Genomic DNA, 72,089 nt, shown 5'->3' on the forward strand with positions numbered 1-72,089 from the left:
CTAAGGAGTGGCTGTGACCCAGCGACTGACATCTGCGGCGGTGATCCGCGGGACAAATAGGGCGGCGGCGCGCCTCGCGCGCGCGCCCCCTATTTGTTTACAAAACACACGTCTTAAAACGTGGTTTTGCCTGCGAGTGCCGCCCTGCCGCCGTATATGTACAGTGGCTGGGCGGCATGCGGTTAATAAATATTACATTTACAGAAAAATGAAAATTTGTTTTTATTTTGAGCTTCTTTGAGAGCTACTACTACAAGAAGGGGAGCCTTGAGACCCATCAAATGAGAGCCTGCAGTTGGGAATCCATATGTCATTTGATTACCCTAGCATTATTTGACCACCTAGAGTGGGGGCCAATACCTTCTGGTGAGTGGGGAATTCATTTATTACTCACAAGTGGTGGAGAAGAACCTATTGGATCCATGTGACACCCTCCTATAGGACTCTCATTCATTTACAATTTTTGGACTTTACCATACCCTGTATTAGATTCACTATTACATGTGGTGTTGGGAGAGCACTTTATATATATTTTTACTTTAACTTTCATGTTACATGACATATATGTATATATATATATATATATGTAGTAACTTCAATGAGCAAGCGCCTGTCTGAAAAACATGTTTTATGTTTATCTTTACCCAATATACAGTACAAAAGTTTGAGATAACTATGAGATATGATCATTAGAATTCAGTTCACGCCCTTCCGCTGAAAAGATCTTCCATCCTCAGTTCATCAGTTGATGCTTCTTTCATTGCTCAGCCTGTAGAGATGGAGGTTCGTCAACTTCTAGCACTCCTCCTACATGGGGTCACCTTGTTCTGTGCAGTGGATGGAGACAATATAATGGAGGGTGAGTACCCAGCGGTTATAGATCCTTCTGACTTCCATAAATTGGCTCATATGGCACGCCAACAAAATGAACCAGCAACTATGCAATTTGAGGACGCATGCAGACAATCCATTGACAATATTTTCAGACAGATAGACCATCATATTACACAGGTGTTGCTAAAAATACTGGGCTGCTATGTCATTTCTAGAACCAAATCTTCCCATATGTGACCAGAATGATTCATGAAGCCTATGAGAAGACATGACAAGGTGCTGAGAAGATCAGATCGACCTTACAAGGTTCCATATAAGTGTAATTATCAGCCACAGCCAATAAGAATTTGTATTTTACTGATCTGACTTCATTACGCTCAAGTCTGGATGGTTGCTCTGAGTTATGTAATTATCATAGAACTTTAAAGTGTCACTAAAGAGGTTAATTGACCATCAGTGGATGTACTAAAGGAGGTTCTAGTCAAAGGTTAGTGGGGACATTTATCCAAAAACAGATGTACAAAGAACAGGGAAGTCTGGTTGTTCAAATGAAGGGCAGCTTCATTTATGAATCCACCAGCTGGTGATTATAAGTGAAGCTGACCAGTATCAGAAGGGACCCAATCCCAGTTGTGGAACTGTCCAAGTCCCAGTATGAGTGACTGATCATGGAGTGAAAACACACAGAGAAATATGAAGATAAACGTTTTGTACGGTTTTGGAAAACCACAAAATAGAGAAAAGTAACAAGTGATCAAAGGTGGTTCACCTGTAATAGATAGAGACTACAAATGCAGTATATGTAAAACATAAATGTTGGGTTTACTATTCATATAAATCACATTAATATTCACAATACATTTTATTGTGAATATTTATGTAATTTCTATGAATTGTAAACCCACCTAATTGGGTGTTTTACTAGTATTTTATGTTTTATATACAGTATGTTTGTAGTCTTTAACTGCTATCGGTGAGCCACCTTTGGTCATCTGTTACTTTTCTCTATTTTGTGGTTTATATTTGGGTTGGTGACCTGCCGGGAAGCTTATTTATCCTGTCCACATTTACAGATACGTCTTTGGAAAAGCCTCTATGTAAGTATTATTATCATGTAAAGGTGGTCATGTAGCAATTATTCATCAATCTAAGTTTGTGTAAAATCACTTATAACATTTTTAGGCAATTGTGTGTAATTATTTCAACAGCCAGGCTGGGAAAGTGTGATTTTATAGTATCACACAAAAAAAGCATCCAAAAATAAAGTGAATACAAACGATAAAACAATTTACATTTCAATGTAATAAAAGCAAAAATATGAGAAACAAAAACAGACGGTATAAAAATGTGGTAAGCTTGAAAATGTTTTTTTGCTTCTTTCCTCTTTTGCTAATGGTGTAAAAAGAAGTAAGATGAGAGGTTGAAGCAAACAGGTATTTAGTAAGAGGTATAAAGAGTTTTTTGAAGTTGCAATTTTTGTCACAATTTTTGGAAAAAGAAGAAATTAAATAATTATTGTTTATTTTAATTTTTTTACATACTGTCACCATCTGTGCGTCATATGACTGGTGTGGAGGTGATCAGGGATACTGACTGGTGACAGCATGTAGAAATGAAAATTAATAATTATTTACTCATTTTATTAAACTTTCTTATTACATACTGTCAGCAGTGCAGCATCATCATATGGCTGGTGTGGCGATGATCAGGGATACTGACTGGTGACTGTAATTAAAAAAGAAAATGAATAACGATTTATTAATTTTATTACACTTTTTTTTAACATACTGTCAGCAGTGCAGTAAAGCGTGATCGTACGACTGGTGTGGAGGTGATCAGGGATACTGAATGATGACAGTATTTAAAAAAGAAAATTAATAATTATTTATTCATTTTTTAAACTTTCTTTTTACAAATTGTCACCTTTGCAGTACAGCATCATCATATGACTGGTGTGGAGGTGATCAGGGACACTGAATGGTTACAGGACGTAGAAAAGAAAATTATTAATGATTTAATCGTTTTTTAAACTTTCTAAACTTTTTTTATATACTGTCAGCAGTGCAGTACAGCGTCATCATACGACTGGTGTGGCAATCAGGGCTGTCTTTAATATTGATTGGACCCTGGGCAAAATGTTTCTTGCCCCCCCCCATGCCATTTCACTCTCCACCCCAAAATCCCTAAAATCAAACACACACGTAGACATATCTACAAGTGGCATAATTTAAACATAAAGAACTGGTCTACACTCACTGGTTTTTAGAGGTTATTGCACATCCTTACTGCTCACTGATTGGTTGCTAGAGGTTACAGAACATCATTATTGCTCACTGATTGGTTGGTAGAGGTTAATCAGTGAACTACCACAATGCTCAACTGCCCCAGGGTACTTAATTGAGAACTACAAGCTGACAGCTGTTAAGGCCTCCAATAGTTATAGTCCATTCATTCACAGAACTCTGTGAATGAATGACACGGCCTGGCGGGCGGGTGGAGTCCCACACAGCTGTGTTTTCTTTAGATTATGGCAGCGAGTGGGGGGGATCCCCATCAGTTTTGGGGGATTGGGGGAGGTGTGGGGGCCGGTACCTTGATAACATGTTACAAAAGGTGAACTTATCCTGTAGGGGTGATAGGAGGGAGGCATTGCGGCCTGTCTCCCCTCTCCCAGCCCTGCAGAGCATCACACCTGTCTTCAGCTCTGCAGAGCATCACACCTGTTTTCAGCCCTGCAGAACATCACACCTGTCTCTCCTCTCCCTGCAGAACATCACACCTGTCTTCAGTCCTGCAGAACATCACACCCATCTTCACCTGTCTCCAGCTGTACAAACCATCACACCTGTCTTTAGCCCTGCAAACTATCAGACCTGTCTCTAACCCTACATACCATCACACCTGCCCCCTTTCCCTGCTCTTCAGAGCATCACACGTCTCCCCTTTCCCTGCAGAACATCACACCTTTCTCCACTCTCTCTGCAGAACATCACACCTGTCTTTCCTCTCTGTGCCATGCAGAACATCACACCTGTTTCCCTTCTCACTGGAAAATGTATATTATATAGGGCGCGCTTGTTAGAGCCCAACCTCTGTAGCTGTAGGATAAAGGTGCCAGATGGATATCAGGGATGGATGGGAGCTGTAACACCAAGGCAGCTCTTCTTAGAGTGGAAGCAAGGCTCTAATGCAGTAAACATCAAAAAGAGAGGAAGGCGCCTCTAAGTGCAGTATTGACAATTTATTGGTGAACAATGGATAAATTGCACTTACAAGATAAATAGTTAAAAAGACTCATCGTGTGGTGTAACAAGATCCAGGAAAGACATCCAGCCATCCAGCAGCAAACTCTGTCTATAGGATCAGGAAGTAGAGTCCAGGATGTGCCTGTGCATCAAAATGAGGCTTGGAGAGCAGAGTAGGATGTAGGTCTGACGAAGGAGCCTATTGAGCATGCTCCAAAACGCATTACCGCCCCTTTCACCTCCTTTATCCTACTCTGCTTTCCAAGCCTCATTTTGATGCACAGGCACATCTTGGGCTCTGCTTCCTGATCCTGTGGACAGAGTTTGGTGCTGGACTGCTGGATGTCCCACCTGGATCTTGTTACACCACACGATGAGTCTTTTTAACTACTTATCTTGTAAGTGCAATTTATCAATTGCTCACCAATAAATTGACAATACTGCACTTAGAGGCGCCTTCCTCTCTTTTTGATGTTCCCTTCTCACTGCCCTACAGAACATCACACCGGTTTCCCCTCTCACTGCCCTACAGAACATCACACATGTCTCCCCTCTCTCTGCCCTGCAGAAAATCACACCTCTCCCCGCTCCCTGCTCTGCAGAACATCACTCCTCTCCCTGTCCTGCAGAACATCACACCTCTCCCCTCTCCCTGCCCTGCAGAACATCACATCTCTCCCCTCTCCCTGCCCTGCAGAACATCACACATGTCTCCTCTCTCCCTGCAGAACATTACATGAGAGGAGAGAGGTTCTACAGGGCTGTGGAAGAGGAGACAAAGTACTTTTAGTAAACTAAGGAACTTGCCACAGCTCTTACCTTGCTGCTGGCCGCCCATACCAGACCCGCCTCCACGGAGCTCTCCAGACCCGTCTCCACGGAGCTCTCCAGACCCACCTTTACTGAGCTCTCCAGACCCACCTCCAATTGGCTGAAAAAGTGCTCAGTCGGAGCTCTGTTCTTCAGCAGCCTCTCCAACCTCAGGACAAGGTAGTATCTACAGCAAATCAGAAGGGAGAGAGAAAGCTGGGTCCGGAGCAAGGATATGGAGTAACAGGCAGAGTAGATGAGTTGGCTTGTCCTCCACCTTGGCAGCCCTACAACGCTGAGGCAGAAGATCCCAAACCACATGTGCTCTCTGTTGCAAAGCGCTGGAAGCAATCAGTGTCAGATTTTACCCCCACCCATCCTGGCACCGGCCCTACTAGAGATGTTTTTGGGCAGCGTGGACTCAAGGGGCAGCTGCTTTGGGCCCCACAACAATGACAGGGCCCAGCACATCTGCCCCTTTTGCTCTGCGTTAATGACAGCCCTGGTGGCGGGGATCAGGGATACTGACTGGTGACAGTATTTAAAAAAGAAAATTAATCATTCTTTTTTTTTTTTTTACATTTAATTTTTTTTTTTACTTACCGTCATCAGTGCAGTACAGCGTCATCATATGACTGATGTGGCGGGGATCAGGGATACTGATTGGTAACAGTATGTAAAAAAGAAAATTAACAATTATTCATTCAAATTTTTGTAACATTTTATTAACGTTTTTTTTTTAATACATACTGTCATCAGTGCAGTACAGCATCATCATATGTCTGGTGTGGTGGTGACCAGGGATACTGACTGGTGACAGTATAATAAAAAGAAATAAATAATTTTTTTAATTCAGTCTTGAAACCATGTAAGACTGTACTACTCTGGGGGGAAGATCCAGGATATACACAGCTCAAAACAACTAAAGGAGGACTTTGTAATCAGAGTCTAGCATCAAGTCAATGACACTCCTGGGATATTGATCTGGTTAGGTAAGTAGCAGAGGGGGTTGTTCATCAGTTTCAGCTGCTTTGGTGTTAATGAAATTAACAGCAGGTGCACTAGATGGGCAACCATGAGACGACCCCCAAAACATAAATGGTTTTAAGGGTGGAGGCCATTGACATTTTTTTTCCTATTTATCTTTTCTGACTGTTTTGACAAGTTTTGCATTTGGCAAGGGTCAGTTTCACTACTGGTAGCATGAGGCCAAACCTGGACCCTACAGAGGTTGCACAGGCAGTACAACTCCTCCAGGATGGCACATCAATACGAGCCATTGCCAGAAGGTTTGCTGTGTTTCCCAACACAGTCTCAAGAGCATGGAGGAGATTCCAGGAGACAAGAGCATGGAGGAGATTCCAGGAGACAAGAGCATGGAGGAGATTCCAGGAGACAGGCAGTTACTCTAGGAGAGCTGGACAGGGCCGTAGAAGGTTCTTAATCCATCAGCAGGACCGGTATCTGCTCTTTTGTGCAAGGAGGGACAAGATGAGCACTGCCAGAACCCTACAAAATGGCCTCCAGCAGGCCACTGGTGTGAATGTCTCTGACCAAACAACGTTAAGCTATCTGTAAACTCATTCAGCATGACCGTTTTGGTGGTGGGTCAGTGATGGTCTGGGGAGACATATCCATGGAGGGACGCACAGACCTCTACAGACTAGACAATGGCACCCTGACTGCCATTAGATATTGGGATGAAATCCTTGGACCCATTGTCAGACCCTACGCTGGTGCAGTGGGTCCTGGGTTCCTCCTGGTGCATGACAATGCCTCATGTGGGGAGAGTATGCAGGCAGTTCCTGGAGGATGAAGGAATTGATACAATTGAATGACCCCAACATTCCCCTGACCTAAATCCAATAGAACACCTCTGGGATGTAATTTTTTTCGGTCCATCCCAAGCCGCCAGGTTGCACCTCAGTTTGTCCAGGAGCTCAGTGATGCCCTGGTCCAGATCCTGGGAGGAAATCCCCCAGGACACCATCCGTGGTCTCTTTAGGAGCCTCCCCCGATGTTGTCAGGCATGCATACGAGCACATGGGGGCCATACAAACTACTGAGGAAAAGGGGCGTACTGACAACTCATGGGGCCCCCGGGCAATAGGGGATCATAGGGGCCCCTGTGTCCTTGCCCAAACTCAAAAAAGCCTATGAAAAAGGTACCAGGGGCATCTCATGGGGCCCCCTACTTACCCCGGGCCCTCAGGCAGTGCCCGAGTTTCCAAATAGTCAGTCCGCCCCTGCTGAGGACCATTCTGAGTTGCTGCAATGAAATGTCAGCAAAATGGACTCGCCTTCTGCATCATTTTTTCTCTTTGACTTTCGGGGTGTCTTTGAATTCAGTCCTCTGTAAGTCGATCATTTTCATTTCCATCACACGATGGGACATCCTTACCTTCCTCACACATTACCCCGTCCATGTCAGTATAGATATCCAGCAGGAGATTTGTCCCCATTGAGATCTGATGGGTTTTCAAAGTGTTCCTTTAATTTTTGAGCAATATATATATATATATATATATAATACTTTAATTGTTGCTACAGTGATGATCATTGTAACAGCAAAGTTTTGAACTGACATGAACTGGTTACATTCATAGCGGCTGTGATTACTAGTGATCTGTGATTGGCTATAGTTTATCTATTGGTACAGGGTGCTCTGATTGCCACTTGGTGGGGGGAAGGAGCCAGGACCGCCATCCAGGGACCCAAGAAGAGTAGGATCAGGGCTGCTCTTTCCAAAAACATTACACAGAGCAGGTAAGTATGACATGTTTATTATTTAACCACTTCCAGACTGCATTATGGCAGAAATACTGCTACAGGGCAGCATGGGTGCGCAAAATCGCATATATATATATATATATATATACACACACGTTTTTCTTGGGGGGAGCACTCGCCCACGCTGACCATCCGCGGGTGCCGTGATTTGATCCCTAAGGGATCAATCATCTGATTTAGGCCAGTGATGGTTGGCCTAAGTCAAATGATCAATCCCTGTCCTATCAGAGATCTTCCTGTACCTGTTTTTACATGTACAGAGGTACAGGAAGTGATGAAATTTTCTCTCTCTGGTCACATTCCATCCCACACAGAGAAGAAAGAAGACACATGTGAGTAAAACAGCACACTTTCACAGTTAGAACACTTTAGGACACATTTAACCCCTTGATCGCCCCCCTCCCGTTAACTCCTTCACTGCCCTGTCACCAGTGTCATTAGTACAATGTACAGATTTTTTGCTGATCACCGTATTAGTGTCGCCAGCGAATTCAGATAGCGTCAGCTTCCGTTAGGGTCAGTTAGCGCCCCTCCCAGATAGCGTCAGATTGCCCGTCAGTCATCACATTTAACCCCTTGATTGCCAGGAACACGCTCACATACACAATAAATCTCCATTGCTAGTATAGTGTCTGAACGGATCAATATCTTTGAGCTTTTAGCTCCTATACTTACCCCCCCTCCCACCCCCTCTACCCCAGCAAGTGCAGTGTCAGTAGATCACTGTCACTTGATACATTACACACAAAACGGCAGTGTTTGCAGAATCAGCTCTGATCTCTGTTAGCACTTGCAGGTACATTTTTTTGTAGTGGTTCAAGCAATCCCTGACAGCCAGGTGCTCTTTTTCCCATGAGTCGCACTAGGTACCTATAAATTTAGTGGTCAAAATGTCAATGGAAAGGTATTCACAGGATCCCACAGGATTCTAAGCATGTCAGGTGAGAGCGAAGGGGAAGACTCACTGACACAATCAGCCTCAGAATACGAACCTGTAGACAGCAGTGGCACCCTTATAGCTCAGACAATGGAGAAGAGATCCATGCTAAGATCAGGTGTACCTGACCCCATTCTGAGGTTGCTGAGATGTTACAAACTCATGATGACTCTCATATGCAGCAGACTGCCAGTACTAGTGCCGCTCTACCTTTTGGTGAACTGGCGAGCACCAGCGGCTTAGTACATCCTGGTCTTTCACATACCAGCACTGCAGTATCACCTGGTGACATGGCGAGTCCCATAAGTGCAGTACAAGCTGCTGTGGTGGCGGGCACAAGTATTATCTTGCAGGCGCCAAGAATTCGCACACAGGCCTGTAGAGCTCCTAGTATCCTTCTGGATGTGCTTGCAAATCCTGATTGGCAGACCACAAATTCTGCAGCACCTGTACTTTCCCCATTCACTACCCAACCCAGAATTCAGGTGGAAACAGAAAATTTAACTACTCCCCTTGATTTTTTGGAGCTGTTTTTCACAGAATATCTGTATGCATTGATTGTGGATCAAAGCAATTCATATGCACAACAATTTATCGCCGCCAACCCAAATTCAAACCTTGCCAGACCATTCGCATGGAAACCCATTAAGATTTCCAAATTTAAAGTTTTTTTGGGCCTAACCCTCAACATGGACATTCCTAAAAAAATGAATTGTGGTTATATTGGTTCTCAGACCCAATTCATCATATGCCCGTGTTCTCTGCTGCCATGGCCAGGCATAGATATGAGAGTATAATGTGTTTTATGCATTTCAACGACAATGCACTCTGTCGTCCTCAGGGTGACCCTGAATTTGGCCGGCTCCACAAAATTCAGCCCCTCGTAAATCACCTTAACCAAAAATTTGCAGATGTCTATACTCCTCAACATAACATCAGCGTTGATAAGTCCCTCATTTATTTTTCTGACCGCCTTACATTCAAACAATTTCTCCCCAGCAAGCGTGCCAGATATGGGGTCAAGATGTATAAGACCTGTGAGAGGGCAACAGGATATATATATATTTTGGATTTACAAGGGAAAAGATAGTTATGTGGAGCCCCCCAGATGCCCAAACTACATGGGGAGCAGCGGCAAGATAGTTTGGGACTTAATAAATAAATAAATTGGTGTAGCGCTAAATAAATACTAACATGTACATCACAATTATAAATATCACTCATTACACCGTGTAAAATAATATTAAATAAAATAAATACGTGAATATAATAAAGTGCAACACACTACAAAAAATATATTTTGGATAATTCCCTCAATTTAGGGAATCAAAAAAATATATGTGAACATAAAAACACAGTGCAGGTGTACAAAAACACACTCAGTGAGAATAAATGTCCACTCCAAATCTATACGCTGCACTTATAATAATAAAATAGTGCTCCACAAATCATGTGTAAACTCAATCCAACGTGCTGTAAATCCAGTGCCAAACCATGATTTCAGAATTAGCCAAAATGCCCCCTCACCTCCTTACAATGACCCCAAGGGCCAGCTCGCTTTTTAAGGTTAAGCCACACTTTCACAGGGATATCCTCATCACCACCAGATGGACCCTCCTGGAAATCCCCACATCCCAGATACCCTGAGGAAGTCAGGTGATTATTGTGACGCAGCGCGTCGGTACGCAGTGACAGGACGTCCGATGCGCGGTGGCGTCAGTTCCGGCGTGGGGGCCATCTTGGATCACCCAGAACCATGCATGGTAGATAAGTAGTCTACTGTGTATAAATAGTGTAGACTTGGCACTCCAAATTCAGTTATTAATGAGTCCATGGTTTTTATATGATTGCTGTGAAGGATGTCGTCAACCCACTGAATACCCATTTCTTTCCAGCTCTTAAGTGATAGGCAAGGTAACAGTATTTCTAAAGTTTCTGTTGGGTAGCCAATAGGATGTGTACAAGTATCTTGAGGAAAATAGTTTCCTCCAGGACAGGATAGAGTTACGTGTTGATAGGGGTAGACAGTTAAGATTGAAGGGTTTCCAGTAGTCTGCTAGAAGTAGGAGAGACAGTTTGTGGGAGTGTGTGAGGGAAGATTTAATATGCACCCATAAGATACCCTGAAGTAGTTGGAACCAATGTTTAAGAGGTACGAGTTGAAATGCATGAAAATAATCATCAAGATCTGGAAGTCCAAAACCACCTGCTCGTTTATGTTTAATAAGGGTATGGTATGCACTTCTTGCCCTCTTGCCTTTCCAGATAAAGGATTTTAGTAGTGATTTTAACGTGCAGATAGAAGATGTTGTTGGAGGAATAGGTACAGAAAGGTACAGAAAATATAGAGAATTTTTGGAAGTATTTGCATTTTGAACATGGCTACTCTACCGGCCCAGGAAAGGTCTATTTTGGCGTAACGTTGGATATCTTCTCTTATAGAGGCAGTCAAAGGTTTGTAGTTCTTATTCAACAACTGAGCAGTTGAAGATGTCAAACTGACTGCGTGTGTCCCTATGAATACCTACAGTAGGTCTAAAATTAGGGATTTTGTAAAGTTTACCTTATAGTAGGAAACCTTGCTAAAGTCTTGTAAAACCTCATGAGCAAATGGGAGCGAGATGAGAGGTTAGGATAAAATGAGGAACATGTCATCTGCAAATAGGTTTATAACATGTGATTTCTAATTGAATCTAAAACCAGAGATATGAGGGTGTGTTTGAATAATTTCTGCTAAAGGCACAATCATTAGATTGAATATTGATGGGGACAATGGGCATCCCTGACATGTACCATTTGATATAGTAAAGGGTTTTGAGAGAAGATCAGATGTGAAAACCCTGGCGGAGGGATTAGTGTAGAGAGCCAGGATTGCAGAGGCATTGGGACCTTCAAACCCAAATTCAGATAATGCTGCGGACATATACCCCCAGTGTACATGGTCAATTGCCTTCTCTTCATCTATGGAAAGGAGAGAAAGCACCCGACCAGTTTCTGTGTGGTGCACTATGTCAATTATGTGTCTGGTGGCATCGGGGGGCCTGTCTGCCTTTGATGAAGCCCATCTGATCTGGTTTAATGAGCGACGGGAGAATGTTCGCAAGTCTCATTGCTAGTAATTTTGCATAGATCTTCACGTCAGAATTGAGTAATGAGCTTGGACGAAAATATGTCGAGGTGTTGAGGTCCTTCCCTAGCTTAGGGAGGATTACGACATGTGCAGTCAGCATCTCGGCTGGGAAAGAGGAAGTTTCGACTGCTCTAGTAAAAACTGATTGTAGTTGAGGGGTCAGTAAATCTCTGAATGCTTTAAATTATTTGTTAGTTAGGCCACCTGGTCCAGGGGATTTCTCTAGAGGCATTGATTGGATGATATTGTGTATCTCCTCTGAAGTAAAAGGGGTGTTGAGATGCTCGAGTTGAGAGGAAGATAGGGCAGGGAGATTTAGTTTTTGTAGGAACTGCTGTATGTCGTTGTGTGTTGGTTGAGGCGTTTGTGGATCAAATTTGAGACTATATAATGAAAAATAATCAGCAAAGGTGTCTGCAATATCTTGGGGGTTTACAATTATTTCTTTGGTAATGGGGTGGATAACAAAGGGTATTTTGACCTTGACCCTTTGGGCCAATACTCTATTCACCAGAACTTTGCCTGCTCTGTTATGTGCGTAAAAATTCATTTTTATTTTTCATAGGTAATGGTCATGTGGATCACACAACAATCTTCTCAATTTGTTTCTTAGGTTTAACAATTTGGTTGCCAGTTTAGGGGTGGGGGTGGATTTATTTGGGGTATCTAGGGAATGAATCTCTGCCAGGAGAGTGTTGAGTTTAGCTGAGTATCGTTTTTTGGCTTTAGATCCTAGTTGTATTAGTAAACCTCTTATGTAGGCCTTATGCACATTCCAAAGCATAAAAGCATTTGTATTGGAAGGATCATTGAGCAAAAATAATTCCCTGAGTTGTTCAGTTAAAAGTGGTTGAAATTTAGGGTTTTGGATTAAAGAGTTATTACATCTCTACGTAAATACTGCTGGGCAAGTGTTCTCTTCCAAGATAGTCAGTCATATTTATGGCTGCATGGTCAGACCACGTGATATTGGAAATGGAGGATGATGAAACAGTCTCATACATTATATTAAGTGCCATGTTGATAGATTCGGTTGAGATATGATGTGATGGTGTAGTTCCAAAGGATGGTATCGTTGGTTGCTTCCTTGATGACTCTAAGTAGTATGTTGCTAGTAGTACTCATTTTGAGAAATACAGGTGATTGGCAAGACTTAAGAGCTGGTATCAGGTTGTGGCTGAAGGGGTTTGAGAGTGTAACCATAACAAAGGGTATGAAATAATGTTCATAAAGAGTAGAAGTTGATTGAGGTTGTCACATATGTTGAGGAGAACGTTGAAAACGTATGCTTGTGAAATGCTTCTCCACTTTTATATAGTATTTGGGGTCATGGTAAATAATGCAGAGTAGAAGCCAAGTATAACAACAAATAAAAATAAGGTCCAGGAAGAAACTATATGAGCAGTAAAAACTGCAGAACATTGTGATTTGGGGGTAGTGAGTACGGTGATCGGTACTCCTTCTATTTCCAGAGTTATGGAGCTCAAACTGGGCTATGAAGCGAAGCTATTGCCACCAGTTTTTGTTAGCAGAATATTTTTTAGTAACTTTTTGCCAGGCTTGAATGACTGTGCCTGGTATTTGACGTTGAGATTGGTTCTGGGCTGGCTGCGGTTCGGGAATGATTCCCCATGTTTTGAGGAGTTTGAGTCCCTTTTCCAAGGAAGTAATTAAGTAGGATGTACCCTTGTAGGTAATGTTAATCTAATCTTATCTGGGTACTTCCATTTGTATATTAGTTTGTTATTTCACAGAGCTTTAGGGATGGTATTCAGATTGCGTCTAAGCTGCAGAGTGTATTGAGAGAAGTCCGGCAATACCTGGAGGTTTGCTGCTTGAGCTGGGAGGCGGTCTATGTTATGGAAAGCTTCCACTATTCTTTCTTTCACCTGATAGAAGTGAATGCATAAAAGGACATCTCTTGGTTATTAAGGAGAATAAAAGTAGGGTTTTGGGAGTCTGTGTATTCTGTCAATAGTGAGATCAGCAGAATTGAGGTTTGGTAGCACCGCTTGAAATATATCCTGAACATGGTGGGGAAATTGCTGTGATTGTATAGTCTCTGTTATTCTCCTTATTTTCAGATTATTGTTGTGTGATCTGTCTTCCAGGTCAGCCAGTTTTGCTTTGAAATAGGATATATCTTCTTGCTGAGAGGTATGTGAATCCACCAGTGCATAAAAGGAGGATGTGATCTCACACAATTTATCCTCTGTATTGCCCACTCTTTCACCCAATTCCTGTATGTCAGCCATACATTGACGGGTGGATGATAAAATATATGATTGTAGGGATGACCAAAGAGACATCAGAATGTCTTTTAAATTTCAATAGTTTTTAATGAAGTTTTAGTAACAAGACATTGTAGGTAAATACGGTTCAGTTAGAAATAATGTAGTACAGGAAAGTAAACAAAACAATATTTTCCCCACCATTTGGCTGGGGGTAATACTAGAATAAGTGGCGTTGGCATGAGAGGTATGCTCAGTATATTCTGAACCATGTAAGGTTGTAGAAGAGATCTATAGGGGGTGGAGAACAAGGAGTAGGGAAAGAGGAGAGGGAAGGGGAGGGTAAGTGCACCAGTCTAGGCAGATGGGTCAAGGTATTTTATAGTGAATTTATCAGAATTTTACGGAGCAGTTTGGGTTCTGTAACCATCGAGACCAATGGAGCTTAAATGTGTGATAGGTAGAATTGTTTAGGGCAGATCTTTCTTCCATATCGCATTGGAAGTTAAGATCTGTTATCAGTGAAGTAAGAGAAGGGGATTTAGTAGTGTTCCATAATTTAGTCATGTTTATTTTAGCTGCCGATAATGTGTGGATAATAACGGTACGAGAGTCTTGAGGGAAATCGTTGATTCCAATATGGAGGAGTGCTAGAGCAGCGTTTGGGGTTATTGGAGTTTTAGATAATTTTGAGAGCATTTGGAAGACGCTGTTCCAGAAGGATTTGAGTGATTTGCATGTCCATAGTGTATGGAACGTTGATCCTATTTCTCTGCATTGTCTCCAACAGAAGGAGTAGTGTTGTGAATAATATAGTGAAAGTTTAACGGGTGTTAAGTACCATTGATGTAGTATTTTTAGGTACGATTCCCAATGAGAACTACATTGTGAGGCTCTATAGGTGATGGTGAAGGTTTTTTCCCACAAGTGTGGAGGTATTGGCTGTAGGAGTGTTTTTTCCCAGTTAATTAAGGAGGAAGATTGTAGGGTGAATAGTGAGTCTACTATTAGTGTGTAAAAGGTAGAGATACCTTTACCTGGATATTTTGTTTTGTTAAAAAATTGGTACGCGGTGGTAGGAACTTTCATAAAATGAGGAATATTTATTGTTCGTAAGCAGTGAGCTATTCTCAGGTAGGTGAAGTATTCGGTTGCGGGTAGATTAAATTTATCGTGTAGAGTCTGGAAGGATTCCAAATTGTGATTTGTGTAGAGATCTTTTATGTCAGTTAGGCTGGATTTTTCCCATTGTAATAGAGTTAGGGATGGAGTGATGAGGTGTAGTATATTGATTGGGGTGGGTATGTGTTTGGTATTTTCAAATGTAGTAGTTGTAAGGTTGTACCAGGCTTGGAGAGAGGCTTGGATACAAGTGTGTTTAAGTAGGTATTTGGTTTGGGGTATTTGCAGTGTGAAGAGTATGTTTCGAGGTAAAAGTGGGAGCAATGGGAGTGTTTCCATGATAGACCATAATTTTTCTTTTATTGGGTGCCACCAGAAGTATATTTGATCAAGAAGAGCATTGTAGTACGATTTTAAGTGTGGAAGGCCTGCTCCTCCTCTGGATGTTGGGCGTAATAGTAGATTTGTAGTACATCTGGGTTTTTTAGAATTCCAGAGGAATTTAGAGAAGACTGTTTGTAGTTTAGAGAAGAAGATATTGGGAATGGGAATAGGGAGAGTGCGGAATAAGTGTAGAATGTTTGGTAATATGAACATTTTCAGAGTCGCTAGTCATCCCAGTTTGGAGAGTGTTGATGTACAGAGTGCTGAGATTTCTCGTGGAATAGATTCAAGTAGTAATTTATGATTTGCAGGGTATAATTGGTCTATTGTTGCGGTGAGTTTAATTCCTAAATAGGGTATGTTGTGTTGTTCCCAGGAGAAGGGAAATTGTTTGGCTAGTGATGTTTGAGTTTGGATAGGTGTGTGGAGATTTAAGATGGAGGATTTAGATTTGTTAAGTTTGTAATAGGAAACTTCAGAATAATTTTGGAGAATAGAACAAATTATTTGGGTTGGTTATCATTAGCTGCAAACTGATTTTGTGTTCTGTGTGGAGGTGGGTAATTCCTGAAAATGATGGGTCTTTTCTTAGTTTTGAAGCTAAGGGTTCAATAAGTAGTGTAAATATTATGGGGGATAAGGGGCAACCTTGTCTGGTGCCGTTTGTGATGTCGAAGGGATCTGATAGTGTTCCATCTGTTAATACTTTGGCAGAGGGATTGGAGTAGAGGGAAAGGATGGCTGATAACATCCAATCCGTGATGCCAAATGTTTGTAGGGTTAAACGCATAAACTGCCAGTGTATTCGATCGAATGCTTTCTCCGCATCTAAGGATAGTAGTATGGAGGGCTGTTTGGTGAATTCTAGGTTATGGAGAAGAGATATGATTCTCCTAGTTGCGTCAGGAGCTTGGCGACCGGGGATGAATCCTACTTGGTCTGGGTGGATTAATGTAGGTAGATAGGGGAGGAGTCTTTGGGCTATTATTTTAGCATATAGCTTTATGTCTGTGTTGAGTAGTGATATTGGTCTATAATTCTGGGCATTTAGAGGATCTTTACCGGGTTTCGGGATAGTCGTAATTATGGATTGTAGCATTTCTTTGGGGAATGAGGCTGTAGAGGCGGCATGGTTAAAGAGCTTGGTTAGATATGGTGAAAGGTCAGGGGCAAATGATTTGTAAAATTTGTTGGTGAAACCATTGTTTCCTGCTGATTTGTTGAGTGGTAAAGCTTTAATGGTTTTTTCTAATTCCGCAGGGGAAATTGGGGTGGAGATAGTAGTGAGTTGGTCTGAAGTGAGTTGGGGTAGTTTGATAGTGTCAAGAAATTTTTGTATGGATATGGGTGTTGGTTGGGTAGTGTCTGAGTCATTTTTGAGATTGTATAATTTTTGGTAGTATGTTGCGAAGGCATTTGCTATTTCTTGTGGGTTTGTGAGAGAGGTGTGAGTAGTTGGATGTTTGACTAGAGGGATTTTGTTTTTTAAGCGTCTTTGTTTGATTTGTTTAGTTAATAGTGAGTTTGCTTTGTTGCCTAAGGAATAGGATTTTGCTTTCATTTTTTGCAGGTTGATATCATATTTATACAGTAGAAGGGCTCTTAGTTTATTTCTATCTGAGGTGAGGGAGGAAGATGTGGAGGGGTTGGGATTTTTTTTGTTTTGGTCTTCTTTTAGTTTAATAGATGCAAGGAGTTGGTCAATTTTTTGGGTTTGTTGTTTTGTGATCCGGGAGTTTAATTGTTTGAGGATGCCTCTCATGTAGGCTTTGTAAGCGGGCCATAGTGTGGAAATAGAAACGTCAAGTGTGTCAATAAGTTCAAAAAACATATTGTGTGCATCTAGTATGTACTTCTTCTCATCTGGGTTCTTCAGTAACGATGAATTTAGTCTCCAGATTTGGGGTATCGTGGAGTATTGCTGGTCGTCAAGGGTAATGTTGATTGGAGCGTAATCTGACCATGTTATGGTACCAATTGATGAGGAGGTTATGCATTGTAGGGTCCATTTGTCTGTAATAAAAAAGTCAATTCTGGAGTAGGATAGGTGGGATGGAGAGTAGTAGGTGTAATCTCTTTCCGAGCTGTGTTGGTATCTCCAAATGTCATAAAGATCATTGTTTTGAAGAAATTGGTTGAAATTCTGTTTGGAAGATCGTTTGTTTGAAGAAGAGTCCAGAAGTGGGTTGCCAATGATGTTGAAGTCACCGCTTATGAGGAGTCTGCCTTGTTTTTGGGAGGAGATAATTGATTGAAGTCTGTTGTAGAATTGTAATTGATTGGAGTTAGGGCCATAGACGTTGACTAGGGCGTGTACAATTTTGTTGAGTTTGCAGATCAGGATATGGTATCGACCTTGAGGGTCTATTGTTTCTGAGATATGTTGGAATTGGATAGTCTTTTATGGCTGTAATGACACCATTTTTCTTTTTAGGGTTAGTTGCCATGTATATATGGGAGAAATGTTGGAGGTGGAACTTAGGGATTTTGGTTGTCGCGAAGTGTGTTTCCTGTTGAAAAAGTATATCAGCATGTAAGGCTTCTGTCAGGAGCAGGGACCTCTTAACCCCTTGACGCCGACGTAACACATATATGCGGCCTCACGGACCTGGGCTTTTTTCCGTGGGGCCGCATATTTGCGTACCTGTCTTTGTGCTGGGAGCGCGCCGCTCGGCGCGCTCCCAGCACCAAGACCGCGGTGTCACTGAGAGCCCCGGGTCCCGTTCTAACGATCGGGACCCGGGACTCCCGATTCCGGGTCACGTGATCGCTGTGATAGCCTCTGATTGGCTATCACAGTGATCAATCACTGTGCAGCCCGGCCCCCTTGTTTTCTCTCTCTCTATGAATGGAGAAGAGAGATACATTGTATCTCTCGAACTCCTGACATAGAGAGATAAAAAAAAAAGTTTGTAAAAAAAAAAAAAAAAAAGAAATAAATATTACAAAATAAAGAAAAATACCTAGATCAAGGTTTGATCTAGTTCAGTACCAGGGTTAGTGTTTGGGTCAAGGTCAGGGTCAAAGGTCAGGGTCAAGGGCAAAGGTCAGGGTCAAAGGTCAGGATTTAAAAAAAAATTGGTATCAGTGTCAGTTAGTGTTAATGTCAATGTCAGTGACAGTGTGTTTTATGTAAAAAAAAAATTAAAAAAAAGACAAAAACAAAATGCGCACTGTTGTTTCTAGACTGTACTACGGGTACAAACAACAAATAACATACACATATATGGTATCGCTGCGATCGTCAAGAACTGGAGAATGTATTTTGGGTTGTTCTTTGGTGGTAGGTTATGGTCGTAACAAGAAACACACAGTTAAATTAAAAAAAATGATTTTTTTTACTATTTTGGCCCAGTTTTCCTTTAATAATAAAAAAAAAATTAGGAGCTATCCATGACCATTTACCACCAAATGAAAGCCCAATTTGTCCTGAAAAAAACAAGGTATAATCCATCTGGATGTACAAAGTAGTTGTGACGATACGTACGGTTTTACTAACATGTCAACGTTGCAGAATTGTGCTTAGGCATTTAGATTTGTTTTACCCTTAGGCGTGAAGGGGTTAAAGGGGGAGTTTAGACCGCGAACATTAAGAGATGATATTTTAATCATTTGATAAGCTTTTGATTGGAGTTAGTGAGTAGGAGAGTCGTTTCTTATCTTGATGAGAAGGCACACGTGTTTTAGTTTCCCGTGGTCTTCCATACACAGGATGTGTTAGTTGTGGAATGATCGTTGGATCAGGTGGAGTTTTGCTGGTGATGTCGGAGATGGTATTTGAACGGTGGAGTGATTCCGTTGACTGGTGGTGCAGGAGGGGGGGGGGGAAGGGTAGAGAGGATAATAAAATACTTGCGAGAAATGCAAGTAACATGAGTAGTGTGAATTGCTACTGTATAACAGGGGTTTTGAACAAGCATAGACCATAAGAGAGGTCATGTTGAAAAGTCTCTTGTAACTTGAAAATGTTAGATTTGGGGCCATTTGCCAGCAGTTGGTTAGGTAAGGCAGAGAGTGCCCAAGATGGCGGGTGTTTAGTAGTATGAGGGCTTGTAGAATCAGGACCACTCAGCATCCATTGGTTGCATGTTGGGAGGAGTGGAGTGTTGAGATTCCGCCGGTATTATGTTCCAGTTTTTTAGGAGATCGATGCCTGCTTCTAGATTTTTGATGGTGTATATTTTTTATATGTTGTTTAATGGTAAGCTTTGTGGGGAAGCCCCATTGATAACCTATCCCATGGTTCCTCAGAGCTTTGGTTATGGTAACAAGCTTTTTGCAGTTCAGGAGTGTGGCTTTGGATAAATCAGCGAATAATTTGATATCTGCTTGTGATGGCGGAAGGGGTGGAGGATTTCTGGCTGTTGACATTACTTTCTCTTTTACATGGTAAAAGTGTATACGTGCCAGTACATCTCTGGGTGTAGAGGTTGGTAATAAAGTTGGCTTGGGTATTCTGTGCGCCCGATCTATGGCGAGTTCCATATCCTTGAGTGAGGGAATGAGGATTTTGATGTATTGTTGGAGATATGGAGTCAGGGTACCAATGGTAATTTATTCAGGTATGCCTCTAAATGTTATGTTATTGCTTCTGGATTGGTCTTCTAAATCAGCTAATTTCAAGTTTATTTGTTCAATATCAGCTTCATGGTTTTCGTGTTCGTCAATCAAGTCGTTATGGGCTGTGAACATTTCTCCCATTTTGTTTTCAATATGGCGTATGCGATGTTCTTGTTGTTGTACCACATTAGAGATTTGGGATAGTGACGCTGTAAGATCAGGGTGGAGTGTTTGACGCAGAGAATGAAGCATGCTTTTCATAGATATCTCAGTGATAGGTTGGTCAGAAGCAGGGAAAGATTCAATTAAAGATGGAGCAGAATTTTGAGGTAGAATTTGTGAGGTAAAGAGTTGGTTGTCAGGAGTGGATTCAGTATCCAATCTAGGTCTTGATTTAGCAAGGCTGCTTGTGGTGGGAGACAGGGGAGGAGAGGACTCACGTCTCCTGGGTACAGTGGTGCTCTTAATCTGGCATCCAGGTGCTGTGCTGCGGTGTCTCTGTCACAGGCTCTGTGTCTATTCATGCTGCAGCCGGCGCCATCTTGGCTGCATGAGGGGACAGCAGGGAAGACGCTTGTCAGCTTCCCTTGCTGTCCTGGGTCTTTCCTGCTCCGTGGCATGGTAGATGAGGGGTTAATGTACCCTTATGTGTGATATCAGTCACTCTTATCTCTCCTTTGTTGGTGTGTGCCAAGTCTCTGTGGAGCTCTGTCTCTCAGAGCCGGCCGCCCCTCCCCCCCAGAATGTCTTTTAAAGTAGTGTCTGATACAGGTTGCCCTGAGGTTGGGTAGGCCGCAATCGAGTCAGGCTTTATAGCGTCAGAGTAAGTGGTGATTGCAGGTCCACTTGCCTCCATCAGAGGGTCATTAATGCAGCCTCTCCTCTGTGTCCCTTCTTGGAGGTGATTTAGCTGGCCTCTGTGTGGAGGGGTTGAGTTTCTTGAGCAATTAGTATCTACCGTCGGTCCCATGCTAGCATCCGAGTCTGGCAGCAGTTCCGAGGCATCCTCCAGAGGTCCAAGCTTGCCACGAGGTGTGCACTCTCCGCCACCGTTTTGATTTGTTCCGGGTCTCCTGGTCAGGAAGAAACTGGAGTTTCTTCACAGAAGCTGAATCCTGCTGGCATTGCCGCATACCTTGAGGGTGAGCAGGGGTTCTGAAGGGTGCTTAGTCGGTCTGTGTGGCTGTAGCTACGCTAGAGGTATTTGCAGAGGTAGATTAGGCCAGTGTCAGAGCAGAGCTTTGGAGTTAAGTGGCTATCTTGCTGATGGTCGCCTTGTCCCCCCCCCTTCTTCTATTTTTTCATTCAGCCCACAGGCTGCATAAAAAAAACAACATAGCATATACACCCAACAAGGACCAGCGACATACTGGTACATCACTGGACTCTGAGTGGCTATACCAGGATGATGCCTATAGCTGCAGGCATCATCCTGGTATCATTTGTTCCACTGGCAATCAGTTTTCATGTAAAAGAATCCTAGTGGCTAATTAACTGCAAGATTGCTTTTACAAGCAGCGGAAGAAGATACCCCCCTCCCCCACTGCCTTTCACGGGCAGTCCCGTGCCATCGGGGGAACCTGAAAATGCAGCCGGTGTTTCTGCCAGCTGACCATAGAGCTGACTGAAGACCAGAATGGTGCCAATCATCTCTATAGTCTAAGAAATTGGAAGCTACGAGCATTTCATCTATTCAGCTTCACAGGATATAAACAGCGCCATTAGTAAATTGGGAAAGCATCTGATCACACCGATCTTGGTGAGATTAGATAATGTAAGGGCAGAGGAGATATCTAGAGTCTGATAGACCCCAGATTTCTCAAAAAAGAATATATGACAATGTCCATTGAAGTTATAGGGGATATTTGAATTCCCCGTGATAGCATTAAAAGTGATCAAAAAGTGATCAAACAAAAAAAATGAAGGGGACAGTGTAAAAATAATACAAAAAATCAAATTAACTAAAAAAAAAGCACCCTCGCCCCCCCACGTTCGTGCACCTGCATGCGTGAGCGTTGACCCTGTGCCAGTATGTAAACAGAGGTTGCACCATGTATGTGAGCTATCGCCATGAATGTCAGATCTGGGGCAGTAATGCTAACACTAGACCTCCTCTGTAAATCTAAAATGGTAGCTTGTAAAGGCTTTTAAAATGTTGCCTATGGATATTAAAAATGTATGCAGTTTGTTGCCATTGCATGGGGCATGCACAGTTTTAAAGCATGTCATGTTTGGTATCTATTTACTCGGCATACCATCATCTTTTATAAGTTTATAAGTCTTTTATAAGTTACCAAATAATTGTCCAGTATATTGTGTTTTTGTGCATTAAAATTAAAAACAGTGTATTTTTTTTCAAAACATTTGCATTTGAAAAATCGCTGCATGAGTACTATGTGACATAAAAAATTGCAGCACCCACCATTTTATTCACTAGAGTGTCTTCTTTAAAAAAATATATAATGTTTGGGGGTTCAAAATTTCCTAGAAAAAATACAGATTTTTTTCATGTGAACAAAAAGTGTCAGAAAAGGCTTGGTCTTCAGGTAGTTAGAAGAGTGAGTGATGTGTGGTATAAACTTCTAATGCTGGGCATAAAATGCCCCCACCCCCAAAATGACCCCTTTTTGGAAAGTAGACACCCCAAACTATTTGCTGAGAGGCAAAAGAAGAATTTATTTTTTTACACAAAATTGTCAATTAAATGATTTATTGCTCACATGCCATGGGTATATGTGGAATTACTGCCCAAAATACATTCTGCTACTTCTCCCGAGTATGGGGGTACCACATGTCTAACCAAGTACAAGACCCCAAAATCCAATAAGCACTTTCAGGCTTTTATTTACACTTCCTGACTACCTATCACAGTTTTGGAGGCCCTGAAATTTCAGGATAGCACCAAACCCCCAAATGATCCATTTTTGGAAAATAGACACCCCAAAGAATTTCATAAGAAGCATGGCGAGTATTTTGTAGATCTCGTTTGTTGCCACAAATTTTTGGAAAAGGAAGAAAGAAAACAAAAACATATATATTTTTCTTTTTTATATTTCAAAACCTTGCGAGAAAAAATGAGATCTGCAAAATACTCACCATGCCTCTTTTTAAATTCCTTGGGGTGTCTACTTTTCAAAAAGGGGTAATTGGGGTGGCGGAGGAGTGGTGCTATCCTGGCATTTCAGGGTCTCTGAAACTGTGATAGGTAGTGAGGAAGTGAAATGAGAAAGTTGCGCACCTTCAGGCTTTCAAAGTGGTCATTGCATTTCAGGCTCCTGTATGTGGCTAGGCTCCCAAAAAGTCTCACACATGTGGTACCCCCATACTCAGTAGAAGTAGCAGAATGTATTCTGGGGTGTAATTCTACATATACCCATGGCTTGTGTGAGAAATATATTATTTAAGTGTAAAAAAAAAAATGTTTTTGTCATTTTCCAAAAACTTGTGGAAAAAAATAAATCTTCCATGGACTCAATGCTCTCAGCAGATAGCTTAGGGTGTCTACTTTCCAAAAAGCGGTCATTTGGGGGTGTTTGTACTGTCCTGGTATTTTAGCGCACCAAGAAATGTGATAGGCAGTCAGAAAGTAAAAGCTGTGTAAATTCCATTATCTATACCATAGTTTGTAGATGCTATAATTGTCACACAAAGCAATCAATATACACTTATTGGGATTTTTTTTTACCAAAAACATGTAGCAGAATACATTTTGGTCTAAATTAAGGACAAAATTTTAGTTTTGGATATTCTTTATGACAAAAATAAGAAAATATCATTTTTTTCAAAATTTTCGGGCTCTTTTTGTTTATAGCACAAAAAATAAAAAGGGCACAAGTAATTAAATACCACTGAAAGAAAGCTCTATTTGTGTAAAAGAAAGAACATAAATTTTGCTTGGGTACCTGTTTGCATGACCGCACAATTGTCAGTTAAACTAGCGCAGCGCTGTATAGCAAAAAATGGCGTAAATTGCAGTATCTATACCATAGTTTGTAGACACTATAACTTTCACACAAAGCAATCAATATACACTTATTGGGATTTTTTTTTACCAAAAACATGTAACGGAATACATTTTGGCCTAAATTTATGACTAACTTTGAGTTTACTATATATTTTTTATAGCCGAACAGGGGTTCAACCTTTCCCTACCCATTCATAATATAAATCTCTGGCCATTTATTTGGTTGTAAATGATAAAAGTCTCCAAAATGTCTAAAAAAAATCTATGACTTTCACAAGTGATAAACTGTTGTTATTTATGGTCCATGAAAAGAGATCTCTTGATTGTTGCTTTTATTCACCAAAAACCATTTTGGCTGTAGCTGTCATTGAGATGTGACTCATCTGTCTTCATCTCATCTTTTCATTGCAGATTACATTGGAGACACTCATGCTGTCACATCAAGACCGACTACTATGCAGAATATAACGACTCCGCAGTGTGATAATTGTCCAAAAAAGAACGACCACCACACCACACATCGTACCATTGTGCTACCCACCAATCATACCACACAAGGACCTTCTCCTCCAACCTTTCCCACAGAATACATTCTGATTGGCTTATCAGGAGTCTGTCTAAGAATGAAGGCAATCTTTAAAATAATGCTAAACACCACCAAGATCAGAAATGTAAGTTGGTCCTGAGTATAATCTAGAATTTGTAAAGACCTGAGAGCCGATGGCAATGAAGAACATTTAATCCAGGTATGGTTTAGATCAGGGGTCTCCAAACTATGGCCCGCCAGCTGTTGAAGTACTACAAGTCCTATCATGCCTCTGAGAGTCTTGCCTGGAGCTGTCAGAATCCTGCAAGGCCTCATGGGACTTGTAGTTCCTCAACACCTGGAGGGCCATAGTTTGAAGACCCCTGGTTTAGATTGTCCCATCAAATCCCATGATTACCAGATCAATGACTATATGGCATCCAGTTCTGAGGTCATAGACAGGGCTGCTAGCAAAGGGCAATGGCCATAAATCTTACAACAGTGTGCTCTTATCATTGGTTGTGAGAGGTGAAATTCCCCAACTCTTATCTGCTCTCTAGTTATTTTTATATTATTATACAGGATTTATATAGCGCCAACGGTTTGCTCAGCACTTTACATTATAGTTGGCGACAATACAGTAACAATACAAGAGGGATTTGAGGGCCCTGCTTCTTGGAGCTTACAATCTAGGAGGGCGGGGTGAATGGTACAGTAGGTACTCACTGTAGGGGATGGAGTGGTTGGAAGAGTAGAGGATTCCAGAATTAGCAGAGGGCGGGATAGGCTTCCCTGAAGAGAAAGGTTTTCAGTGATCGCCGAAAGGCAAGTTGAGTAGGTGATAATCTGATAGATTGGGGTAGGGAGTTCCAGAGGATGGGTGACGCCCTGAAGAAGTCTTGAAGACGAGCATGGGAGGAGGAGATGAGGGAGCTAGAGAGTAAGAGGTCTTGAGAGGAGCGAAGTGTACGGTTTGGGTGATATTTAGAGATAAGATCAGATATGTAAATTGGGGCAGTGTTGTGGATGGCTTTATATGTCATTGTTAGAGTTTTGAATTTTATCCATTCCATTTCCCATGTCATGTCCTCCCATGCTCACCTCCAGGAATTCTCCCAAGCTTCTCCCATCCTATAGAACTCCCTACCCCAATCTGTCCGGCTATCTCCTAATCTATCCACCTGTCAGGGAAGGCCTGCCCTTAGTACAGGTAAATCTCCACGGCGCACAAATATGAGCATGCGCAGGGTTCTGGCAAGCCGAGCAGATGTGCGGGAGCCTGGACAGAGGCGCGCCAGTTGCATGCGCACTCGCGGGTGCACGCCTGTCACTAATGCTGGCGCCAAGAGGGCTATTTAAACTGACTGCTGTGGTTATCTCATTGCCGTATGGTCTTTTCCCCCTGCTTGTGGTTCCTGACTTCTGTGATTGATTTCTGTTGCCAAACCAGCCTGTTCCTGACTTCTGATTGATCGCCTCCTGCCCTGAATTCTGGCCTGTCCTCGGATATTCTTCTGCCTGCTCCTATCTGATTGATCTCCTGTTACTGAACCCGGCCTGTGACCTGAAAATTTTCCTGCCTGCCATTTAAGCCTGATCTGTCTCACCAATATCAAACCCGACTCGTCTGACCCTGCTTTCTCAGCACACGGTGCTCTGGCATCCATCCATCCTGCATGGATACATCTGCACCCTGCTCTGGCCTGCTACTCATCAACCCAACAGCTGTTACCGATCTCAGGCCCTCATAACCCGCCGAGCTCCTGCGACTGCTGTCCCACTCTCAGCGGTCCTTGAGCCGGAGTTGTACGAGAGGTCTTCCTCTTCACATCAGGCTCACTACACAGGTACATGACACCACCTTTAGACGATCCCTGAAAACCTCTCTCTTTAAAGAAGCCTATCCTGCTTATGCTTCTACCTAGTAAACTGCCATTTATTTCCTCCATCAGTTCATCCCCCACAGCTATTACCTTTTGTATCACTTGACCGTTCCTCCTTGATTGTAAGCTCTATGAGCCGGGCCCTCTGTTGTACCAAATTGTATTGTAACTGTACTGTCTGCCTTCTATTTGTAAAGCGATGCGCAAACTGTTGGCGCTATATAAATCCTGTATAATAATAATAGCTATAATACAGTGGCTAAGGAAAGGGTTGTAGGGAATGTGGAGAGATTCCAGTAACTGGACATAACACCGTTGCTGGGCCTTGTCTTAGGGAGTGCAATTTAATATCTACAGTTCATTTATTTATTACAGGTACTTATATAGCACCATCAATTTATGCAGCACTTTACATATATATATTGTACATTCCCATCAGTCCCTGACCCTCAAGGGGCGTACAATCTAAGGTCCCTAACTCACATTCATACATACACATACTAGGGACAATTTAGACAGGAGCCAATTAACCTGCCACTACATCTTTGGAGTGTGGGAGGAAAACAGAGTACCCGGAGGAAACCCACGCATGCGCAGGGAGAGCATGCAAACTCCAAGAAAGTGGTGCTGTGGTTGGGATTCGAGCCAACAACCCTAGTACTGCCAGGCAGAAGTTCTAACCATTTAACCACTGTGCTCTCTAATTCCCCTTTGCTGTCAGGTTGCAGTAACAATTTACTTATCTTCTCAGCTATAGCCATACAATAACTATTAGAGGGTCATATGACATTTGGAGAAATTCCAGTAAATGGACATCGTACTGTTGATGAATGTATGGATTAGTTGGCCGGTTACTCCAGTTATCTCTGGGAATTAAACAACACAGGGAAATGGTGTCACTCCTGGTTGGCCCGGCTGCACTCACGCTCTTAGAGATGTATCCAACAATGGGGTCTATCTATTCCCCAGAAACACTCCAGCAATACAGACACAGTAAAATCTGCATGAAAAAGAAAGAAAGAAAGAAAGAAAGAAAGAAAGAAAGAAAGAAAGAAAGAAAGAAAGAAAAAGAAAGAAAGAGAAAGAAAGAAAACAAGATTGGTATTTTCACGGTGCTGACACCTTCTCTCAGAACAAAGACAACTCTTTAAGAAAAAAAAAATCAACAACTTTTATTACTTATTCACTTTTATTATTATTGCTTATTAACTTTTATTCACTTTGTGACTTATAATGTTAAAGGGTTAAATAGCCCTGGGACGAGATTTGGGATTTTTAAAGAAATTCAACATAGATTTTCTTCAGTGTTTTTTTTTTTTACAGGAGACACATTTCGTGAAGAATCAAATGTGAAATTAAATTCCAGATATTATCCAATATGTTTTTTTGCAGATTATATTTGCAAATATAAGGTTTAAGCTGGAAGACAGACTGGTACATTCGGAAGGGAGATTTCTGTTTCTGAAGGGAAAATTACAGGAAATAGATTGTACATTAGCAAATATTTATTGTCCGAATTAGAAACGGGAGATATTCCTAAAAAATACTCTGGAGAAGTTAACGGATTTCAAAAAAGGCAATTTAATTGTGGCAGGTGATTTCAATCTCTGCATGGATCCCCAGATGGATATGACGTCCCCTGTGCAGAGAGATGGTAGTAGGTCTCTGAAATCCTTGAAAAAAATGACATACTAATGTCAACTTGTAGATATATGGAGAATTAAGCACATGAAGGACAGAGACTATACATTTTATTCTCATGCACGAGATGTATTCCAGACTGGATTATATATTGCTGGACCATCGACTTAGTGAGTCTCTGGTCAAAGTAAAAATAGAAGTGATGTCAATATCGGACCATGCCCCTGTCACAATGCAATTATTATGGGGAAATGAGCAGAACGGGGTGAAATTATGGAGGTTAATCCTCCAGGATTCAGAGGTGGATCAAAGAATTAAAAAAGAAATAGAGCAATTTTTTGAGGAAAAGTATTCTGGGGAAGTGTCCATAGCAACAGTGTGGGAGGCTCATACGGCCTATATTAGAGGAATCCTCATAGCGATTGGAGCAAAAAAGAAGAGGGAAAGAAGATAAAAAATAAACACGATTCTTAGTGAACTCAGTGAGTTAGAGCAGATACATAATCATAAAGTAACAAAAGAGATTATGCAGAGGGTAATAAATAAAAGAGAAGAATTAAATACATTTCTGCAAGAAGATAAGAGAAGCGTGTTCAATAAAATGATAAGTGAGACATACAGATGGGGAGATAGGCTAGGAAAGTATTTAATGAGGGCTCAGTGAAAAAAAAACCTAGTAACTATATAGAGAAAATAAGAGACCACAAAGGAGAATTAATGTATTCAACTAAAGATATAGCTAAAGTGTTTTAAGAATATTATAATAATCTATATAATATTATCCCCAACAGCTCCATAAGTAAAGATGAAGTAGGAAAAATAGAAAAAAGACAGACATACTTAAAAAAGGCAGGATTACCAAAATTAAGTGAGAAGCAATTAAAATGCCTAGAATCAGCAATAACGCAGGAGGACATACACTTAGCATTAAAGAGCACTATAGCTGGGAAACGTCCAGGACCTGATGGATACACAGTGAGATATTCTAAAAAATATAAAGAATTATTAGTACATAAACTGAGAATATATATGAATGCATTGGGAGGAGAGATGGAAATGAGGAGGGAATCCCTACAAGCCCATGTAGTTCTCATACATAAGGAAGTTAAAGATGATACTCACTGTTCAAGTTATAGACCGATTTCCTTATTAAACACAGATACCAAACTATATGCAAAAGTTCTGGCAAACAGGTTTAAAGACCTAATGCCGGAATAGATACACATAGACCAAGTAGGTTTTGTCTCAGGGAAAGGGGGTAGAGATAACGGACTGAGATCTCTGTTTCTCATACAAAAAAGTAGGAAAGAGAAAATCCCTGCGGTGGTACTCTCTATCGATGCTGAAAAGGCATTTGATAGAGTAGATTGTGGATATATGTTGGATACATTGGAAGTATTGGGGATGGGACCTAGAATGAGAGAGTGGATAAGAAAACTATATAGTCAACCCTCTGCAGCAATCATGGTTAATGGGGAATTGTCAGAGTATTTTAGGATGCAGCACAGAACTAGAAAGGGATGCCCTTTGTCTCCATTGCTATATGTTTTATCATTGGAATCTCTTTTGGCTACAATAAGGAATACTATAGCTATAAACGGAATTTCGATAGGAGATACGGAGCATACGGTGGCAGCTTATGCAGATGACATGCTGTTCTATGTGGGAAACCCAAGGATAACATTGCCAAATTTAATGAAATCACTGGAAGAATATGGGGAAATGTCAAATTTAAAGTTAACCCAACAAAAAAGAAAAATAGATAACAGGAGGAATTTCCCTTTGTTTGGAGAGAAAAAGAATTTAAATATCTAGGAATTAAATTAACTGTATGCTCCAAAAACTTGTATAAATTGCATTATATCCCATTGTTAAATGACATCATGGATGAACTAAGGAAATTAGGAGGGGGAACCCCGTCATGGATAGGTCGTATAAATTTGATAAAAATGGTGATTGTTCCAAAAATATTATATCAATTTCAAATGATACCAATTAAACTACCAGAGGTATACTTTTGATCAATTAAAAAAAATTAATAAGATTTATTTGGAGGAATAAAAAACGAGAATAAGCCAGGAAATTCTATGTAGAAATAAAGAGAAACGAGAATTGGGAGTCCCAGATTTAAAGAGATATTATAACTCGGTAACAATGGCGAGAATGTTTGATTGGTCATATAATGCAGAGGGGAAAATCTGGGTTAAAATGGAAAATATACTAAGTAATACTAAATTAAGTGGAATTGTATGGTTACCTCCACAATACAGAGGATTAGCAGCAGACAGTACAAGTTTGTTGACATTTAATGTTTTAAGAGTTTGGGATGTTTTACACAAACAGATGGGATGGGAATTTAATTCATTGTTAATGCCCTTAAAGTCCACAGAGTTTTTTCCCCCCCCGGGTAAATAAGGGAAGTGGATTAAGAAGGAAGATGCACAATTAATGGATATAATGGTGGGGGAGGAAATAGGATCACTTAAGGAATTGGAAAAAAAGGAGAAGTTTTTACGAGAATGGATGAGTGGCGTTATTTTCAGATGAAACACTTTATAGGAAAGCCTCCAAAGCCTTTAAGACTAAGAGAGGATTGGACTCCTTTTGAGCACTTATTAGGTATACGGGGAGGTGGGAAACAGGGAACCTCTAAAATATATAAGATTCTCACTGAAATAAACGCAGATAAAAGTCCTACATATATAGAAAAATGGGAAAGAGAAATAGGAGTAACAATAGATGTGGAAAAACAGTGGAAAATGTATAGAATAATCCATGTAAATATAAATAGGCAGGAGGTAGAAATGAATTATAAGTGTTTGGAAAGATGGTATATCACACCAAGTGTGGCACACAGATTGAGTGGAGATATTTCACCTTTATGTTGTTTTCTGTAGGAGCGGGTGCCAAGGTCCAACGCGTTTCACACTGGAGCTACTAGTGACAAATATGAGGGTTCGATTCTTTCAGTCCTTTATGAACTTAATTTTGTAATAAAAGTTGATGTTTATTTTTTTAAAGTGTTGTCTTTGTTCTGAGAGAAGGTGTTCAGATCATGAAAATCCCAATCTTTTCTTGTTCCTTTTTTGATGGGCATACTGTCCAGTTCCTTCCCAGTTACTTTGCCCTGCAGCCACATGGACTCATTCACACGTTTCTCCAATAACCAGTATAGGGGTGTTGTGTTTAATACTTTTGGAGAATTGGGATAGGGATGAGGGAGATGAGTGGGATACTCCAAAAATAAGATCTATGTACACTTGAGAACTTTATCTAATCTTTAGAGCAAGCTATGTCAGAGTTTCTGCTTGAATCAAACAATCGGCCTTCAGCTTTAGGGCAGTAGTAAATGGTAGTAGTAGTAGCAGTAACAGTGGTAGTATCAGTAACTTCTTTAGAGCCCCAGAGCAATACCCCATTTAAATGTAGGCCAGGTGGACACCAGCCCTGTGGTAGACCCGCACCTGACTCCCTAGCATTAGAAGGGGTTAACCAGCACTTAGTCTCTAAGATCCTTTAGGGGTGTCTGTACTCACAAGGCCTAAGAGTAGCTGGATGCCTTCCTCCGTGATACCAGACCAGATCTTCAGTAGACGGCCCCTCAGTCAGCACAGCAGAACCCAGGACTTAGCATTCAGGCCCTCAGGTCACCCTCCTGAAGCCACATGGCAGTAGTTGTCTGGGAGGGCAGTGTGCCCTCTCTCAGGCTTGGACGATCCTATGCAGGAAAGATCCAGAACTTCAGTGCTCACTGAATAAATCCTGCTACCCAGCATGCCTTCAGAGCCTCTCCCTGGTCAATAGGTTGGGGCTCTATCAATATTCATGTTACCTTCTGCATAATGCCACACCTATCATCCAGAAACCTCTACAGTCTCCTGGATACAGAGGAAGCTATAGGTAGACTGGTAGCAGCTGAGCACACAGAGCAGACCTAACTAAGTGATCACAGCTCACCGAGTACAGAGATCTGACCATGCTTTTTACAGCCACTCAGACTACAGTGGGATATTACATTTACCTATCAAATACCAAGCTAAAGCTCACTATGTAAACCTAGCACCAAACTAGGAGGGAGCTACACAAATGTTATGCAGTTTGCCATAAAAGCATTTTTAGGTCATGGCCCCGGTCTGTCTCACACTGATCCATGTGCTTGTTGTGTTCCACAGATCACCATCCCATCACCTCCAACCACAAAGGTTTATGGACATTGTAATCATGATGACGTGGGGCTGAGACTGTACTTTCCAGGAGGACATCTTTCCCTGACATTCAGAGAGGTATGGAGGGCACAGACTGGGGGAGGGGTGTAATGATGGGACATGGAGGGTACAATATGTCTGAAAAACCCCAGACTGTCCAGGGGGTACAGAGATGACAACAGGTCGGTATCATGGGAAGCTGTTTTTAATAAGAGGGGATATGTGATCTACAGATATCAGACAATATGAGGCGGACAGTTTGGAATTTTGTATTAGGTAGCAATGGTCTGTTTCAAATACCACTTTATGCCGTGACCCGGCCTGTATGGACAGGATCCCCGTGTGCAATGTACTAATCCAGCAGGATCCAAAGATAGCTTAAAGGATAAGATCACCTTTTGGACAAAAATAATAAATGTACATTTTTTTGCAAGTAAAACAATGTGCATTTATTATTTTTGTCCAAAAGAGCCTGGAAAGCATTGCACCAGAGATCAGTAGATTGCTGATGTCATGCAGGTCTCCTGCAGACCTGTCAGAATACCTGCTTGCCATATGAGATGTATGGTATGTACGGGGTGTATGGGGTGTATAAGGTGTATGAGATGTATGGGATGTACGGGGTGTATGTGGTGTATAAGGTGTATGAGATGTACAGGGTGTACAGGATGTGTTGGATGTATGGGGTCTATAGGGTGTATGGGATGTGTGGGATGTACAGGGTGTATGGGAGGTATGGTATGTATGGGATGTATGGGGTTTATGGGGTTGTACGGGATGTACAGGGTGTATGTGGTGTATGAGATGTATGGGATGTACGGAATGCATGGAATGTATGGGTTGTACGGGATGTACAGGATATATGGGGTGTATGGAGTGTATGGGATGTGTGGGATGTACGGGATGTACAGGATGTATGGGGTGTATGGAGTGTATGGGATGTATGGGGTGTATGGGGTGTACGGGATGTATGAGATGTATGGGATGTATGAAATGTACCGGATGTACGGGATGTACAGAATGTATGGGGTGTGTGGGATGTACCGGATGTACGGGATGTATGGAATGTATGGGGTGTACGGGATGTACGGGATGTACGGAATGTATGGGGTGTACGGGATGTGAGGGATGTACGGAATGTATGGGGTGTACGGGATGTGAGGGATGTACAGAATGTATGGGGTGTACGGGATGTGAGGGATGTACGGAATGTATGGGGTGTACGGGATGTGAGGGATGTACAGAATGTATGGGGTGTACGGGATGTGAGGGATGTACCGGATGTATGGGATGTACGGAATGTATGGGGTGTACGGGATGTGAGGGATGTATGGAATGTATGGGGTGTACGGGATGTGAGGGATGTACCGGATGTACGGAATGTATGGGATGTATGGGACGTACGGGATGTACGGGATGTATGGGGTGTATGGGATGTACGGGATGTACGGGATGTATGGGGTGTACGGGATTGTAAGGGATGTATGGGGTGTACGGTCAAGCAGATATTCTGACAGGAAGCTTCAATGAACTACTACGGTGCTCCACAGTGTGTCCCTGGAAGTCTGTAAAGCTCATCATACACTATACAACCTGATTGTACAATCTCCTTTAGCTCTAGGGAATAAGGGAAACAATGACGAAGGCAAAGAGTGTCTGGGTCAAGCGGGTCCAAAAGAGGTCAGAGGTTATAATACAAGCCGCAGTTTGACCTTTTTTGGACCCGTCTGTCCCAGACACTCTTTGCCTTCGTCATTGTTTCCCTTGTTCCCTCAGTTATGTTTGGGCCCTGAGGACACCACATGACTATTTCCAAGTGAGTCGGCTATATACATGGGGGCTACTATTTAGTCTATTATATTTTTGACCCCCTCTCTAGGGTTTTCCCTTATTTTCAATACAATTTTCATTATAGTCCACATTTGGTAGTGTCCCGGTTATCCCATTTTCTATATGCTCCTTTAGCTCTACCATCAATTATGTAGCTCAAGGGCCTGCCTGATTGGACACAGAGTGATTGGATTGATAGGTGTGTCCTATTATATAGTGTTGGTAAATCTAAAGACGATTGTACAGAAATCATACAATCAGATTGCATAGTGTATGACCATATTTATACACCTAGTCACGCTTTCAGTGTCACTAATTGTTAATAACACTCCAAACATGGAAGCAAACACACATCTTGCCGAGTGAAAAAACGTGAGACAAATGCAGCAAAAAACGCAGTAAAAAATGTGCAAACAGCAACATGCCAAACTGTCCCAAGAGGTACTTTGCCACATTTGTTGCTCAAAGAGAAGGCCATCGAAATCAATGGGCTGCCCTATGAGTGTCAAGGGAAAAACTCTGCCCAAGAACATGCGCCCCACTACACGAGGTGTGGATGGGGCCTGAAAGTGACATTGGTGTGTTTGCACAGGGACAATGACCACCGAGTGTCTCCATCCGCTTTCTCCTATGTACTTGTATAAAGCTGGCCACACACTACGCAACCTGATTGTATATGTAGACCTACCCCCTTGAGTATTTGTCAGGTTCCCTGTCTGTCCTGAGCCTGCCTTGAAAGCCCCACCCCCGCTGACTCCACCCTAGACCTTGGACCAGGAGCACCCCCTGGATAAAACCATAAACTAGACTCACACACAGTTTAGAGTGGATTGATATTTTGCCGATATTGAGGTCAGAATGCAGCACAATAAAATGACAAGAGAACATGTGCATTGGAGAACACAGCCTATTCCCAACCAGGGTGCCCAGGTACCCAGAGGTGCCTGGGGGTTTCTTCAGGGGTGCCTGGGGGTTTCTTCAGGGGTGCCTTGGGGTTTCTTCAGGGATGCCTTGGCAAAAATGTCCAAAAATTGCCCAAAACTTGTATACAAGCCAGCGGGTGGAACAAGCCTGTCGTTTAGTTACACAAAGCCACAGGTTTTCATTGTGCAGCATTACGACCTTCTAGCTGCCGGCGTTCTGACAACCAATGACATCATCAGTGGATAAGGAGGACGTCAGCTGCCTATACAGCATCCTGGTTTAACCCTCTCCCTGCCCTCTCCATCACTTTTGGGGTCACATTAGCTCAGTGATGGAGAAAAGCTGAGGGAGAAGAGAAACATTGGAATACTACTGCTTTGGGTCATTGTCCATCTGCACTGTGAAGCGTCCAATGAGTTGTGAAGCATTTGGCTGAATATGAGCAGATAATATTCCCGAAACACTTCAGAATTCATCCGGCTGCTTTTGTCAGCAGTCACATCATCAATAAATACAAGAGAAGCAGTTCCATTGGCAGCCATACATGCCCACGCCATGACACTACCATCACCATGCTTCACTGATGAGGTGGTATGCGACGGATCATGAGCAGTTCCTTTCCTTCTCCATACTCTTCTCTTCCCATCACTCTGGTACAAGTTGATGTTGGTCTCATCTGTCCATAGGATGTTGTTCCAGAACTGTGAAGGCTTTTTTAGATATCGTTTGGCAAACTCTAATCTGGCCTTCCTGTTTTTGAGGCTCACCAATGGTTTCCATCTTGTGGTGAACCCTCTGTATTCACTCTGGTGAAGTCTTCTCTTGATTGGTGACTTTGACACACATACACCTACCTCCTGGAGAGTGATCTTGATCTGGCCAACTGTTGTGAAGGGTGTTTTCTTCACCAGGGAAAGAATTCTTCGCTCATCCACCACAGTTGTTTTCCGTGGTCTTCCGGGTCTTTTGGTGTTGCTGAGCTCACCGGTGCGTTCCTTCTTTTTAAAAATGTTTCAACCAGTTGTTTTGGCAACGCCTAATGTTTTTGCTATTTCTGTGATGGGTTTGTTTTGTTTTTTCAGCCTAATGATGGCTTCACTGATAGTGACAGCTCTTTGGATCTCATCTTGAGAGTTGACAGCAACAGATTCCAAATGCAAATAGCACACTTGAAATGAACTCCGGACCTTTTATCTGCTCATTGTAATTTGGATAATGAGGGAATAACACACACCTGGCCATGAAACAGCTGAGAAGCCAATTGTCCCATTACTTTTGGTCCCTTAACAAGTGGGAGGCACATATGCAAGCTGCTGTAATTCCTACACCGTTCACCTGATTTGGATGTAAATACCCTCAAATTAAAGCTGACAGTCTGCAGTTAAAGCACATCTTCTTTGTTTTATTTCAAATCCATTGCGGTGGTGTATAGAGCCAAAAATGTTAGAATTGTGTCCATGTCCCAATATTTATGGACTTGACTGTACATGTGTGGGTGTCGCTGCGTTATATAGAACTATTAGAACAGTTTTTCACATTTTAGAATGGGATGCCTCAAGACTGTTCATAATTTTAAAGGGGGCCTTGACTGAAAAAAGGTTGAGAAACACTGGGGTAACAGATAACACTCTCAGAAGACTCTAATAAGGGTTGCAACTCAGCACCACTTCAATCAATTCTTAGATGTCCTGCAAATCATGTTTGGGCTCTCAGTTACTGGGGGCTGGGTTTAACTCTGAAAAAGGGGGTATTTAATTAGATATATCAATGTCCCTTTTTTGTCCATTTTGTCCCTTTAACACAGAGGTGTCCAATCTTCTGCATGCTTGATGGGGCCCTAGTTGGTGCACAGGAGGGTTTAAATTTTTCTTGATGTAGAGGCAAGATTTCTTCAAGAGAGTGTAAACACAAAGGAAGGGAACTTCTCCTTTAAGTGAGGTTGAATTTGGATGATATTTCTTTACCACACAGAGTAAAATCTGAGATTAGACTGAGATTGTGGAACGAGGAGGAAGCAGTGTTAGGAGGGGTTCATTCCTCATTAAAAGGTGTCAATCTAGGGTGATAAGGAAGTTCCTTGATGAGTAGAACAGACTGTAACTGAGACATGAATGTATCTTGATCTGCAGAATGCATATATTGCAGCAGAATCCTGAGATTCAATGTGCTGAGAGTGTAATAATCAGTAGGCCACAGGGCAGGATAGGCCAGACAATCTCAGCCTTAGCACAATAACTTGTGAAGCAGAGGGTGCTGAACGGGAAAGAAAGACATTGAGCTTAGTAATGTCACTTGTAACTTAGATGATTTGAGTATGGAGCTCTCTCACCTGATTGGTAGCCTCGGTCATATAGCAGATAGTCTCTCTGTAGGGGGCCCCCGTGTTCCCTCAATCCCTCCATCATAGAGCAATGCAGATGAAAGCACTTCGGTCTGCCTGCTCGCAGGATTGTCAGTCCGGCTTGTCAGCGGTCAATGATTCCTCCTCTCTTTCACTCTCTGCAGTCTGGTCCAGCTCGGCTCTCCAGTATCCCGCACAGCCATCTCCTCACACCTGCTCTCTGGCTCTCACTGTTCATGTCGTGTCCTCTGATTCCCAGGCTTCTGTATTTAGCTGTCCCCGCCCCCTTAGCCAGTCCCTCTGGGAAATGTAGTTTGTTAGCTCATTATTAAGCAGCAAAGTCCTGCTATCAGCCTACAAGTCCAACAAAGCTTTTCTTCAACAAAGTCTGTATAACTGAGCTGCACAACACTGCCATCTTGTGTCCATTTAACATCCTGCAGCCAGTATTACAGCAGGGTGTTACATACAATATCTGAACAATTTCCTTTAAATTTACCAAAATTATAGAACAGGAGGACCCACCAGAAAAACCTACTCAGTTTGTATCAAATCCGGATGGCCATTATGCTGTAAAGCTGATGGGAGATCTAAAGGAGACTGTACAATCAGATTGTATGGTGTATGGCTACCTTAAAGGAAGAAGTAGGAAAGTGGGTGGAAATAAAAAGGAGGGGGTATAGTGATGAGGGAGGTGAGGTCCAGAGAAGTAAAACACTCCATTTTTGATACATTATGACAGTGCACAATGGAATATGAAGTTTCTTGGATGGTCACATGATGCTACAGGAAGTGATGGCTCCAGAATGTATTGTTTAAAATTCTGACCAGAGAGGTGCAGACTGACCCCTGGTTCACACTATGACTGCGACTGCTGCAATAATCACACCTGTCCCTGCAACCACCCACAGTCATATTGTGTTTCTCTTGTGGGGGGGTGGCGTTAATTATGAATGGCACCCCCACGCATCACATCCCACAACATGATCACCATGTGATTGTGGGTGCGGGAACCACACAGAAAGCCCATGGTCAAAATTACAACATGGTTTCCATGGGTGAAACGTGGCCACAACAGCCCGTGGGATACACTAACGTGATCCGGGCCTGAAGGCTGCCATGGACTGTGAGAGATAAGCACATTAGGATGGTTTGGGCAGAAAAATATTAGAAAAGGCTTCTATTTATTATGAAAAGTCAAATTCTGCCTGAAAAGGTGAACTTATGCAGGCCATAGACGGGTCGAAAATCAGCCGATTTTTCGGACGGAAAAAAAAATCGGACGATTTTCGCACTGTTAATGGGTTAATTGGTCAGCCATTTTTCAGAGTTTTGGCACATTTTTTTAATTGGTAAAGTTTGAAAAAAACGGCCAATTTTGCCGATCAGCCGGTTTTCCCGGCAATGATGGGCAAATCGGTCGATCGTTTTACCGATAAAAAATCTGCACATGAGCCATGACCTACAAGAAGAAGAAGAAGAAAAAGAAGAAGAAGAAATCCAATCCGCTATTATATTTGACATGAAAAAGTATTGCAGTTGCAACAATGTATCTATTTGTATCCGAATAAAAACATCTGTATCTGAAATGGATACAAATAGATACATTGTTGCAACCACAAGACTTTTTCATGTCAAATTTAATAGCGGAGCTCTCTGCAAGGGACAGAAGTTTAAATGCCAGCCGTAGACGGGACGAAAATCGGACGATTTTTTTTTTTACCATTGGTGGTAACGTCGGCCTATTAAAAGACCGATTTTTCATTTTTTTTTATCTATGGCCTGCATTAGCCTTTACGTGTCAATGGTTGCTGGGATGCAGGCACCTGGCCACACAACATCACATGTTTCTGGGTGCAGGCATCTGAGCCACACAACATCACATGTTTCTGGGTGCAGGCATCTGGGCCACACAACATCACATGTTTCTGGGTGCAGGCATCTGGGCCACACAACATCACATGTTTCTGGGTGCAGGCATCTGGGCCACACAACATCACATGTTTCTGGGTGCAGGCACCTGGGCCACACAACATCACATGTTTCTGGGTGCAGGCACCTGGCCACACAACATCACATGTTTCTGGGTGCAGGCACCTGGCCACACAACATCACATGTTTCTGGGTGCAGGCATCTGGGCCACACAACATCACATGTTTCTGGGTGCAGGCACCTGGCCACACAACATCACATGTTTCTGGGTGCAGGCACCTGGCCACACAACATCACATATTGCTGGGTGCAGGCATCTGGGCCACACAACATCACATGTTTCTGGGTGCAGGCATCTGGGCCACACAACATCACATGTTTCTGGGTGCAGGCATCTGGGCCACACAACATCACATGTTTCTGGGTGCAGGCACCTGGCCACACAACATCACATGTTTCTGGGTGCAGGCATCTGAGCCACACAACATCACATGTTTCTGGGTGCAGGCATCTGGGCCACACAACATCACATGTTTCTGGGTGCAGGCATCTGGGCCACACAACATCACATGTTTCTGGGTGCAGGCATCTGGGCCACACAACATCACATGTTTCTGGGTGCAGGCACCTGGGCCACACAACATCACATGTTTCTGGGTGCAGGCATCTGGCCACACAACATCACATGTTTCTGGGTGCAGGCACCTGGCCACACAACATCACATGTTTCTGGGTGCAGGCATCTGGGCCACACAACATCACATGTTTCTGGGTGCAGGCACCTGGCCACACAACATCACATGTTTCTGGGTGCAGGCACCTGGCCACACAACATCACATGTTTCTGGGTGCAGGCATCTGGGCCACACAACATCACATGTTTCTGGGTGCAGGCATCTGGCCACACAACATCACATATTGCTGGGTGCAGGCATCTGGGCCACACAACATCACATGTTTCTGGGTGCAGGCATCTGGGCCACACAACATCACATGTTTCTGGGTGCAGGCACCTGGCCACACAACATCACATGTTTCTGGGTGCAGGCACCTGGCCACACAAGATCACATGTTTCTGGGTGCAGGCATCTGGGCCACACAACATCACATGTTTCTGGGTGCAGGCATCTGGCCACACAACATCACATATTGCTGGGTACAGGCATCTGGGCCACACAACATCACATGTTTCTGGGTGCAGGCATCTGGGCCACACAACATCACATGTTTCTGGGTGCAGACATCTGGGCCACACAACATCACATGTTTCTGGGTGCAGGCATCTGGGCCACACAACATCACATGTTTCTGGGTGCAGGCATCTGGGCCACACAACATCACATGTTTCTGGGTGCAGGCATCTGGGCCACACAACATCACATGTTTCTGGGTGCAGGCAGCATGGCTGCATAGCCTCAATGGTTGTTATGGTGTTGGTGGCACCATATGATGATGATGATCTAGGACAACCAGCATTGTCCATTTTTGGAGCTCCCCTCCTCCTCTTGCTGTCTGTCACAATGCCCGCCCACTTTTCTCACCATCCCAGCCCGTTCCTCCTTTCTTTGTGTTGACTTCACTGTCCCCTCCCCTGCAGAGCGCAGAGCACTGTGCACCCATTAGGTCCAGGCTCCATGTAGGAGAGCAGTGCATACTGACTGGTACAGACATGGCCGGTGGAGGGAGGATAGTCTTTCTCATATGTCCTCTCTCCTCTCCCGGATGGTCCTCCTATTAGTGGGGGTCCTACAGTCATCACATGGGGGGCTTACAAAGTGATCAATGCCAGCAGAGTGATGAGATTGGCTCGCTCTGCTCCAGAACCTTTATTACTCGCTATCTCTGCAAAGTCTACAGTGTACAATAGCTTCATAGTTCCAGGAGGGCTGAGAACACTGTCAGATCTTCTCCACATCCATCTCTCTGCTATCACTGGCTCCTGTGGCTCCTGAAGGACAAGCCTGGAGAACGGTTTTACTTATCACACCGCTATTAGCTCCACCCCCTACTCCACCCTCTGTCCTGGGGGGGGGGGGGGCAATTCATGGAAATGGGCTGCAAAGGTGCCCAAAAGCATGACACAATGCATTGCACCAGCAGTAATACATACAGTATAATATGTGGGACACAACTAGTAACAATTGTATTGAAGGACCCATTTGTACTATTCTTTTGTAGAACAAGATGAAGAGTTCGTTTTACCTGGAGGAGATTTATACTCGCATACGGAAAGAAGGTAATACAATAAATAATTCTAATTTATTAATATTTATTAAACATGAAGTTTATTCAACTGACCAGTGGTGGAGGCTAGTGGTGTTACACCCCGCAGTCTTTTCTGTCTTTTAAAGAGCCTACTGGTGAGATCCCTGCAATGAGCTCCAGAACCTGTACACTTGTTTTCCCCTTTATGAGGGGCTCCCACCATCCCTGAGTTGAGTTCCCTGGTCTGTACACCTGCTGTGCTCTTTATGAAGGGTTCCTGGTATAATAGTCCTAGCTGAGCTCAGCCTTGTATCCATGCATTGATCTTGTTCACCCTGCTTATATTTTGTAATTGTTAGCTTGGGTAATGGCCCTCATGGTGCTCAGCTGGGCTGCCTTGTACAGTAGATTAGTCTATACAGGTATAGCATCATTCTCTTTGTATACCATCTCTAGCCATGTCCAGCCTTGTCTCCTATGTATACCATCCTCTGATGATACATCATTTGTCTTCTTCCAGTTGGCAGTCATGCTCACATGTAATCTATGTGTTTTTGGTTTACAGATGAGACTGACATAAGAGACTTTGTGTTACTAAAATCCTGGGTTACCCCACTTGGACATTCATTTACTTCTGAAGAAGTGATATTGAGGATTGGTCCCAATGTGAGCGTCGTGCTCCAAGATGTCCAGGTTCAGGCCTTTACACTGGAAGGGGATCATTTCACAAATGGTAAGCCACTCCGGGATGATAATATTGACTCTCGTTATGTAGCATTTTACCTGAACCTTTACCTCATGGGGATCTGATCTCACCATTGCAGACGGGATCACCAAACTCTGCAGAATCATCTCATCCAGTTGTTTGTGACTTTTTCCTTTATTTTATTAACAATTCTGTGTGTTTTTCATTCATCTTCCTATGTCAGGGGCACAGCATTTTCTGATACAGAGGTCATGTCTCGGCTCCCTCACCTTCCCCTAACCTTCTCCCCTTTACTGTCTACACCATCCAGAGGAAGCCTGGAGCAAGGGGCATTAATGGCCTTTCTTTTGCATATTCTTCTTGCCAGGCTGACCCTCCTCCACAGACCCTGAACAGTTTGCAGATCAGGACTTTTGTTTTTACGATAAACTTGCATCATGTTTGTTCTAAGTCAGTGTTGGAGGAAGTCCGAAGGTCAGAACTAGCGTAGGAGAATTAACATTTTCAGTAAATCACCCGCGACCTCCAATGTATTTTAACATGAAGATGGGAAGCTGACATACAACAATTAGTGATGGGCCGAACACCCCCCTTCAGTTCAAACCTACAGAATGTTCGACCGTGAACTTCGAACAGGAACAATATACTGAGCGGTATCTTACTGCATCTGAGTATGTGATAAGATACGCTCAGTTACTACAATACCACAGGAGTTATATTATTCTGTCATGCGGTATTTTAGTAGTGAGACATTCATTCATGATTCAGCTGTCAGTGGGGTTAAAAGATGTAAAAATAATTGTTGGCATTGCCCGACAATTAAACATTTAAAAAAAAAACGATGTGGTTTCCCCCCATCCATGCCAAGCACTTTGGGTCTGGTATAGATTTTGAGGGGAACCCCCGTGCTAACATTTTTTTTTAAATGGCATGAGGGTTCCCCCCCAAAATCCATACCAGACCCTTATCCAAGCATGCAGCCCAGCAGGTCAGAAAAAGGAGGGGATGAGCGAGCGCCACCCTCCCCCTACTGAACCATATCAGGCAACATGCCCAAAAATGGAGGTTGTGCTTGTTGATGGGTACAAGGACCTCTTCCCCACAACCCTAGACTGTGGTTGTGGGAGTCTGGGGGTGGGGGGCTTATCGGAATCCGGAAGTCCTCTTTAACTAGGGGGCCCCCAGATTCCAGCCACCCCCCCCCCCCCATGTCAATGAGTATGCTACCTATTCACAAAAAAAAGTGTAGTGTAAAAATGACAGGAGGCTGTCCTTGACAAGTTCTTTATTAAATATAAACTTTAAAAAAAGTCCCCCGAAGTGGATCCAACGTCACTCATGATAATACTATACACTGTCACTGCACTAATGACACCGGCTAGGAAGGGGTTAACATCCAGGGTGATCAAGGGGTTAAATGTGTGCCTAACTATACATAATGTCTGTACTGTGTGCAGGGGTGGACTGACAACTTATGGGGCCCCCGGGCAATAGGGGATCATGGGGCCCCTGTGTCCTTGCCCAAACTCAAAAAAGCCTATGAAAAAGGTACCAGGGGCATCTCATGGGGCCCCCTACTGACCCCGGGGCCCTCAGGCAGTGCCCGAGTTTCATAATGGTCAGTCCGCCCCTGACTGTGTGCTGCCTATACTAAAAGATCTTTCAGCAAAGCAGGGATGAGAAACTGACAGATGGCTCCCTCTGTACAGAACTCTGTGTTGTAAAAGGACCTGTCATGTTATTATAGACAGGATCGGGGTAAGAGGACCTGTCATGTTATTATGGACAGGATTGGGGTAAGAGGATCTGTCATGTTATTATGGACAGGATCGGGGTAAGAGGACCTGTCATGTTATTATAGACAGGATCGGGGTAAGAGGACCTGTCATGTTATTATGGACAGGATTGGGGTGAGAGGACCTGTCATGTTATTATGGACAGGATTGGGGTAAGAGGACCTGTCATGTTATTATGGACAGGATTGGGGTGAGAGGACCTGTCATGTTATTAGGAACAGGATTGGGAGAAGCGTTCTTTATACTGATCAATCAATTTACTGTTCATTACTCTTGCAGTTTCAAATAACAATGCTTAACATGGATAGAAGAAGGTAAAATAATAATAAATGAACCAATTGTGTAATAAAATAACTGCATTGTAGATCTTATTGTACAATTCTCTAACACTTTCCTCTTACACTTTTGCAGATAATGAATCTACGTTTGTCATTATGGGTAAGGAACTTATTATACAACGTAACTTAATTTATATCACATTACTGTCCTGACATTAATTGGGGTAAGTTCCTGACGTCTTCATGCCCATAGACCGGCTCTGGATGCGAGGACGCCAGGAACAGTCCACCGCTGGACATGGGGAAGCACTGTTTTCCGGAGGATGGAAGGATCAGGTAAGTATAGATTTTACTTGCACTCCTGGATAAAACAAGCAATTAACTCATGCAGAAACATCTCTCCCAAAATTGAATATCCTCTAAAATATCTTAGCTTTTCCCCCAAAACCATTTTATCACATAATTGCACATTTAAGCATGAAGCAAGTTCCTTAACATTGGCATTATCATCCCAACCGATAATCCTTCACCCAACATATACAAGTTTCATCGCTGTCTATTGGCTGAAGTTACAAAAAGTACTTCTATATTGCCATAAACATACTCCAAAAATGTGATTACCCTTCACATACACACAAATAATAGGTGCCACTGTCAATTAGGACGACTGCTTTTTATAGGTCTTTTTGGATCCACTTCCTTTACATATGTTACACGTATCTCACACGATGACATCATCACGTAGATGTCATGCACGCATTACATACATCACATTCACTAACAACATTAGCATGTGTGCAAAATGCAAGGTGATGGCCTGACGACCCCACACAATAGATAAACATAAACCTCGATTACTGTATTTTCCATAACAATTGGACGACAGGTTTACAATCACCTAATATAAGCTTCATTTTCTGCTTCTGTTATTGTAAATAGCAAGAGTATTTTTAATGGGTGTATAATTTTTTAGGGTATTTTCATTTCTAGCATCCTGTTAATATTTCTCAATCAGTGGTAATTCTTTAACAATAAAACTATTTTTCTTTATCGTACATTATGGGACACATAGCAGCCATAATAATCCCTACTCATAGGGTTATACACCACCGACAGGTGATTGGACACTGGCAACATAACAGGAAGTCCCTTCCTATATAACCCTTCCATACAAGAAGGATCTTGTTTTTTTTGCCATTGTCAGAAGTTGATGGTCTCTGCTGTGTAGCTCTCTGCATGATGTTACCAGATTCTCAACAGTTACAACTGGGATGTGGAGAATGGTCCTATAGGGATTCATTCCTACAGTTATTATCATTTAGAAAACTGCTACCTGGACCCCTGCACTGGACAGAGAGGACGAGATGTGGGGACAGCCTGTAATGTATTCGAACAGGACCTTGAGTTTATGGAACCTTGCACATTGATTTATTGCCAAGGTGTGGTCCAGTAGGGTGCTATACAGGTCCAAGATAATGAATCCTAGCATGGGAGATCCTTAAGGCTCATCATAAGGGGTGAAAATTGGATCCCTTCCCCTGGGAAGGGGAGAGGCACTGAGGCTAGACTGGTAGCCCCTGGTAGTCCTGTTGGTAATTGTCTAGTTTTCCCCTCCCCCCTCTCCTTTGGTACATGGACAATAGGGTTAGGGAATTGACCCCGTGGGATTATTTGCTATTTTTACTTGTTCAGTATGTTTATTGTTGGAGAAGTGGCTGCTGATGTGGTGTCATCTTGTGTCCCTGCTTTTGGCCAGGCTGCCTGGCCTGCACTGCGCTCCCTCCAGGATGTGGTAGAACCACAATGAGGAGGAATTAAGAAATCCTGGCTGCTTTTCAGGCGGCTCCATCACCATGTTTCAGTGGCAGTGCTGAGAAGCCACCTGGAGGCCTTACAGAAGTGGGGTGTTATGGCAGCAGCAATACTGCCTGCTTTGTAACAGCATCAGGATAACCTGGTGGTGCAGGAAAGACCGCAGCAGCTTCAGCTATGGAAGTGACACTCCCCAGTTAACACTGACATCCCAAAGTATAGATACAGTTGAAGCAATGTTTATCCTTGACACTCCCATCCTCATCGGGCCTCCAGGATCATGTGAGTACACCTGTGGAAGTTGGTGGGGATGCTGGTGTCTTAGTCTCCTAGTGTAACCTGTGCGCTGTTGGTGGTTGCACAGTGTACTCTCAACTGGCTGGGATTGTCCCATTTGTGGTGTGAGCAATCCATGTGTTTAACAGATGGCAGAGAAGTGGGGACACAGGGGGGTGGGTCCCTAATACCTCAGTCAGGTAGGAAAGAACCTAGGTGTGATCCCCTGGTACTGTTCCCCAGGGGTTCAATGTATTCCTTGAGGTTCTGACTCTCTTCTCTTATCAGGTACTTACACTACCTCAGCGGCACCTTTCCTCCAGTTCCTCTGTGACAAAAGAAGAGTTTTTGCCTGCATTACAGGAACCATCATGCTTATGAAATTAGGCTTTTCCTTCCCTTCTTGCATATTTTTAGGGGAGGAGGAACTTGCAGGGGATGACGCTGAAATGGACTACAGCATACCTGAGGATATAGAGGCAGAAGATTCAGTTTTCCAAGGACTCTTTGCCAGACTCAGAAAATGTTCAGGCAATTTCTTGAGGAGGCACTTCTCTTCTCAGAAAGTCCACCCCTGGGTCATGACAGGCACCACAAGGTCCTCATAGTTCCCTGTTCATCCTCACGCAAAAGGGGACGTTTTGCTTTAAGGACTGCTCCCCCATTCCCCATTAAGGATTGGCACCTTTGGGGAGTGGGGGGGGGGGAGGGTACCCGAATTTGACAGGTACCCGCTCCCATTTCCGGTCCGATCGCCTAGGCAAAAAGAAACAGATGGTGCCCTCCCTCTCTGTTGTCCTTGGGACACGTGACAGGTCCCAAAAGACTACAGGACCATTCACGGAGTGCAGTATTACTCGCGCATGCGCAGTGGGTACCCGGCTGTGAAGCCACAAGATATCACAGCCGAGTGCCCACACTGAAGATGCCGGCCTCCTGGAATCCAGGACAGCCGGTCAAATGGGCTGCGGGGGACACACCACGGGGCCGAGGGACAGGTAAATGGCTATTTTTTTTTTTACAGTTTTTGTAGCTGCTGACTTTTATTTTTTTTTGACAGGTGAGTGAAACTCCACTTTAAGGAAATTTTGAATGCAAGCTGGGTTCTCCTGACAATGTGTTCATTCCACGGAAGAGATTTGCCCAGCAATACCCACTGGAGAATGATTAATTATGTAGTGGTATATGCCCTCTGTAGGTGCGACAATCTCTTGTCTAAATGAAAGCCTTATGTGACCGGTGGTCATAGAGGACAAGTGAGTTTGCTGTGCATTGGCTCAGGGCTAAAAGCTGCAATTTCAGAGCTTTCCTCCTCCACAATTCACACTTTTAAATATTTCTTTTATCTGCAAAAGAAATGTGTCTCTTTTGCAAGCTCTCAATCATCTTCCTTCTCAGGGAGTTCTTATTATGATTCCAGAGAAAAAGAAGTTCTGCTGTAGCCTCTCTACAACTGTAAAACTGAAGGGCAAATTTCACCCATATTTGACCTCTCTCTCCAGTTAGGGGGATTCCTGTCATCAGTGGGCATAAGGGATTCCTACATGTCCCAAACTTTCCACCTTACCAGAGGTTCTTTGGTGTTGGTGGTGAAGGACCATCATTTTCAAAAGATGGCCCTGCATTTGGCCAGTCCACTGCTCCCAAGAGCCTGGCTCTGGTTGGAGCTCTTGCATTTCCAAAGTCCCCCTGCTATAGGACACCTGGAAAGCTTACTTCTGAGGAAGATATTCAGTTCAGTTATTAAGTTCAGTCATTCCTACCAAGCTGAAAGCAAGAAAGATGATTTATCTAAGTCTTATTTGCATGGTGTGAGGCTTTTCGATTCATCCTCATGAGTATTATGTGCGTACAATGTGGACCAATTCTTGGCATTTCTCCAATTCCAACTGAGTTGATAAGGGATGGCCTTGAGTATGATCAAGGATCAATATTTAGCCTTGATGTTCTTTCAGAAAGCCATTATTTCACACTCCCTGTTGTGAGCTTTTGTGCAGGGCATCAATCATATTGTTCCATCACTTAAACCTTTGTTGGTTATGTGGGACTTTGATGTTCCTCCTCCCAGATGCTTGCCATACTCTACATAAAATATAGTGAAATGTTCTCTACTATTTGTGTTGTCCTCATTGTTCATTTCAGAAGATGATGAAGTGCTCACTATAAGGCCATGCTCTGGATATATACAGAGTCCATTTTATTTGGATAATGTTCCTCCTTTGCCCTGGACGCTTTCCAGTGGGCTGCATATTTGTAAGTCATGTGTCCATATACTGTATGTTACTCTCCTAAACACTCAGAAGTATTCCTTTATTCTTAAAGCTGAACTCCCTTTATAAATCCTCCCACGAGTTCATAGATTGTAAGATAATGCAGAGTCCCCTCATTGAGACATGCTATGAAAACTGTACAATGTATTCGTGTTCCTTTTTGGAGAATATAGAAAGTTTGATGGTTCTCTGGATGTTACGTGTTCCTACTGTTCAGAATATGGACTTTCAGATACAATACTCTGTGGATTATTGTCCATTGTAACTGACACAAGTTCTTACTTCATGTGTAAGAAACCAGCGTGTGCTCCAGCAGGAGGATGTGACATCACCAGATGTGATGTCAGCACGTAGACCACACCTCAACTGGTTTTGTCAACATTGGATGTCTTTCTGAAGATGTCCAATCAGGATGAAATGGTGGAGGCGTGGTCTACGCACTGATGTCACTTCTGGTGATGCCACATGGACCCGTTGGAGCACAGGCTGGTTACTTACACATGTACAGCTATGGCCATCCTTACCACCCTATACAAGCCATGCATACCCAGTGCTGGTTCTTATAGGCACCTACAAATGAGAGTGTGAATTTTTTGTAATACTTCTGTGTGTTTTAATAAAATCAATGAGGTTTTACACTATGAGACCCTCCCTCATATTTTGTTTGCATGCATGGCGCAAACAAAATATCTGAGAAGCACCCGTAGGAACAGTCCATTGGAGACTTAGAGGTATATCCCCAAACACAAGTGCTACTGACCTGACTAGCAATAGAAGGTCAACAACTTGTGGTGGGTGTCTGTCTGTATGGGAACACTGGAGGCACTGAGCAGTGGAGTACTTGCTTTACCTTCTCCTGCAGGAGCACCTTTTCATCTGGGACTTTTGAACTTGGATCTATTCACTGGATATATGAATACTTTGTTTTCATGTTATTTTGTATTACTATAATATTTATCATGGTCATGTCTTATATATTGGTTATGTAGGTTTACAGCAGCACGGTTTATTTATGAAATAAGGCTTTTGTACTCAGTGTTTTGTTTATATAGCATTTTTTTTAGTCCTCATGCATACGGGACGTTTTTACAGTGGCTGCATTTGGCTTTTGACCTTTTTTTTCTACAGCCAGTAAACTCTCCAGCATGTTATCCTATGTGTCTATGCACACATAGATTGTAATCAACGTTTTTTGGCAGGGGCGTTTTTTGGCTGGAAAACTCCCCAGAAATAGTGGTAAAACGTGGTAAATCGTGGCAAACCAGTGTTTTTGGACTTTTTGTAACCCAAAAAAGATTTTGTGGTCAAAAAAACCTCTAAAAAAAGCAAACACGAAAAAACGTGGCAAAACGCCACTAAATGCTAAACTGAAAAAACTCACGTTTTTAACATGACTTTACACAACTAATGTTACCAGCGTTATTAACCCCCTCCCCCCCTCAGTGTGCATGGAGCCTTAATCTGCTGCAGCCAAATTCACAGGAATCATTCATTTACACATTTTATGCACTTTGTTTTATTATTTCCTGGGCGTGAGATCTTTTTAGCTTCTTTCACCACATCTGTTGATTGGTAAGTGGCAGTTTATTACATTATTAGTTCAAGGGGTTTCTGATGCCGGGAGGTCCCAATCGCAAGGAGAGATCGGGACCTTTCCATGGGACGCCGACACATGTGTGGGGAGAGCGCAGGGCGCGCGCTCTCAGCACATGTTTGTTTACCAATGATATACAAATATGCGGCCGGTCAGCATCAAGGCCCAGCCACCGAGTGGCAGCATATTTGCACACTGTTGACATGAAGAGGTTAAAGAAAAGTGAAATGTATCTTGTTCATTTATTAATGATAATATTTGGTGTTTTCTTTCCAGATGATGACTATAAATTCAGTCAGGTGTTACGTACTGCATTCACACATTGGAGTGTGACCAGGCTTGCCCCATCGATCTATATTGTTGTGTTCCTCGTGGCTCTTCCTCTCAATATCATGGCGATCGTCATGTTCCTGGTGAAGGTGAAGGTCAGGAAGCCGTCAGTGGTCTACATGCTGAACCTCGCCATAGCAGATACGTTGCTTGTTAGCGTCTTGCCTTTTTATATTGTCTACAGATTCTTAGAAAATGACTGGATCTTCGGAGAAGGAATGTGTCACTTTGTCACGGCAGCATTTTACTGTAACATGTACTGCTCCATCCTGCTCATGACAAGTATCAGCGTGGACCGTTTCCTGGCCGTAGTCTACCCGGTGCGGTCTCTCCCCTGGCGCACAGTGACCCGAGCCTGGCTGGTGTGTGGTGTCATCTGGGTCATCTCATTGGTCAGCACTGTGCCTCTTCTCATAATAGATCAAACCTGGGAATTTTCTATCCTAGATATCACATTCTGTCATGATATTCAATACTTTGCTGATTATATTGATTTCTATTATAACTATTTCATCTCTCTTATCTCACTTTTCTTTTTCTTACCATTATTCATTACAACTTTCTGTTACATTGGAATCATCCGCAGTCTCAGCAGATCAATTTTTGATCGCACACATAAGAGATCCCGATCTATCCGCCTCTCCGTGGTTGTGCTGAGTGTGTTTGTCCTTTGTTTTGGCCCCACCAATGTCATCTCTTTAATTAACTATGTGAACTTGTATAAGGATTATGATGATACCTCTCTGTATATTCCCTACATCCTCTCTTCCAGTATCAGCAGCATCAACTGTTGTCTGGATCCTCTCATCTATTACTTTGCATCCTCCCAGAGTCAGAGACACGTCTGCAGCTTGCTGCGCTGGAAGAAAGATTGTCGCCCTCCAGTACAAAGTCTTCCCTTAAACACAAGGAGCAGCAACCAGAGAGGACCAGAGGAGACCTAATCCACCCATCCCAATAAGAGGGGATGAGCTATTTGAACACGGCTCCATATTTCATCTCACAGTCATTTTCCTGAACAAATGTTCCAATAACAGACATGTCACTAAGATCTGTAATGGCTTAAGGTCCACTTTACTCCCCTTATTACAAATAACATATACTACCTTGGCCCCGGCTTCTGATGTTTCCTGGAGGTGTGAGTGATGTCCGTGTTCCTCCTGGAAGAGCCGGGTGTGTGAAATGCTGGGTGAATATTCTCCAGCTCATTGCACTGCTCAGTGGACGGCACGATGACGTCACTCACACTACCTGAAGGGTTGGAGGCCGGGGCCGAGGTATGAACGACTCTAAGGGAATTTGGTGCAGCAGATGCAAATGGAAAAAAAATCTTCTTCTTACAAAACTGAATGTATTGTGTATCTTTCCTGATGTATCTGTGCACCAAAAACAGTCCTTTAGGTGATTATCAATTCCCCCTGAGGGCCAATTCATGATCACCTAAATCACTGAGCTACATGCTGCACAGCTCCCTATTGGACGATTTACAGTATGAGAGATCCTGCAGTTATACCTGATAATGTGTAAAATAGAAACATCCTCGCTTTTTTCTCACTAGTTCACCAAAAAAGTCCTTTATCACTAAGGAGTCTATTTTTAATAAAATGAAACTCTCTGTAGGGGTGTGTCAATCCTCCTCACCGCCTTCATGAATAATACACATAATGTATCTAATATTTTTATTTCCTATGATGATCAGCTCCATCTAGTGGGCATAATGCAGAACTTCCAAATTGAGGATTTAAAGGAAAATATCTCATTATGGCCACTAGATGGAGCTGATCATCATAGGAAGTAAACATTTTAGACAAACTACAGGAATTATTTGTCATGGCCGTGTGATTGATGAGATGATTACGCAGACAATATTTTATAAATATTCCCCGGAGTGTGACTTGTTACAAATCTAGGAGACCTTTCTCCATATTTATCGTGGTGATAAGGTACTTCTGTGTCTTTCTCCATTTATTAACCGCTTCCCCACCGCTGCATAACACGAATACTGCTACAGGGCGGCAAGACTGTGCAAAATCACATATATATGTGAATTTGCATTTCCGGGTAGGGAATGCGTGTGTGCCACCCTACCCGTGCCATTGGTGGCTATGACTGTCGATCAACGGGTCCCGGCCAGAGATTCCCTGCCAGCACCCAGCGATTGCCGAGAAACAGTGACAGGGGAGAGTTCTGTATGTAAACAATACAGATCTCTCACCTGTCAGCTCCAGCATGCTGCTTTGTATGGCTCTGCACAGCAGTGTGCTTACAAGATAAAACACACACAGACAACATAGTAAAACAGCACACGGTTAACCCTTTGATCACCCCAGATGTTAACCCCTTCCTGCCCAGTGCCATGAGTACAGTGTCAGCGGTTTTTATTAGCACTGGTCACTGTATTAGTGTCACTGAAGATGTCAGTGGCAGTTAGTATCAGTTAGTGTCAGAATGCCCGCTGCAGTCCTGCTATAAGTCGCCGATCACTGCCATTACTAGTATTAAAAAAATATTCCAGTGTATATACTGCCATTCGCAGACGCCATAACTTTCATGGAAACCAATTAATTTACACATATTGGTATTTTTTTTAGCAAAGACATGGAGCAGAATACATTTTGGCCTAAATTTATGACATTTTAATAGCAAAAAGTAAAAAACAGTGTCAGTGAGAGAAAAAAGTGACCTGGTATTGGTAGGAGGAAAAAACGCCTGGGCATTGGTAGTCAATGGGAGGAAACCTGCATGAATGGATGGGTGGATTTGCTCAGCAGACACGTATTCTCTATAGTGGACAGTTTCAGTGTCCTCCTCTTCATTCCTATGGTGGAAATGTACAAGAACTGCAAAACTGAAGGTTCTGTTCCAATACAAAGGCAGTCCTGAGGGAGGGTTGGATGGTATGCCAATGATGGCTGTATGGCATTTCTTTGGGTGGATCTCCTGATGGTGACAATGATGGACCATCTCTGTGTAATGCGTGATGAAACAGCCGCTTGTAGTCTCTTTTCCAAACTTACATGGCAGGGTGACAATGCAGGAGCACAATTACAATGTTGTAGGAAGCGGGGGCAAAGCATTGTCACCCTAAAACAGGAAATGCTTAAACAAGTTCATGGCGGGATCACAAAGCCTTACGTATTTAATAAAAGATGCAGATTTAAATATAATGAAAATTACTTTTGAATTTCTTTTAATATATTAAGCCTTTTGGGAGAATTTAGTAATTGTGTTTACATCTACTTTAAATATATTAGTCACACAGCAATATAATGCAATTATATTTGTGTATATGCTTTGTTTACCAATGATATATGTAGTAATTAGAATAAAATACATTTATTAGGTGCATGCTATTGATTTGGTGTAAGTATAACATTTTTTGAGTATGTAGAGTCCTTTGGACCTCAGTAAGCAGACAGCCTGTAAGAGATTTCCAGTGAGACGAATTGCAAATAGAAATGCACATGTGCATAGAAACATCCGGAGAAGAGTGATCGGTTGTGCGCATGCGCACGGAAATGCCTGATCGCGCACATGCACGGCGAAGATTGGTGCCAGATGGACTATTTAAAGGGTGTCTCTGCCCATGTTGAGTGCTGACTGGTCTTCAGCTCCCCCCATGTCCTGCTTGTTCCTGTGTGATTCCCTTGTTGCTGACTCGGCTTGTTCCTGACCTGACTCTGATTACTCTCCTGCTTGATACTGGTTCCTGACTTCGGCTCTGCTTCTGATTTTGTACCTTGCTGTCCGCCTGTTGATGACCCTGGCTATTCCTATGACACTGCTCCTGTCTCTCACCCTCGCTTCCTGCCTTGCTCTGGTGTACTCCTGGCGACCTACCATACCAGCTCTGCATGTTACTACTGTGCCTGAATCGGAGGTTCATCAGTCTTCCAAGGTCATCATCTGCAAACAACTACTGGAGCTCTTGTCCCCCTGGTCCCTAGACACCCTCTGTTCCACCTCCAGTGAGGTCAAATCTAGTGACATAAGTGAGGCCGACCTCATCATTTCAGTCTCCTATCAGGTACATGACAGTACCAGTCAGCCAATGATGGAGTCTGAAAGGGAGGCCTCTGCAATGGGGGACATCTGTCAATCAGTCTCTGCCTTATCTTACTTGGTACAAAGTTTGCAAAGAAACCTTGAGCATCTGGAGAGCCAACTACCACCCCAGTCTAATGTCTCCACAGCCATGGGTCCCTCTGCAGTCTCAGATATAACTATTCAGACAGAGCTCAGTATGATTCTTGGAACTTCTCCTCTACCGGAACCCAGGGTACCTACGCCTGAGTTTTTCACGGGAGACCGCAGGAAGTTCCGAACCTTTCGTAACTCCTGCAAGCTTTATTTTTCCCTGCTCCCAAGAACCTTTGCATCACAAAGCACCAAAGTGGGATTCATTATCTCACTCCTTAAGAATGAACCCCAATCCTGGGCACACCACCTTCGTGAACAACATGATCCAGCTCGAACTTCAATAGACTCTTTTTTCTCAGCAATGTCACAACTTTACGCTGATCCCTTCTGTCGTCAGACTGCGGAATCTATGCTTAGCAAGCTACAGCAGGGCCAAAGGCCTATAGAGGAATATGTTACCGAGTTCCGTATATGGAGTTCTGACACTCAATGGAATGAGTCTGCTCTCCGCTATCAATTTTTCCTTGGCCTCTCTAACACCCTGAAAGATGAGCTTGCCCGAGTTTGGGTACCAACCAGGCTAGAGGACCTTATAGACCTTGCTATTCACATTGACCGTCAGATCCGGGAGAGGCAAGATGAAAAGACTAGCGGTAAGATCTTGATATGTTCAGAGATAGAGACTCCTGTTTCCTCTACTACTGTTGTCACATCAGACATACCTCTCAATAAAAGAAGGCATCATAATTCTCCTAGAAGGAGCTTCTGGAGACCACCGTTGTCCTCTGTTGAACGTCTTCGATGACAAAACTCCAATCTCTGTCTCTACTGTGGTGACGCAGGTCACTATGTACTGACATGTCCAGTAAGACCTCATAAGTCTTCCCCTAGCTGGTTCCATATGATGCACCCCCAAGGAACAAGCCAAACACACTTCTCCTTCCACCTTCACTTACAGCTGGTTGAAAGGACGATTACTATTCCAGCCATTATAAATAGAGATGAGCGAATCGAAGTATCCGAAGTGGAATTCGAGTCGAATATCGGAAAAATTTCGTGCCGAATCCGAAAAATAGCCTAATTCGGACGCGCGAATCGAAATTTTTCAGAAAATGGCGGCTGACATGTGCGGCGACGGAGCGGGGATGCCTGGGAAGGCGCGCAGACAAGGCGCGCTGACCCATAATGCATTCCTCAACGACATGTGATCGCATCAGCCAATCAGCAGCCAGCCAGCCAGCACTGTGTAATGGTCGAGCTATAAATAGCGGCCATTTTGGAATTCTTCATTTGCCTGCAGTCATTGAACAGAGGCAGACCGCTCTGTACTAGGGACAGGGACAGAGTTAGGGCCACAGAAACGATAATTGGGGACAGAGAAAAGTTACGTAGGGACAGAGAACCATTACTCAGGGACACAGACTTGTTAATGAGGGCCACAGAATCGTTATTTAGGGACAAAGAAACGCTAGTTAGGGCCACAGAATTCATATTCAGGGACAGATAGAATTGTTACTCAGTGCCAGAGAATTGTTACTTAGGGCCACAGAAACGTTATTAGGGCCACAGAATTTTTACTCAAGGACAGACAGAATTTTTACTGAGTGCCAGAGAATTGTTACTCAGGGACAGACAGAATTGTTACTGAGTGCCAGAGAATTGTTACTTAGGGCCACAGAAACTTTAATTAGGGCCACAGAATTTTTACTCAGGGACAGACAGAATTGTTACTGAGTGCCAGAGAATTGTTACTCAGGGACAGACAGAATTGTTACTGAGTGCCAGAGAATTGTTACTTAGGGCCACAGAATTTTTACTCAGGGACAGACAGAATTGTTACTGAGTGCCAGAGAATTGTTACTCAGGGACAGACAGAATTGTTACTGAGTGCCAGAGAATTGTTACTCAGGGCCCCAGAAACTTTACTTAGGGCCACAGAATTTTTACTCAGGGACAGACAGAATTGTTACTGAGTGCCAGAGAATTGTTACTCAGGGACAGACAGAATTGTTACTGAGTGCCAGAGAATTGTTACTTAGGGCCACAGAAACTTTACTTAGGGCCACAGAATTGTTACTCGCACAGACACAGAATTGTTACTCGCACAGACACAGAATTGTTACTGAAGGCCACAGAACTGTTACTTAGGGCCACAGAATTGTTACTCGCACAGACACAGAATTGTTACTCGCACAGACACAGAACTGTTACTGAGGGCCACAGAACTGTTACTTAGGGCCACAGAATTGTTACTCGCACAGACACAGAATTGTTACTCAGGGCCACAGAACTGTTACTTAGGGACAAAGAAACGCTAGTTAGGGCCACAGAATTCATACTCAGGGACAGACAGAATTGTTACGGAGTGCCAGAGAATTGTTACTCAGGGCCACAGAAACTTTACTTAGGGCCACAGAATTTTTACTCAGGGACAGACAGAATTGTTACTGAGTGCCAGAGAATTGTTACTCAGGGACAGACAGAATTGTTACGGAGTGCCAGAGAATTGTTACTCAGGGCCACAGAAACTTTACTTAGGGCCACAGAATTTTTACTCAGGGACAGACAGAATTGTTACTGAGTGCCAGAGAATTGTTACTCAGGGACAGACAGAATTGTTACTGAGTGCCAGAGAATTGTTACTTAGGGCCACAGAAACTTTACTTAGGGCCACAGAATTGTTACTCGCACAGACACAGAATTGTTACTCGCACAGACACAGAACTGTTACTGAGGGCCACAGAAACTTTACTTAGGGCCACAGAATTGTTACTCGCACAGACACAGAATTGTTACTCGCACAGACACAGAACTGTTACTGAGGGCCACAGAACTGTTACTTAGGGCCACAGAATTGTTACTCGCACAGACACAGAATTGTTACTCAGGGCCACAGAACTGTTACTTAGGGACAAAGAAACGCTAGTTAGGGCCACAGAATTCATACTCAGGGACAGACAGAATTGTTACGGAGTGCCAGAGAATTGTTACTCAGGGCCACAGAAACTTTACTTAGGGACAGACAGAATTGTTACTGAGTGCCAGAGAATTGTTACTTAGGGCCACAGAAACTTTACTTAGGGCCACAGAATTTTTACTCAGGGACAGACAGAATTGTTACTGAGTGCCAGAGAATTGTTACTCAGGGACAGACAGAATTGTTACTGAGTGCCAGAGAATTGTTACTCAGGGCCCCAGAAACTTTACTTAGGGCCACAGAATTTTTACTCAGGGACAGACAGAATTGTTACTGAGTGCCAGAGAATTGTTACTCAGGGACAGACAGAATTGTTACTGAGTGCCAGAGAATTGTTACTTAGGGCCACAGAATTTTTACTCAGGGACAGACAGAATTGTTACTGAGTGCCAGAGAATTGTTACTCAGGGACAGACAGAATTGTTACTGAGTGCCAGAGAATTGTTACTCAGGGCCCCAGAAACTTTACTTAGGGCCACAGAATTTTTACTCAGGGACAGACAGAATTGTTACTAAGTGCCAGAGAATTGTTACTCAGGGACAGACAGAATTGTTACTGAGTGCCAGAGAATTGTTACTTAGGGCCACAGAAACTTTACTTAGGGCCACAGAATTGTTACTCGCACAGACACAGAATTGTTACTCGCACAGACACAGAATTGTTACTGAAGGCCACAGAACTGTTACTTAGGGCCACAGAATTGTTACTCGCACAGACACAGAATTGTTACTCGCACAGACACAGAACTGTTACTGAGGGCCACAGAACTGTTACTTAGGGCCACAGAATTGTTACTCGCACAGACACAGAATTGTTACTCAGGGCCACAGAACTGTTACTTAGGGACAAAGAAACGCTAGTTAGGGCCACAGAATTCATACTCAGGGACAGACAGAATTGTTACGGAGTGCCAGAGAATTGTTACTCAGGGCCACAGAAACTTTACTTAGGGCCACAGAATTTTTACTCAGGGACAGACAGAATTGTTACTGAGTGCCAGAGAATTGTTACTCAGGGACAGACAGAATTGTTACGGAGTGCCAGAGAATTGTTACTCAGGGCCACAGAAACTTTACTTAGGGCCACAGAATTTTTACTCAGGGACAGACAGAATTGTTACTGAGTGCCAGAGAATTGTTACTCAGGGACAGACAGAATTGTTACTGAGTGCCAGAGAATTGTTACTTAGGGCCACAGAAACTTTACTTAGGGCCACAGAATTGTTACTCTCACAGACACAGAATTGTTACTCGCACAGACACAGAACTGTTACTGAGGGCCACAGAAACTTTACTTAGGGCCACAGAATTGTTACTCGCACAGACACAGAATTGTTACTCGCACAGACACAGAACTGTTACTGAGGGCCACAGAACTGTTACTTAGGGCCACAGAATTGTTACTCGCACAGACACAGAATTGTTACTCAGGGCCACAGAACTGTTACTTAGGGACAAAGAAACGCTAGTTAGGGCCACAGAATTCATACTCAGGGACAGACAGAATTGTTACGGAGTGCCAGAGAATTGTTACTCAGGGCCACAGAAACTTTACTTAGGGCCACAGAATTTTTACTCAGGGACAGACAGAATTGTTACTGAGTGCCAGAGAATTGTTACTCAGGGACAGACAGAATTGTTACGGAGTGCCAGAGAATTGTTACTCAGGGCCACAGAAACTTTACTTAGGGCCACAGAATTTTTCCTCAGGGACAGACAGAATTGTTACTGAGTGCCAGAGAATTGTTACTCAGGGACAGACAGAATTGTTACTGAGTGCCAGAGAATTGTTACTCAGGGACAGACAGAATTGTTACGGAGTGCCAGAGAATTGTTACTCAGGGACAGACAGAATTGTTACTGAGTGCCAGAGAATTGTTACTTAGGGCCACAGAAACTTTAATTAGGGACACAGAATTTTTACTCAGGGACAGACAGAATTGTTACTGAGTGCCAGAGAATTGTTACTCAGGGACAGACAGAATTGTTACGGAGTGCCAGAGAATTGTTACTCAGGGCCACAGAAACTTTACTTAGGGCCACAGAATTTTTACTCAGGGACAGACAGAATTGTTACTGAGTGCCAGAGAATTGTTACTCAGGGACAGACAGAATTGTTACTGAGTGCCAGAGAATTGTTACTCAGGGACAGACAGAATTGTTACGGAGTGCCAGAGAATTGTTACTCAGGGACACATAATCGTTGAATTAAAGAGTATGTCAGACAACATGCAGAGGAGTGGCAGAGGAGGCAATTTTTTAGGAGCGAGCAGACGTGGCAGCAGAGGAAGGGGTCGAGGCAACACTATTCGCAGCCAGAGGCCAGTGCTCCCGGTGTCATCCAGCGGTCGTGTCTCCACCGAGAACCCTGCCGTCATTGATTGGTTGGCTCGGTCGTCTTCCTCTTCCCAGGTCACCTCTGACACCTACAGCCAACGGTCGGTGGGTACGTCAGACACAACCGTTAGTTGGCATGGCCCGGGAGCAAGCCCACTGAAATCACATGTCCTCTACCTGCCCCTGTCCTTTGCTGTTCCCTCACCAAGCGAAGTATCGCATGCTGTGGGTTCAGCCCCACTGTACAGTGAGGAAGAGCTAACAGAGGGCGGTCAGGAACGGGGGGAGACATCGGCCTTTTCAGCAGCCAGGCGAAGAAGTACTGGCGAGGAGAGTGGCTCTGTAGCCGGTCTAGAGACAGGTCTGTCTCCTGACCCAGACGCAGCCGAGGGGGCTAGTAGTGAGGCGGAGACCGTACCTGATGATGAGGAGGTTGATCGCACTTGGCTGCCTCGTCGTCATCAGGCAATTTCTTCCGCATCATCAGGAGAAGAGGGTGCCAGCTTGGCAGCGAGCGAAACAGTCGGTGGGTTGCCCAGGAGGCAGCAGGGTCGCATCAGTGTCAGTGGAGCCAAACGGCCACGGAGTAGAGCACCAGCTCCACTGCAGCCTACCACCACGGCGAGTAGTGGTGCCGGTGCGCACGGAGGAAGTAGCAGTCAGCCAGTGAGGAGTAGCGGGGGCAAAGTTTCCTACTCGGTGGTGTGGCAATTTTTCGTCAAGCCGCCCGAGGAAGTAAACGTAGCCGTATGTCGACTATGTGGCCAGAAATGCAAGCGTGGCCAGGGGGCCCATGTTGGGACTACAGCGTTGCGTCAGCATATGCAGCGTCACCATTCGTTGGCCTGGGAAAACCGTGATAAAGATACGGCGGTTCTGCCTGCCCCAGCCCCCGCTCCATCACCCGCTCCGTTACTTGCTCCGTCACCCGACGTCGTCAATCACCCTCTATCAGCCAGTCAAGGCTCCAACACCTCTGCTGAGGGGAGTTGTCGCTCGTTGGCATCTTCCGCTCGTTCAGATGCTCCTTCTCCTGCTACTCCTCTTCTCGGATTCCGTCAACAGTCTTTCTTGGAATCCGTTTCCAAGAGACAACAGTTTGCGAGCACGCACCCGACGGTGCAGAAGCTGAACGTCCTCCTGTCCAAGTTGCTGGTGCTGCAGTCCCTCCCTTTCCAACTGGTGGACTCAGCACCTTTCCGAGAAATGATGGCTTGTGCCGCGCCGCGGTGGAGAGTGCCAAGCCGTCATTTCTTTGCCCAAAAGGCAGTGCCAGCCCTGCATTCACATGTAGAAGAGATGGTGGGCCAGTCTTTGAGCATGTCGGTCTCTGCCAAAGTGCACGGCAGCGCCGACGTGTGGAGCTGTAACTACGGTCAGGGACAGTACATGTCATTTACGGCCCACTGGGTGAACGTGGTGCCGGCACAGCCGCACCAGCAACTTGGACAGGTCACGACGCTTTTGCCTCCACGTTTGCACGTCCTTGGTCCAGCAAACATGTCCGCCTCTACCACCTCTTTTTCCGCCGTGTCCTCAGCCGCCACCCCCGTGCCAAGTCCCATTACCCGACCGGCATATCACATGTGCAGGGCGCAACGGTGTCACGCTGTGCTGCACCTGGTATGCCTTGGCGAACGTAGTCACACAGGGGAGGAACTGCTGAGTGTAATGAACAGAGAAATCGACAGATGGCTGTCTCCGCGCAAACTCAAAATCGGAACCATGTTGACCGACAACGGAAAGAACATGGTGTCTGCTCTGCGTCAAGGAAGGTTGTGCCATGCGCCATGCATGGCTCACGTGTTCAATCTGGTTGTCAAGCGGTTCCTAAAATCCACCATCCCACTGCAAGACATCCTTAAAATGTCACGTAAACTGTGCATGCATTTCAGCCATTCCTACACCGCAAAGAACACCCTCATTGAGCTGCAGCGGCAGAACGGAATTCCACAGCATCGCCTGATCTGCGACGTTGCAACAAGGTGGAATTCAACCCTACACATGTTAGACCGCCTTTACGAGCAGCGAAAGGCCATCACCGATTTCCTGATGTTACAAGCGGATAAAGGTACTCCCCTGTGTAACTTAGATGTCAGCCATTGGCAGCTCATGCGTGACACCTGCCGCTTGCTCAGGCCCTTTGAGGAGGCCACGCTATTCGTGAGTCAGCAGGACTATGGGATGAACGACGTCATTCCTCTGTTGCACGTCCTGGAACAAATGCTGTTAACAATGGCTGGTCAGGGTGCGGTAGACGTGGCGCACAGATCTCAACGCCACATGACCCCTGTGGGGGCAGGACAGGAAGAAGAGGAGGAGGTAGAGGAGGACATTTGTGCTCAGGAATTATTGAGTGAAATGGGTGGTTTTTCCACTCAGCGGACAGGAGTGGAGGAGCAGGAGAATCTGGTAGAGGAGGAGGAGGAGGAGACAGAGGACCCAGACGCACCGTGGCAGTATGCTGTGGAGATGGAGGCAGGGAGTCCCTCGCATTCCTTGGCACAAATGGCCCATAGCATGCTCGGTTGCTTGCGTAGCGACAGCCGAATAATAACCATCAGACAGAGGGATGACTTTTGGCTGTCCACCTTGTTGGACCCTCGCTACCGGTCCAAAATGGTGGCCTTTTTCACACCTGCTGAGAGGGAGGCCAAAATTACGTACTATAAAAACCACCTATGTAGTCAGTTGGTCTCTGCCTTTGTGCGCCAACGTCCATCCTCAGACACTGTGGGCCCTGTGCGCTCGCGTTCCGCTGGCATGGCAGCAGGGGAGGAGTGGGGTGGTAGGAGCAGTGGCAGCTCCACCAGCAGCGGCTGCCTCAGTCTGCAGTCGATGATGAGTAGCTTTCTTCACCAGCGCAGTGAGGAAACTACTAACCAGCCGCAGCAGCAGCAGCAGCATCAGGTGGACCTGGAGCAGGAGCTCAAACAACAGGCTTGGGCCTACTTGGACAGCACCCTGCCAACCGAGGTAGACAATCCCCTTGACTACTGGGCAACGAAACTTGACCTTTGGCCCCAACTAGCTGAATTTGCCCTTGAAAGGCTGTCATGCCCGGCCAGTAGCGTGGCATCGGAGCGCGTGTTTAGTGCGGCAGGAGGTATTGTAACTCCGCGGAGGACACGACTGTCCACCCAAAGTGTGGAGAGACTCACGTTTGTGAAAATGAATAAGGCGTGGATTAGTCTGGATTTCAAACCACCAGTTCCTGACACAACTGACTAAATCCGCCATGAATCATGCCTCAAACATGTGCCACTTTCAGGTCTCCTCACACTGCTGGTGTGTTGAATTTTTGGACATAGGGTGCTGCCAGATAACGGGCCTCCTATAGCTGCTGCCAGGCCCCTAATCTGCCATGGGCCCCTATATACCGCCTCCTCATGCTGCTGCTAGGTCCAGAGTCTCTCATGGGTCCCTGTACGGCCTCCCATTGCTGCTGTCTCCATCGCCACACTCTGCCATGTGCCACTTTCAGGTCTCCTCACACTGCTGGTGTGTTACATTTTTTGTCATAGGGTGCTGGCAGATTACGGGCCTCCCATAGCTGCTGCCAGGCCCCTAATCTGCCATGGGCCCCTATACCGCCTCCTCATGCTGCTGCCAAGTCCAGAGTGTGTCATGGGTCCCTGTACGGCCTCCCATTGCTGCTGTCTCCATCGCCACACTCTGCCATGTGCCACTTTCAGGTCTCCTCACACTGCTGGTGTGTTGAATTTTTTGACATAGGGTGCTGGCAGATTACGGGCCTCCTATAGCTGCTGCCAGGCCCCTAATCTGCCATAGGCCCCTATATACCGCCTCCTCATGCTGCTGCCAGGTGCAGAGTCTCTCATGGGTCCCTGTACGGCCTCCCATTGCTGCTGTCTCCATCGCCACACTCTGCCATGTGCCACTTTCAGGTCTCCTCACACTGCTGGTGTGTTGAATTTTTTGACATAGGGTGCTGGCAGATTACGGGCCTCCCATAGCTGCTGCCAGGCCCCTAATCTGCCATGGGCCCCTATATACCGCCTCCTCATGCTGCTGCTAGGTCCAGAGTCTCTCATGGGTCCCTGTACGGCCTCCCATTGCTGCTGTCTCCATCGCCACACTCTGCCATGTGCCACTTTCAGGTCTCCTCACACTGCTGGTGTGTTGAATTTTTTGACATAGGGTGCTGGCAGATTACGGGCCTCCCATAGCTGCTGCCAGGCCCCTAATCTGCCATAGGCCCCTATATACCGCCTCCTCATGCTGCTGCCAGGTCCAGAGTCTCTCATGGGTCCCTGTACGGCCTCCCATTGCTGCTGTCTCCATCGCCACACTCTGCCATGTGCCACTTTCAGGTCTCCTCACACTGCTGGTGTGTTGAATTTTTTGACATAGGGTGCTGGCAGATTACGGGCCTCCTATAGCTGCTGCCAGGCCCCTAATCTGCCATAGCCCCCTATATACCGCCTCCTCATGCTGCTGCCAGGTGCAGAGTCTCTCATGGGTCCCTGTACGGCCTCCCATTGCTGCTGTCTCCATCGCCACACTCTGCCATGTGCCACTTTCAGGTCTCCTCACACTGCTGGTGTGTTGAATTTTTTGACATAGGGTGCTGGCAGATTACGGGCCTCCCATAGCTGCTGCCAGGCCCCTAATCTGCCATAGGCCCCTATATACCGCCTCCTCATGCTGCTGCCAGGTCCAGAGTCTCTCATGGGTCCCTGTACGGCCTCCCATTGCTGCTGTCTCCATCGCCACACTCTGCCATGTGCCACTTTCAGGTCTCCTCACACACTGCTGGTGTGTAGAATTTTTTGACATAGGGTGCTGGCAGATTACGGGCCTCCTATAGCTGCTGCCAGGCCCCTAATCTGCCATGGGCCCCTATATACCGCCTCCTCATGCTGCTGCCAGTTCCAGAGTCTCTCATGGGTCCCTGTACGGCCTCCCATTGCATCTGTCTCCATCGCCACACTCTGCCATGTGCCACTTTCAGGTCTCCTCACACTGCTGGTGTGTTGAATTTTTTGACATAGGGTGCTGGCAGATTACGGGCCTCCCATTGCTGCTGCCAGGCCCCTAATCTGCCATAGGCCCCTATATACCGCCTCCTCATGCTGCTGCCAGGTCCAGAGTCTCTCATGGGTCCCTGTACGGCCTCCCATTGCTGCTGTCTCCATCGCCACACTCTGCCATGTGCCACTTTCAGGTCTCCTCACACACTGCTGGTGTGTAGAATTTTTTGACATAGGGTGCTGGCAGATTACGGGCCTCCTATAGCTGCTGCCAGGCCCCTAATCTGCCATGGGCCCCTATATACCGCCTCCTCATGCTGCTGCCAGTTCCAGAGTCTCTCATGGGTCCCTGTACGGCCTCCCATTGCATCTGTCTCCATCGCCACACTCTGCCATGTGCCACTTTCAGGTCTCCTCACACTGCTGGTGTGTTGAATTTTTTGACATAGGGTGCTGGCAGATTACGGGCCTCCCATAGCTGCTGCCAGGCCCCTAATCTGCCATAGGCCCCTATATACCGCCTCCTCATGCTGCTGCCAGGTCCAGAGTCTCTCATGGGTCCCTGTACGGCCTCCCATTGCTGCTGTCTCCATCGCCACACTCTGCCATGTGCCACTTTCAGGTCTCCTCACACACTGCTGGTGTGTAGAATTTTTTGACATAGGGTGCTGGCAGATTACGGGCCTCCTATAGCTGCTGCCAGGCCCCTAATCTGCCATGGGCCCCTATATACCGCCTCCTCATGCTGCTGCCAGTTCCAGAGTCTCTCATGGGTCCCTGTACGGCCTCCCATTGCATCTGTCTCCATCGCCACACTCTGCCATGTGCCACTTTCAGGTCTCCTCACACTGCTGGTGTGTTGAATTTTTTGACATAGGGTGCTGGCAGATTACGGGCCTCCTATAGCTGCTGCCAGGCCCCTAATCTGCCATAGGCCCCTATATACCGCCTCCTCATGCTGCTGCTAGGTCCAGAGTCTCTCATGGGTCCCTGTACGGCCTCCCATTGCATCTGTCTCCATCGCCACACTCTGCCATGTGCCACTTTCAGGTCTCCTCACACTGCTGGTGTGTTGAATTTTTTGACATAGGGTGCTGGCAGATTACGGGCCTCCCATAGCTGCTGCCAGGCCCCTAATCTGCCATAGGCCCCTATATACCGCCTCCTCATGCTGCTGCCAGGTCCAGAGTCTCTCATGGGTCCCTGTACGGCCTCCCATTGCTGCTGTCTCCATCGCCACACTCTGCCATGTGCCACTTTCAGGTCTCCTCACACACTGCTGGTGTGTAGAATTTTTTGACATAGGGTGCTGGCAGATTACGGGCCTCCTATAGCTGCTGCCAGGCCCCTAATCTGCCATGGGCCCCTATATACCGCCTCCTCATGCTGCTGCCAGTTCCAGAGTCTCTCATGGGTCCCTGTACGGCCTCCCATTGCATCTGTCTCCATCGCCACACTCTGCCATGTGCCACTTTCAGGTCTCCTCACACTGCTGGTGTGTTGAATTTTTTGACATAGGGTGCTGGCAGATTACGGGCCTCCCATAGCTGCTGCCAGGCCCCTAATCTGCCATAGGCCCCTATATACCGCCTCCTCATGCTGCTGCCAGGTCCAGAGTCTCTCATGGGTCCCTGTACGGCCTCCCATTGCTGCTGTCTCCATCGCCACACTCTGCCATGTGCCACTTTCAGGTCTCCTCACACACTGCTGGTGTGTAGAATTTTTTGACATAGGGTGCTGGCAGATTACGGGCCTCCTATAGCTGCTGCCAGGCCCCTAATCTGCCATGGGCCCCTATATACCACCTCCTCATGCTGCTGCCAGTTCCAGAGTCTCTCATGGGTCCCTGTACGGCCTCCCATTGCATCTGTCTCCATCGCCACACTCTGCCATGTGCCACTTTCAGGTCTCCTCACACTGCTGGTGTGTTGAATTTTTTGACATAGGGTGCTGGCAGATTACGGGCCTCCTATAGCTGCTGCCAGGCCCCTAATCTGCCATAGGCCCCTATATACCGCCTCCTCATGCTGCTGCTAGGTCCAGAGTCTCTCATGGGTCCCTGTACGGCCTCCCATTGCTGCTGTCTCCATCACCACACTCTGCCATGTGCCACTTTCAGGTCTCCTCACACTGCTGGTGTGTTGAATTTTTTGACATAGGGTGCTGGCAGATTACGGGCCTCCTATAGCTGCTGCCAGGCCCCTAATCTGCCATGGGCCCCTATATACCGCCTCCTCATGCTGCTGCCAGGTCCAGAGTCTCTCATGGGTCCCTGTACGGCCTCCCATTGCTGCTGTCTCCATCGCCACACTCTGCCATGTGCCACTTTCAGGTCTCCTCACACACTGCTGGTGTGTAGAATTTTTTGACATAGGGTGCTGGCAGATTACGGGCCTCCTATAGCTGCTGCCAGGCCCCTAATCTGCCATGGGCCCCTATATACCGCCTCCTCATGCTGCTGCCAGTTCCAGAGTCTCTCATGGGTCCCTGTACGGCCTCCCATTGCATCTGTCTCCATCGCCACACTCTGCCATGTGCCACTTTCAGGTCTCCTCACACACTGCTGGTGTGTTGAATTTTTTGACATAGGGTGCTGCCAGTTTACGGGCCCCCTATAGCTGCTGCCAGGCCCCTAATCTGCCATGGGTCCCTATATACCGCCTCCTCATGCTGCTGCCAGTTCCAGAGTCTCTCATGGGTCCCTGTACGGCCTCCCATTGCTGCTGTCTCCATCGCCACACTCTGCCATGTGCCACTTTCAGGTCTCCTCACACACTGCTGGTGTGTAGAATTTTTTGACATAGGGTGCTGGCAGATTACGGGCCTCCTATAGCTGCTGCCAGGCCCCTAATCTGCCATAGGCCCCTATATACCGCCTCCTCATGCTGCTGCCAGTTCCAGAGTCTCTCATGGGTCCCTGTACGGCCTCCCATTGCTGCTGTCTCCATCGCCACACTCTGCCATGTGCCACATTCAGGTCTCTTCACACTGCTGGTGTGTTGAATTTTTTGACATAGGGTGCTGGCAGATTACGGGCCTCCTATAGCTGCTGCCAGGCCCCTAATCTGCCATGGGCCCCTATATACCACCTCCTCATGCTGCTGCCAGGTCCAGAGTCTCTCATGGGTCCCTGTACGGCCTCCCATTGCTGCTGTCTCCATCGCCACACTCTGCCATGTGCCACTTTCAGGTCTCCTCACACACTGCTGGTGTGTTGAATTTTTTGACATAGGGTGCTGCCAGATTACGGGCCCCCTATAGCTGCTGCCAGGCCCCTAATCTGCCATGGGCCCCTATATACCGCCTCCTCATGCTGCTGCCAGTTCCAGAGTCTCTCATGGGTCCCTGTACGGCCTCCCATTGCTGCTGTCTCCATCGCCACACTCTGCCATGTGCCACTTTCAGGTCTCCTCACACTGCTGGTGTGTTGAATTTTTTGACATAGGGTGCTGGCAGATTACGGGCCTCCTATAGCTGCTGCCAGGCCCCTAATCTGCCATAGGCCCCTATATACCGCCTCCTCATGCTGCTGCTAGGTCCAGAGTCTCTCATGGGTCCCTGTACGGCCTCCCATTGCTGCTGTCTCCATCGCCACACTCTGCCATGTGCCACTTTCAGGTCTCCTCACACTGCTGGTGTGTTGAATTTTTTGACATAGGGTGCTGGCAGATTACGGGCCTCCTATAGCTGCTGCCAGGCCCCTAATCTGCCATAGGCCCCTATATACCGCCTCCTCATGCTGCTGCCAGGTGCAGAGTCTCTCATGGGTCCCTGTACGGCCTCCCATTGCTGCTGTCTCCATCGCCACACTCTGCCATGTGCCAATTTCAGGTCTCCTCACACTGCTGGTGTGTTGAATTTTTTGACATAGGGTGCTGGCAGATTACGGGCCTCCCATAGCTGCTGCCAGGCCCCTAATCTGCCATAGGCCCCTATATACCGCCTCCTCATGCTGCTGCTAGGTCCAGAGTCTCTCATGGGTCCCTGTACGGCCTCCCATTGCTGCTGTCTCCATCGCCACACTCTGCCATGTGCCACTTTCAGGTCTCCTCACACTGCTGGTGTGTTGAATTTTTTGACATAGGGTGCTGGCAGATTACGGGCCTCCCATAGCTGCTGCCAGGCCCCTAATCTGCCATGGGCCCCTATACCGCCTCCTCATGCTGCTGCCAAGTCCAGAGTGTGTCATGGGTCCCTGTACGGCCTCCCATTGCTGCTGTCTCCATAGCCACACTCTGCCATGTGCCACTTTCAGGTCTCCTCACACTGCTGGTGTGTTCAATTTTTTGACATAGGGTGCTGGCAGATTACGGGCCTCCCATTGCTGCTGCCAGGCACGTAATCTGCCATGGGCCCCCGTACCGACTCCTCATGCTGTGACGTTGCAACAAGGTGGAATTCAACCCTACATATGTTAGACCGCCTTTACGAACAGCGAAAGGCCATCACAGATTTCCTGATGTTAAAAGCGGATAAAGGTACTCCCTGTGTAACTTAGATGTCAGCCATTGGCAGCTCATGCGTGACACCTGCCGCTTGCTCAGGCCCTTTGAGGAGGCCACGCTATTCATGAGTCGGCAGGACTATGGGATGAACGACGTCATTCCTCTGTTAAACGTCCTGGAAGAAATGCTGTTAACAATGGCTGGTCAGGGTGCGGTAGACGTGGCGCACAGATCTCAACGCCACATGACCCCTGTGGGGGCAGGACAGGAAGAAGAGGAGGAGGTAGAGGAGGACATTGGTGCTCAGGAATTATTGAGTGAAATGGGTGGTTTTTCCACTCAGCGGACAGGAGTGGAGGAGCAGGAGCATCTGGTAGAGGAGGAGGAGGAGGAGACAGAGGACCCAGACGCACCGTGGCAGTATGCTGTGGAGATGGAGGCAGGGAGTCCCTCGCATTCCTTGGCACAAATGGCCCATAGCATGCTCGGTTGCTTGCGTAGCGACAGCCGAATAATAACCATCAGACAGAGGGATGACTTTTGGCTGTCCACCTTGTTGGACCCTCGCTACCGGTCCAAAATGGTGGCCTTTTTCACACCTGCTGAGAGGGAGGCCAAAATTACGTACTATAAAAACCACCTATGTAGTCAGTTGGTCTCTGCCTTTGTGCGCCAACGTCCATCCTCAGACACTGTGGGCCCTGTGCGCTCGCGTTCCGCTGGCATGGCAGCAGGGGAGGGGTGGGGTGGTAGGAGCAGTGGCAGCTCCACCAGCAGCGGCTGCCTCAGTCTGCAGTCGATGATGAGTAGCTTTCTTCACCAGCGCAGTGAGGAAACTACTAACCAGCCGCAGCAGCAGCAGCATCAGGTGGACCTGGAGCAGGAGCTCAAACAACAGGCTTGGGCCTACTTGGACAGCACCCTGCCAACCGAGGTAGACAATCCCCTTGACTACTGGGCAACGAAACTTGACCTTTGGCCCCAACTAGCTGAATTTGCCCTTGAAAGGCTGTCATGCCCGGCCAGTAGCGTGGCATCGGAGCGCGTGTTTAGTGCGGCAGGAGGTATTGCAACTCCGCGGAGGACACGACTGTCCACCCAAAGTGTGGAGAGACTCACGTTTGTGAAAATGAATCAGGCGTGGATTAGTCTGGATTTCAAACCACCAGTTCCTGACACAACTGACTAAATCCGCCATGAATCATGCCCCAAACATGTGCCACTTTCAGGTCTCCTCACACACTGCTTTTGTTTTCAATTTTTTGACATAGGGTGCTGGCAGATTACGGGCCTCCCATAGCTGCTGCCAGGCCCCTAATCTGCCATGGGCCCCTATATACCGCCTCCTCATGCTGCTGCCAGGTCCAGAGTCTCTCATGCCATGTGCCACTTTCAGGTCTCCTCACACACTGCTGGTGTGTTCAATTTTTTGTCATAGAGTGCTGCCAGATTACGGGCCTCCTATAGCTGCTACCAGGCCCCTAATCTGCCATGGGCCCCTATACCGCCTCCTCATGCTGCTGCCAGGTCCACAGTCTCTCATGGGTCCCTGTACGGCCTCCCATTGCTGCTGTCTCCATCGCCACACTCTGCCATGTGCCACTTTCAGGTCTCCTCACACACTGCTGGTGTGTTCCATTTTTTGTCATAGGGTGCTGGCAGATTACGGGCCTCCCATTGCTGCTGCCAGGCCTGTAATCTGCCATGGGCCCCCGTACCGCCTGGTCACGCTGCTGCTGGGTCCACAGTGTGACATGGGTCCCTGTACCGCCTCCCATTGCTCCCACTCTGCCATGTGCCACTTTCAGGTCTCCTCACACTCCTGCTGGTTTCCATTTTGTCATAGGTTGCTGGCAGATTACAGGTCTCCCATAGGTGCTGCCAGGCCCCAAATCTGCCATGGGCCCCCGTACCGCCTCGTCACGCTGCTGCTGGGTCCACAGTGTGACATGGGTCCTTGTACCGCCTCCCATTGCTCCCACTCTGCCATGTGCCACTTTCAGGTCTCCTCACACTCCTGCTGGTTTCCATTTTGTCATAGGTTGCTGTATGGCCTCCCATTGCTGCTGCCTCCACCGCCACACTGTGGCTCCAAACACTGGTTTTGGCCCCGTGACTGGCCAAATGAGTGAAGTGTGCGGTGATTCTAAGATCGACGGCACTCATCTGCATGTCATACTGAGTGACAGTATTATTTCTCTTCCCCAGCAGACTCCAAGGGCATTTAAATTAAAGGTACAGTGTTCTGCACTAATATTAAGTCTCTCTGAAGCCTAGAAACACCCTTTTTTAAGTTAAATTCACAGCGAATTTATTCGACTCGAATCGAATATTGTCCACGAATTCGCCGAATCAGTCGAATCGAATTTTTCATTTCTTCGCTCATCTCTAATTATAAACTCTGGTGCCTGTAGCTGCTTCATGGATTCAACCTTTGCTAACCAAAATAAGACCCCCCTCTGTACTAAGACACAAAGACTTTCAGTCCATCTGGCTGATGGCTCTGGTATCAGTTCTGGTCCTGTGACCACTCCTCCTCGTGACATCAGAAATTTCTATGTCTGAATGCCATAACTTCTCCAATATTTCCGGTCATTCTCGGCATGCCATGGCTAAAAGCACACAACCCAACCATCAAT

The 72,089-nt window shown here is 45.1% G+C and overlaps 1 pseudogene across 1 annotated transcript; it reads left to right on the forward strand.

The window, feature by feature from the left end:
* Positions 1–774: 774 nt before the first annotated feature.
* On the forward strand, positions 775–53,905 carry LOC149441793 (proteinase-activated receptor 1-like; annotated as a pseudogene). Its single transcript, XR_016307297.1, has 7 exons — positions 775–859; positions 24,419–24,678; positions 32,230–32,340; positions 41,469–41,526; positions 42,061–42,228; positions 44,409–44,435; positions 50,504–53,905. The product of XR_016307297.1 is annotated as a proteinase-activated receptor 1-like (transcript).
* Positions 53,906–72,089: the final 18,184 nt, after the last annotated feature.

This window comes from Staurois parvus, unplaced genomic scaffold (genome assembly GCF_062004578.1).
Source record: "Staurois parvus isolate SC_StPar_1 unplaced genomic scaffold, SC_StPar_1.0 ptg000947l, whole genome shotgun sequence".
In the NCBI taxonomy this organism is placed as follows: Eukaryota; Metazoa; Chordata; class Amphibia; order Anura; family Ranidae; genus Staurois; species Staurois parvus.